This window comes from Tenrec ecaudatus, chromosome 13 (assembly GCF_050624435.1).
Source record: "Tenrec ecaudatus isolate mTenEca1 chromosome 13, mTenEca1.hap1, whole genome shotgun sequence".
In the NCBI taxonomy this organism is placed as follows: domain Eukaryota; kingdom Metazoa; phylum Chordata; class Mammalia; order Afrosoricida; family Tenrecidae; genus Tenrec; species Tenrec ecaudatus.
Genome location: NC_134542.1, coordinates 51,573,479 through 51,645,567, shown reverse-complemented (window position 1 = coordinate 51,645,567; position 72,089 = coordinate 51,573,479). Strand labels below are relative to the sequence as shown.

At 39.5% G+C, this 72,089-nt stretch overlaps 1 pseudogene; it reads right to left on the bottom strand.

Annotated features, from left to right (window-relative positions):
• Positions 1–43,909: 43,909 nt before the first annotated feature.
• On the bottom strand, positions 43,910–60,927 carry LOC142423937 (forkhead box protein H1 pseudogene; annotated as a pseudogene).
• Positions 60,928–72,089: the final 11,162 nt, after the last annotated feature.

The window sequence follows — 72,089 nt, the reverse complement described above, 5'->3', positions numbered from 1 at the left end:
AGGTCTTATTTTCAGGGGATATCTTATTTTTCCATGAAGAAGAACACGGTACACATTTTTTGTTGAACAACAAAAAGGGAAATTTATTACCTGTATATGGTATGGTACTAGTTGTCATCACAAACCTTCATAACCAAACTGTGACTCCTACAGTATCAAGGATTTCTTGTTATTACCATTATTTCCATGTTCACCAATCTATGGTACATTTACTCGCAGTTCCTGTCTGCTGCGGCTGCACTGCCACCAACAGTGAGCTGCGTGCTGGCGCCTGCCGTTATGGTCCAGAGTTATGGTAGCTAGCTTTGGGGGCCCTTATTATCGGGGAGACCTTAAGTTTGGGGAGGTCTTATTTTGGGGATGCCTTATATTTCAGTGAGAGGCAAAACTGTAAGTAGGTCTTATTTTTGGGGGATGTCTTACTTTTGGGGGAAACATGGTATTTTGAATGTCTTCCAACCTGAAGAGCTCATCTTCTGACATTATATCAGTCATTTGACTGCTGGTCATATGAATTTTAACGACTTTTTTTTCATAAACAAATTTCCAGGTCTTTCTCCCTAGTCTCAGTCTGAAAACCATTGTCTTCTGTGAATGACTGTTGATATTTGAAATATTCAACATCACCACATAAAAAGTACATCAGTACTACAAAATGACAAATGAATAATGGAATGAGATACTTATTATTGTTATTGTTAAATGCCTTCAAGTAGGTTCAGCCTCACAGGGACTCTGCACAGCAGCATGAAGCACTGAAAGGTCATGTGACATCCTCACAATCATCATATTTAAGCCATGGTGTTCATCCATCTCATGAAAGGCCGTCCTCAACAAAGAAGCTCCTCAATGCTGTGGATTGATAGAGTGGCGCCAGTGATTGGTTCAAGCAGCAACAGTGGTGAGAATGGCACAGTTGAGGCAGCTCTTCCTTCTACTGTGCTCGCATTTACCATGAATCCGGCCATGCGCAGTGACAACCAACAAGATACAGCGTCCCGATCTTCCCTTTTTAATGTTTCCCTCGCAACTCATATATTCATAAATTCATTTAGGATTCAGTGACACTTTTATGGTGTTGAATTCTCCAGATCAGGAGTAGAATATACCTTTTTTTTCTCTTTCTTTTGAGAGAGTGAGTGAGTGAGTGAAAGAGTGAGTGAGAGAGTGAGTGAGAAAGTGAGTGAGTGAGAGTGAGTGAGAGAGTGAGTGAGAGAGTGAGAGAAAGAGTGAATAAGTGAGAGAGTGAGTGAGAGAGAGAGTCTAGAATATACCTTTTTATTTGTTTTACTTTGTGTGTGTTTGTTTCAGGAGTTAACATTTACATACATGTTTTTAACACTTTCTGTTAATTTTATTCTTAAGTATTTAATATTTTTTTATTGTCATTGTACATCTTTTTTCTATATTTATTCCATTTAATTGGCTATTGTTTGCTACATAAATATTATTTCTGTATATTAATGTCTTTATTTTGCCTTACTGTGTGAATTTTATTGTTGGACCTACTTTTATCATAGATTCTCTAAGATTCCTAGCTTTACCATAAGATCATCATCCATTCTAATTATTTTTCTCTAATATATTCCTTTTAAAAAATATCATTAGTAAATATTTAGTAGTGTTAGAGATAATGAATTATCTTGTTCACAATCTTTATCTGCCTTGTATTTGACCTTAGGGAAAATAAATCATTTTGTGTCTCCTCATTAAGTAAAATGTTGGCTATAGTACCAAGTTTAGGTAGTTATAATTTATAATCTTAACCAAAAATCCCCCAGTTCCATTGAGTTGAGCATGATTTATGGCAACCCCACGGGAATCAGAATAGAGCTGTTTTCCACAGGGTCTTCAATTGGTGAGATTTTGGGAAGCTGTGCTTCCAACGTGTCTCTGGGTAGATTTCAATCTATAATGTTTTGTTTGGAGTCAACACGTTAATCTTGTATACGACCCCAAGAAAAACTTGTGCCATTGAGTAGATTATGACTCATCGTGACCCTATATACTATATGTAAATGACATATACTATATATAACCCTATATCATCTGTAGGGTTTTGGAGACGGTAAATATTTCCTGAACAGATAGTCTCATCTTTTTCCTGAAAAGTAGCTGGTGATTTTGAGTCTCTGACTTTGCAATTAGCTCCCCAATGCCCAACCCATGTGCCGCACTCGGGGGCTCCTTGTGTTGAAGATATGTATATGTGTGCGTGTGTGTGCGTGTGTGTGTATGTATATATACACACACGCACACACACACACACATACATATATATATATATATATAAAATTTTGAAGGAACTTAAGTAGAAAGTCTGAACCAGTTGCTGTTGACTTGCTTCTGTTTCCTGATGACTGCATGTGTGTGTGGTCATTTTCTTAGTCCATTTTTTTGCTACAAAGACTCTACCCACGGAAGAAAATGTGCTTGTGTGTGCTACTATAAATGATTTTCTTATTGTTCCTCATATTTTTCAAGAAGTCTACTTCCATAAACTGTGAATCAAGACATGGCTATTGTGTAACACTGAGATAGACAGCAGGCATGCCTTTATTGTGTTTCACAGTGAATTATTTGGGGATTAAAGTGGAAAAAACCAGATGACTGTTATAATTTGTTTTGCGTATTTTTCATTTGCTGAATAGATATTCCTAGCAAATAACAGTTAAAGCCAATTTAAAAAAGAAATTTGGAATAATCTCAACTAAAGAGAATTCTACCACAGCTTCTCTGTCTCAGAGAAAATAAGATCTACTCAGCGCCTGCTCTTAGTAGTTCTTTCATTTACTTGGAATGCAGATACTTTTTAATACAACATAATTCTAAGTTAACTTATCAGGCAAACATATTTAAAATTAAAATTGGATATAAAGATAAATGAGTGACATAGTTTCAGATATATAATTTTTTCTTTACTGTGATTTAACCAATTTTTCCACATGTAGATAGTTCCAGGTTAAAACTTTTAAGATAGAAAATTAAAAGACTCCATGTGGGCAGCCCAAATGATATCAATATTTTCCTTGAAGTTTATTTTTTTTAATGAGAATTTTCTGAAACTCTGGCCCCCACAGAGATGTGGAGACCTTATTGTAGATGACAATATTATTTTCAAAATGAGAGTTTCTCTTTTTCTTTGTGTATCCCCAGCATGTACATCACCACCCAGCACAGAGCAGGCAGTTGATACATGTTTTAGAATGAGTGTACTGCAACAGTAACATTTGTTTCCTTTCAATGGTTTGTTTTATTTTTCCATGTAGGAATCCAATTTAATTTTTACATTGGTTTTATTGCATAGTTACATACAAATTTCTCTTTCTCATGAATTGGCAATAAAATACATTTTTAAATCAACTGAATATGGTTTCTTGGTGCAGGGAGCGTAAACTGGAATTTTAATAAGATACAGGATGAAGAAGTGTGCTTTGTCAGTTGATTTAGATCCCTACACTTATATGAATAAACTTGGATTTGATTTTAATAGGCATTTTCACACAGAAGAGAAAACAGTCCAGAAAACATGATGAAGAAAGGTAAACAAAAACTCATTTGTTAAATATAAGCTAGTGTTTAAAATGGAGAAAAAGAGCACTGCACACGTGTGTGTTTGTATCCTCTTTCTTTACAGTTAAATAAGTGTCCATCTCTGGTACATGTCAGAGATTTTGGTTATGATAGTTTAATTACACTTTTCATTAGTCCCAGGACAAAACAGAAGAACAATGTAAATGGCAGGATTTTACTGCTGTTGCTTCCATTTTCTCCTGAAAAGAATAAGCTCCCACTTGCTTAACCTTGACCTTGACTGAGCAGTGTAGCTAAAGTATTTTAAATAAGTTTGAGGATTCTCTACAAAAGGGTGTATATTTAAATATAGCTGTATATGATGAGTCTATTACTTGTGTAACTTTCACAATAGTCATTAATGAATATATTTGTTTCCGTTTCTAACCAAATAAACCAAGTGTGATCGTTTTTAGGCTGAGACATTTATTGGCCTTGAGTTAATGGAGCATCACCTGCAAAGTTACTAACTCTAAGGCACGTTTGGATTAATCTTGGCAAGAGTCGAGTATATTCTCTTGGAGAAAGTCCTGAGGGAGAAAGAGAATCTCAGGAGGTTATTGAGGAGGGATCTGTCAGTGTGCATGGAATTTTCTATTGCTCTGTGGCTAAAATAAAAATTGAGCTGAAGATAAATGATGTAGCACCAAAAGTATTTGCAGTACCTTTTCTTACCTCATTCTAAGAGAGTGAATAATTATTTGATTTGATTGGACAATTAATAATTTTTCAGTTCTCTTATAAATTGAAATGTCACATATTTCATGTTCTACAGAGCTGTTTGGTGATATAAACTAGAGGTTCTATGATATGATCTTATTTCTTTTATTTTCTGCCTATGTAATATCAGTATACCTAAGATAATGTTTTCAATTTTGTTGGTCTTTGCATAACAGTTCAACTGTGGTAGTTCTTAGGGGAGATTTTTGTACTCTTTGGTCAATTATAAGGTGTGCATATATTATAGAAGTTTAACATTTAGACTTAAATAGATGTGACAGCTGATATTTAGGAATAAATACTAAGTCACATGTTTTAAGCTGGTTTCATTTTTGCCTTGGGGCTAATTACTATCATTGAGATATCCCTTTCCCATTTATTGTGTTTCATATGCAGAAGTCTCCCGGCACTTTATGATAAGATGGCGATGGTGTGAACTTTCAAGCCTTTCTAAAGCAAAAAAGTGTCCTTGACTCCTAATCATTTAGTATTAACGGGCATCATAAAATAGAAGGCCAGGTTTTTGAAATGCTGCCAAAAATTATTTAAGGAAGCTTTTATAGTGAAATCTATGTGAAGTTCCTTAAAGAGATAAAAATGGGTAAGACTGTAAATCTGCAGAATCAGAAAATAATAGAACAATTAGACAAAGAGGAAATGTTCTTAATTCTGAACTTATTAGTGGTGACATAGCCTCAAGAAATTGGTCTTGGTTTAAATGAAAATTTCTATTTAAATTGCTTCCAGATAAACTATTTTGGAGAACTGTCGAGCCCAGATGTGGTGGTTACATGTTGGGGTGATAACTGCAAAGTTGGTGGTTTGAAACCACCAGTCATTTCCTGGGAGAAAGACTGGGTTTTCCACTGCCTTAAAGAGTAGCAGTCTTGGTAACTCAGGGTCCCGTGAGTTGGCATTGATGGCAGTGAGCTGTTGTTGCTTTATGTGGTTGTAATTGAACTTGGGAGCTAAGATTTGAGACTCACAAACATTTATAGGGTACTTGACAGCTCTACAACCGAATGTCCTGATAAAACAAGCATTGGGCAACCAAAAGATTGAGGGTACAAACTCCCAAGAATGCTCGGCAGAAAAAATGCCACGTGCTCACTACTGCAAAAACTACATCCTAGGAAACCCTCTGAGCAGTTTTACTCCGTCCATTAGGTAGTTATGGGTTAGAATAGCCACCTTGGCAGAGAACCAAAACTAAAAAGGAGGAACTGCAGCACCTTCTGGGAAGAAACTGATCATCACAGAGCAGCTATACAATAAGTAAAACACCAACAGAAGGAAAGTGTCATGATTTTCTCCCATGTTAAGTATTTCTAATTCTAGAGCTTCTTATCCACATTGTATTCAAATTAGAATAATAGTAAGGAACCCCCAGGAGTACTGTTGTGGAAGGGAAACTTCAGAAAGTGTAGCGGAGGGTAGGATGATTAGCAATGCCAAACCCTGTATATGAAATGAAGATGCTGTATTTGGTGGGGTAGAGGGCTTCCCAATCTTCATTACATAGTTTCAATGAATGAAGACTTCTAGAATGCCAGAAATGCCATTATTAATATACTACTGTGTTAAGCACGTCAAAATTTAGGTATAAAACATTTTGAAGTAGTTGTAGTTTGTATTATTTACCACTAATTCTTTCCATTTACATTTGTTCACCACAATTATCCGCTTACTAATCCAAATGCTCTCTTATTGTTTTGTGTTTTGATTTTAAGGTGCGTGATCCAAAATATAATCTAAGACTTTTTAATAAATAAGGTCCCTGAAAATTAATACTTTAGATAATTATATTTGCTCTATTATAATGTTCTTACATTAAATAATTCTCATTTGTTTGGAATAGAACTCATTTGTTTATGTCTGGAAGCCTGTTCAGCACATGTTTTCTCCTCAACTTATGAAAATATTGACAAATTCTCTACATATATCATTTTGGATTCAGATGAAGGAACCACCCATGTTCTCAGCAGTTAAAATATACTCTTGTGTGATTAGCCAAACTGACTCTTTTTGCTGCCTCTTTACTTTGGCTTTTAAAAAGTGCCAACGCAATTTTGGGGAAAATTGCAAATGTGAGAAATATGAGAATTTGTTGAGGTTCTATTTATTATCTGATTACAATATTATGTTTCTTATCCCTTGTGAATTAGAGCTCTCACTTATGAAAATTTCCCTCTCCAGTATTCTTTCAAGGGCCCCAGGACAATCACTGGACACTTAAAACTGACAACACTATTACAGTGTTTTCCTGAAGTTCAGGAACTTCAGAGTGTTTGGGTAAAGAATAACATCCCAAGTACATGTTTTGGTTATTGAGAACAACAAAATCCATAAAAGGTTGAAAAAAATCATAGACAAGCGTTTTTTATATACCTATGCTACCTTTTTATTTACTTTTGCACACCCATTTTATAAATGCAGTTTGCCTTTTCTTTTCTCTTTTGAAGCCCATTTCTCTGAAAGTTCATTTGGGTTAAAATGTCGTCTGAATCTACTCGTGTTGACGTGCTGTGGTCCATGCCTTTCAATGCTTCATTCATAGCTTGGAAGTGATCTTTCTCTTTCACACGTGTGCACTTTCTTTTCCCTAGTAGATTTAAATAATTAAAAATTCTTAAGTCCTATATTTCCTTTCCTCTTCCCCCACCCCACTCCAAAGACTTGTGCAATTTTCTTATACTAAAACAAAACAAAACAAACCAAATCTGAGTCATAAAATTGGCCATTACAACTCAGATACAATAATAGAATCTAAAATAAAATCTAATTTTTAGATTCTAATAGTAGATATTAATTAATTCTATCTGTAATTACACAGTGTTCTAATTGCTATTATTTTAATCTCAGATTGTGTTATTAAAATTAATTACAAATTAATATTAGTATCTTTTGTGGTACTTAAATTATGTTTATTTGCTCTCAGTCCAAAATATATCAAATAAAGCCCTAACATATATTTCTAAAAAAGTTATGACTGTTAGAAATCATAATATTCCACATAAAAGAAATATGAATTCTATCATACTCTGAATTGTTTGTGCGGTGTCTGGGATATTGGTTTTAGATAAGGAATTATGCTGTCAAAGGAATATATGGAAGCCATCCACACTGGGATCATTCTGCAAAGTAGTAATACTAAGAATAGTGGAAATTACTGGAATGCAGAGAACTTTAATGCTTTATTAAAGGAAAGAATTAAGACTAAATGATGGTAACTAAAGAGAGGTGGACTTGAGTGCAGTTTAAGGAATACATTTAATATGCATTCTTGCATTCCCAGTGCCTAGAGCTTTATCTGACAAATGGCAAGTTCACTGGGCATGCTTGTTATAGATGATCAAAGTTAAGTGTTCGCTAAAAGATTGAGCCCATTGTCACTGCATGTATTAGAGGTTGTTAAGCTTTGGGCAAGAATGGGACAGAGACTTTCCGGAAGATGGGGCTTATGTAGGGGCATTGTTGGGAGTTACCTTTGAATGATCACAGGATGTGCGAATGAAGAGTCTAATTGGGGGATTGGGGCCAGGGCTGGATTTCATGGGGCCCCACAATTCTTTGGTCAGTTTTCCCATGGAGAGCTCAGTTGTGCTTGCCACGTTGAGAAGTGCCCTGCATTACCCAGCCTCAGTGCCCCTTGCACCATACCTACCAGCCTTCGCATCCCACATGCAGAGCTCCCAAGGCTCGTTGCCCCATGTGCTGCCTTTTCCTGCTGTGGTGCCCACCTGAGCTTTGCCTATCTGGTCAGTGGGACAATGACTGCTACCCATTCTCCCTTCCCTCCAGGTATGGAGATATGCCAGTGTGTGGGGAGGTGGCCCAGGAAAGTCTGCTCCTTGAGAGCATCTCAAGGATGTCCACTCAGACTTCTGGATGCCCTGGACACTGTAGACCTCTGCCACCCACAGAACAGAATTCCAACTGGGATAATCCCTTGGTGAGGCCCTGCTCACTCCTCTCATAGCAAGGGCTTGGCTAGGACCTACAGATAGATAATCCAAGTTATCTAAGGAGAGACCTACCCCCAGAGAGACAGAGACACAGTTCAAACTTTCAGAGCCAGAGGCTCCAGGAGGTTAGTAGATTTGTTCCTATTATCTTTTGAGAAAGAAAACAGGTTTCCTTTCCCTATCACAGGGACCCATTGTCCTTAGTCATATCACCTTCTTATCGGAAGCCCCACCTCCCTGGGGTACCCACTACAATAACTTATTTCAACACATAAGAAGTACAGAGTTCTGAGTTGTGCAGCAATCCACTATACAGGGACTTTCTGTTATAAACACAAATTACTGAAGGACTGCATTCTCCCTACATAATCAACAGGGTCAATTAGTGAAATCTGGTAGATTTAATGTACCCCTCATATACAATGATCTACACACACACACACACACACACACACACACACACTACCCTATTAAAGGGAAAGAAAGGAAATGATCAAGCACAAATAATACAAGATGGCAGTGACTAATCTACATTTAGGTGTAATTACACCAAATGCCAATGGTCTAAATGCACCAATAAAAGACAAAAACTAGTATACTGGAAGAGACAATAAAATCCATCAATCTGCTGCCTTCAAGAGACACATCTCAAATACAGAGATAAAAATAGACTTAGGAAAAAGGGTGCTGAAAATTTTGCCAAGCTAATGGCAATTAAAATTTTTAAAAAGCTGGGGTGGCAATATTAATCAGTGATAAAATAGACGTTAAGATACAGATATAAGAATTGGCATTACAATGCTAAAGGGATCAGTAGACCAAGAACTCATAAGCATACTAAACATATATGCACCCAATGAAAGATCCTCAAAATTCATCAACCCATTTCTCACTAATATGAAAATTGAAATCACCAGTTCAACAATCATAATAGGGGAATTCAATACACCACTTTCAAAGAAAGATAGATCAGCTGGGAAGAAACAATGCATAAATGGAAGAACTGAACATCATAAATGAACAACTTTACTCCTAGATATTTAGCGAGCTTTCCAACCAACAACAACACAAATACACATTCTCCAATGCACAGAGCTCATATTCTAAAGTATACCATATGCTGGGCCAGGAAGAAAATATGAGAAAATTCAAACACATAGAGATCATCCAAGCCATCTTCTCTCACCACAATCAACAGTAGAATGAACAAAATCAATGACAAACACTCAGAGGTCCACAGCACACTTCTTAACAAATACTGGGTAATAGTCCAAATTAGAGAGGCAATTAGGAAGTTCCTAGAAACCCATGAGAATGACAACACAATGTACAAAAATGTATGGGATGAAGTAAAGGCAGTTATCAGTGGTCACTTCTTTAGGTCAATAAATGGACAGAAGGACAAAGTGGAGAGAATCATGGTCAGCATCTTGACACAGCACCTCCAACAATTGGAACAGAGTCAACAGCACACTAATCCTACAAATAGCAAAAGAAAAGAAATAGTGAAGATTGGAGTGGCGATAAATGAACTGTAAAACGGAAGAACTATGGAAAAAATAAGCAAAACAAAAAGTTGGTTCTTTGAAAGAGTCAACAAAGTTGACAAACAAATAGCAAACTTAGCAAAGGAAAATAAGGACCAGGCATCAATATCTAGAATTAGGGATGAAACAGGTGAAGTCAGTATTGACCCCAATGAAATAAAAAGAGTAATAACGAAGAACTATGAAAGACTGTATTCCAATAATTCAATAACTTGGAGGACATGAACAAATACCTGGAAAATCACTTTCTACCCAAATTAATGCATATGGCACTAAGAACATGAACAGACCCTTAGCAAAAGAAGAAATGGATTAGGACATCAATAAACTCTCAACCAAAAAAAGCCCCGGTTGGGAATTCTCAAAGGAGAATTCTACCTGCCATTCAGAGTAGAGCTGACCTCAATCCTATACTAACTCTTCCAGAACACAGAAAGTGACAGCAAACCCCCGAACTCATTCTATGAAGCCAGCATAACCCTGATACTAAAATCATGTAATGACCACACGAGGATAGAGAATTATAGACCAACACCTTTCATGAAATAGAAGCAAAATTCCTCAACAAAATCTTGGTTAATAGAATCCAACAAATCATCCAAAAAATAATACATCACGATCAAGTGGGATTCATACCAGGGATGTAGGGATGTCTCAAAAATTTGAAAAAAATTAATATAATCCATCATATTAAAAATGAAAAGGATAAGAACCATAGGATCATCTCAATTGTTGCAGAAAGGCAGTTGATAACACTCAACACTCATTCCTAATTAAAGCCCTCAAGAAGATAGGACAAGAAGGGAAAATCCGCAATACAATAAAGTTTATGTACGAAGAACCAATATCAAACTCAATGGAGAAAAGCTGAAAACATTTCCACTATAAAAGAGAACCTGACATGAGTGCGCCCCGCTCTTATTCAACATTGTGTTGGAAGCCCTAGATGGTACCATGAGACAATGGCAAGAAACCAAAGGAGTACAATTGGGTAAAGAAGAAATGGAATATTCGCTATTCGAAGATGATATGATTTTATATATGGAAAACCCTAATGTGTCTACAATAGGATTGCTGGAACCAATACAGGAGTTTAGTAGAGTGGACAGGATATAAGGTTAACACGCAGAAATGAACTGGATTCCTATATACCAATGATGGGAATACCGAAAAAGATATCAAAGAAACAATACCATTCACAATAGTCATACAAAAACTGTGTGACTATACATAGGAATAAACCTAACCAAAAAACCCGAAAGACCTATACAAAGGAAAATACAGAACATTACTACAAGAAACCAACAGGGATCTACACAAATGGAAGAAGAACTCGTGTTCATGGATTGGAAGACTCAATATTGTGAAAATGTCAATACTACCTAAAGCAATCTAAAAATTCAGTTCAATCCCTATCCAAACCCCACGATCATTCTTCAAAGAAATGGAAAATATGATTTCCAACTTTATATGGAAATAGAAGAAGCCCAGAATAGGCAAAGAACATCTCAAAAAGAAGAACAAAGTAGATGAATTTTGCACTACCTGACCTCAAAACCTACTCTACAAACACAGTTGTCAAAACAGTCTGGTCCTGGTATAATGATCGATACATTGACCAGTGGATCAGGACAGAAAACCCCAAAACAAAAGCATCAGCTTAAAACAACAGATTTTTGACAAAAGACCCCCAAAATATTAAATGAGAAAAGATGCCCTCTTCAATAAATGGTGTTTGAAAATTTGGATATCCACAGAAAAATGAAAAAAGACCCATAGCTCACTCTATGCACATAGCAAACTGAAGGTGGATCAAAGACCTAGATGTAGAACCCCAAAATATCAGCATTATCAATGAGAAAACTGGGACAAATCTAGGAGCCCTAGTGCAGAGAATACACAGGCTTTCAGAAATAACAAACCATCGTGGAAGATAAAATAGATTAGTGGGACCTATTAAAAATAAAAGACTGTGTACATCAAAAGAGCTCATTAAAAGAGTGAAAAGATAGCCCACAGACTGGGAGAAGATATTTAGTAACCACATAACAGACAAAAGACTAATTACTGAAATCTACAGTATTTTACAAAACTACAACAACAACACAAAAACAATAACTCTCTGAGACAGTGGGCAAAAGACATGAACAGACAATTCACAAAAGACACTTGAATGGCTAATAAACACATGATGAAATGCTCCTGGTCACTAGCCACCTGGGAAATGCCAGTCAAAACAACCCACAAGATACCAACTAACACTCGCAACTAGGCCAATTAAAAAAAACAACTGAGAGCAATAAAGATTGGAGAGAATGTAGTGACATTGGAACTCTTATCCACTGCAGGTAGCCTTCTAAATATGTCCACACACTGAGGAATGCCATGTGGTGATACCTTAAACAGATAGCAATTGAACTACATGTGATCCATCATTTACTAGGCATCTACCCCAAAGAAATAAGAAACATCATGAAGAAATGTTTATTGCAGTAGCCAAGAGTTGGAAACAGCCTGCATTCCCATCAGTAGAAGATGGGATTAAAAATCCCTGGTATATGTACCCACAACAGAATACTATGCATCCCTTAAAAACAACGATAAAACCATGCCATACCTGAAGAGTTGGAGGGATCTGAAAGACTAGGCTGAGCCAAGTTAGTCCAGCACAGAAGGTCAAATACTGTATGTGTCCCCGGGGGTAGGAGCAAGCAGCAAAATGGTCACAGGCTCAGATTGTAGACCATCCAGTCTTCTGGCTGGGAGGCCAGAGAGCCTGCTAGAGAGCCTGATGGGTGCCAATGAAGCACACACCATCCGTTCTAGGTAAGCACCGTATAGGGCACTTGACCAGAGGGTGCCTCCTGTCAGTGGGGAGCAGATGGGGGAAGGGGTAGGGGATGTTGTCTACTGAGTGGCTGTCATGCAATTCAATGATTAGGGCCCCTCAGCAAGGGGAAAGCCCTACCTGAGGAATGAGGGCGATGGATTGGAAAGACAGCACAGCCGAGGGGAATGGGAGCAAACACGGTTGGGGAACACCAAGGCATGTTTGTTAGTAGGAAAAGAGGAAGGACCAACCCCCAGGTTGAGCGAAGAATGATTGAGAATGCTTTTGGGGCCATGGGGAGGACAATGACTATGGTGGCAAGCAACAAATGGGCCAAATTGATCCCAGGAATCTAGGAGAATCTAGGGGAACCAGGCTGGGTGCTGTGGTACATTAGGTTACTGAATCCTGGATCTTTGGGGTGCATGGCATGCACCAGAGAGATCCCAAGGGGTACCTCCCCTGCATGAGCTGGACCCTGCCTCAGACACACTTGTAACCTGCGTACTTAGCCAGAAATTCATGATGTCTGAGGAAGCAGAAGACAGTTGTGCCAAGAGCAGTGAACCATTGGTAGGTGAGCCATGAAGGTCCTGCTTTATCGACACCCTATATGCTGTTTTAAGATAGGTATCACTCTGGCCAACGAGTGTCAGGCATTCTGTTTCATCTTGTTTATGCGTGTTCATAGTAGAATGGATCCCAGAAGTGCTATATTATTGTGGGTCCACAAATGTATGGAAGTTGTGTTATTTGTTTTTCAGCAAATGAAATCAAGGATTGATGAGTCTATAGGGACAGCAAATAGGGGTGGTGGGGGTGGGGTGGAGTATAAGAGGGGTGGCAGAAGTAAAAAGGAGATGGCATCCAGGAGACCAGGAAGGAAAACTATGTTGGGAAACTCATTATGGAAGCAATTGTACAATTTTGTTTAAGAGATTGAACTATGGAATGATATGGCATATGTATTAACCTCAAATAATAACAAAGTAAAAGAAAAGAAAAAAAGATCCAGAATGTGTTTGGGGGTCCTCCTAGCTCCAACTAAAGAACCAATTAGTTCTTACATCATGTCCCTGCTCGATACTCGTCCTCAGGAAGAAAGCACAGAAAGCATGGATTCTACAGCAAAATGTGGTGAAAAATGAAGGTGATGCCCGGCTGTCAGATTAAATAGCATCTGGGTTCTTAAAAGCTTGTTTCCAAACAAGCAGCCATCTAAATGAGATGCCACATAAGTCCTCACAGAGGAAGCACACCTTCATCAATCTCTGAAAGATAGATAATCATATAATCCAAAATCAAAGGAGGGATTAGTATCAGAGCCTAAATTATGAGAATCCGGTGCACAGAAGGTAACTGTTTAGAGTGGGAACCCAAGATTCATTCGTGGAACTACACAAGAAATAAGTCTCTGGAGAACTCCCTCTATCTACAATTGAGGGCTGGGAGGAAAGTGGTTACAGAACAGACTGCTTTGGAGAGATGAGTATAGAAGATCACAGGCGTAAATCTGACTTGACTAGATAAAACTGTCAGTAAGAAACGCGCTGAACCTGATCTGGTTTCCAAAATTTCCTGTATTTTTTGTGTGTATTGTTCTGTTTGTGTTTGCTTGTCCATCTTAGGGTATATCCCAAAGGTGTCATTGGAGGTCACCCTCTTGAAGTTGTGTTATATGTTTTTGCATTTTTTGATATATGAAACCCAGGATTGTTGAATTTATAGAAACAGCAAGTAGCACAAGGATTTTTTTTACCCGGGGGATGTACAGTAGTGGAGGGTGATAAAGGTAAGACAAAGTCAAGGAGCCCATCTAGAAAAACTGATTGTGGTAGCAATCGTACAATTCTACATGTTGTGATTGAACTATGGAGTGATATATATATACATATTTTTGAATAGCAAAAATTAAAAATTTCTTCCTATATAAAAAAGAATGTTACAGAAAGGAATCATGAAATTTACTTGACATTGCATTTCATGGTCCATATCCTAATTTCACTTTATTTTTTGTGGCTATTTTAAATTTTATAACTTGTTTTCCATATTTAATAGTTATTTTGTTAGAAATGAAATTACAGTGGGGGGTACCCCCCAAAACAGGAATTATTTTTCCAAACCTATACATTTTAATTTTTTAAAATCATTTTACTAGGGTCTCATACAACTTTTATCACAATCCATACCTACATCAATGTGTAAAGCACATTTGTACATTCATTGCCCTCATCATTCTCAAAACATTTGCTCTCCACCCAAGCCCCTGGCATCAGGTCCTCATTTTTTCCCCTCCCTCTCCACTCCCCCTCCCTCATGGACCCTTGATAATCTATAAATTATTATTTTGTCATATCTTGCTCTGTCCCATGTCTCCCTTCACCCTCTTTTCTGTTGTCTGTCCTCCAGGAAGGAGGTCACATGTAGATCCTTGAAATCAGTTACCCTTTCCAACCCAACCTCCCTCTATCCTCCCAGTATTGCCACTCACACCCCTGGTCCTGAGGGGATCCTCCACCCTGGATTCCCTGTGTTTCCAATTCCCATCTGTACCAGTGTACATCCTCTGGACTAGCCAGACTTGCAAGGTAGTATTCGGATCATGTCAGCGAGGGGGTGGGGGGGAAGCATTAGGAACTAGAGGAAAGTTGTATTTTTCATCATTGCTACATCTCACTCTGACTGGTTCATCTCCTCCCCAAGGGATGTCCAGTGGCCTACAAATGGACTTTGGGTCTCCACTCTGAACTCCCCCTCATTCACAATGATGTGATTTTTTGTTCTGATGATGTTTGATACCTGATCCCTTTGACACATCGTGATCACACAAGCTGGTGTGCTTCTTCATTGTGGGTCTTGTTGCTTCTGAGCTAGATGGCTGCTTGTTTATATTCAAGCCTTTAAGACCCAAGATGCTATATCTTTTGATAGCCAGGCACCATCAGCTTTCTTCACCACATTTGCTTATGCACCCGTTTGTCTTCAGCGGTCATATCAGGGAGGTGAACACACAATGATACGATTTTTTGTTCTTTGATGCCTGATAACTGATCCCTTCAGCACCTAATACACAGGGTGGTGTACTTCTTCCATGTGGGCTTTATTGCTTCTGAGCCAGATGGCTGCTTGTTTATCTTCAAGCCTTTAAAACCCCAGATGCTGTGCACCATCAGCTTTCTTCACCACATTTGGTTGTTCACCTACTTTGTCTTCAGTGGTTGTGTCAGGAAGGTGAGCATCATAGAATGCCAATTTAGTAGAAGAAAGTATTCTTGCATTGAGGGAGTACTTGAGTGGAGGCCCAATGTCCTTCTGCTACCTTAATACTAAACCTATAAATATATGCACATAGATCTATTTCCCCATTTTTAACAGAACAATCTTAACACCTTCAAAGTCATCTCCTTTAAACTTAATACATTTGTCAAACCTGCTATTCCATTTTAGGAAATATTTTTCAAACTTATCTGGATGGTGACAGCACATCCTTCATTTTTTTTCTTCACCTCTTTTATGTCATTATATCACAGTATTTTTATGTCTCTCTTAATTCATGGAAACCAAAAGAAGTTGCACAGAGTGAGGTCAGATGAGTTAAGTGCATGGGGAAAGAGAGGCTTGCTGGTTTTTGCCAAAACCTGTCATGCTGAAATGCTGCGTGAACAGGTTTACTGTCATGGGAGCAAAACCAAATCTCCCCACTGCCACAAATCAGGCCTTGTTGGTTACACACTGTTGCACTATCTTTTCAAAACCTCTCAATAGAAAGGAAAGCGTGATTAACAGTCTGTCTTGATGGAACAAACTTCAAATGCATTGTCTTGCTCACATAAAGAACAAAAACTAAAACAAAAAAATGTACAATGTCTTGATTTTTTATTTCACTTGACAAGCTTTTATTGGGTGAAGTGATCATGGCATCTTCCACTGGCTTGATTGATGTTTGCTTTGGGGGTCATAAGACAAGCACCATGCCTCCTCACCAGTAACAGCCTTGGAATATAATACTGACAAAGGAAAATATATGCTCTATAATTGTACAACTTATCTCATCAAATCAAATTTTCCAATCAATTCAGTAACAGCACCTCATTAAACAACCCCCCTACTGCATATGTGTTGTTTATTTCTTCCTCAACCTCCACCCTCCCTCCCTAGTTTCCTGTCCTCTCCCTCTCCCCCACCCCCATCCTGGCCTCCTGTGACCTTTAAAGCTTCATCCTTTGGCACTAAACCATTTTTCTTTTTCATTATTTTACATTACAATAATTCCATCATAAAATATTTATCTTTATGAGATTGACTAAGACAAGAAGAAGTATCCAGCAGTCTAGAGTCAGAACCAAGATGGACTACTATTGTTTCCTGAGGCATTAGGTTAGGGTTCTAGCCAAAGGAGAACCATATCAGAAACTGGAAATGGAACATTAAAATTCTTATCTGAATCAAGCAATTTTATTGCTTGGAAACAGATAAATTGATGCTTAGCAAGGAAGCACTATATTAGGGTCTCATGTTTGGGGGATTAGAAATTTCTATATTGCGATCCTTTTGGTTGTCAAAAAGGATCAGCATCCCAACTCTTTACTGCGTGACCGTTTCAGCAAGAGCTTAATGATCACTCAGTTTAGGAAGGCAGCAAAGAAATATCGATCAAACCAAAATCTGAAACAAGATTGGCTCCTATTTTTGCATCTAATCAAGTGGTATGTATGTCACTTGATGAGACCCATATGCAATATTTAAGGAGTTTGAGTCTTGTTTTATATCAAGGAGCAGATCCGGCCAGAATTTATATTGGGAGTGAATATAAGACAGTTGGTTTTTTTTTTTCAGAAAGATCATGCTGGTTTCAATATCCCATGGTTGGAACTGTGTTGAATTGGACACTGGAGGAAGAGTTCGCAGCCTTAGTACATTTGGTATGCCTGGAAATGAGACTGGGACAGGAGGACAGATTATAAAGATGGTTAGCAGGTTGATGACAGGCATTTCAGAGTAAGAAATAAAGTTGAGGAAAATCAGGAAGTGGTCTAAATTCCTGCTTTGGACGAATAGATGAACTAAAATTGTATTAATGCTAAACAATTTAAAAAGGGAAGTTATGTTAGGAATTCAATTTTGGGAATTTTAAATTTGAAGTATTTGAGAGACCATCAAGTTACATTTAGAAGATAGTTAAGAATATGGATCTAGGCCAGAGAATTTCTTGAATATAGAACAGAACTATTCAACAAGCCACGCAGGTCAATGTGGCAGTTGAAGTAATCAGCACATTGAAATGAGAACAGGTGCATCGCTAGAATCTTAAGTGGCGTTACAGCTTAAATGCAACCAAAAGGAAATGGGACAGAAGGAAACACATGAGCAAAAACAATTAGTATCACGTAAGCTACTAGGGAAAAGGACCTACAAGAATTGTGTTGCTGCTAGGTGCCTTCAAGTCAATTCTAAACCATAGTGATCCTATGCACGACATCCCCAGGCCTGCACCATCTTCACATACGGCGCAGCGATGGTACCTCCTTCTTCCTGTGCTTGAGCCCACTGCTGCAGCTGTGTGAGCCCACCTCACAGAGTGCCTGTCTCCTTTTCGCTGCCCCTCTGCTTGACCAAGCATGATGTTCTTCAGGGACTGGTCTCTTCCTGATGGCTGTGCAAGAGGAAGTGTCAATATTATGAGATGCTGTAGAGAGGTCTAAGAAGATAAAGATTAAGATGTATCCACTGGATTTAAGAAATGGGTAGGATCTTAGAAAGAGCTTCTCAGTGGTGGTGGAAGCTAACTATACCTAGTTTGAATACTTCATCAGCTAAGCACAATAGCGCTCTGACAAATGTTTAAAGACAATGCTTTTCCTTCCTTCATTAAGCTCTTCGTTCACTTGTTCATTGTTCCCTTCCTTGTCAGAGGACCGGAACTTCCAGAGAGGCACAGTTAGTGCTTTAATGCAGAGCACTTTATCTTTTATTAAGCTTTTATTCCTTTTATGTCACGGCACATATTGTAACTTGATCTCTCTTTTCCCAGCTTTGAACTGAGGCAGTATCTTTCATTTCTGTTTTCAAGTAGTCAATAAATCTACAATGAAAGTGTGAGCCAAACATAATGCACAGTTGTTTATACACCTAAATGCACTTGATTTTTTAGTTCCTTGTGTTTAAAATTCGGAGAACAGATTTTAGTTTTTTTCAATTGAATATTGCTAATGTTATTGCAATTTATGCAACTGAAAGAATAAGTAGGTCCAGATGAATAATGAAAAGAAAAGAAGATATTTTATTCAGTGATAATCTTCAAACATATTGGCAAGATTTTGGATAGAATTTACTATCCAAAAAATTTAATTTACTTTTTAAGTCAACAATAAGCTTAATACATAAACAGTCAACAATTGTTGGATAAAAGATGTTTTTGAGAATATATTGAAAACCTGTTATCTGTTTCTTGGCCTTGTATATAAGTTTTTAAAACATAGATGCATTTACTATGCATTACTGCTATGCATACATATGCATTATTACTATGCATGTATGCATTACTGCTATGCCAGGCTTTTAAGGAAAATCTATGGTTAGTGCAATAGAAATATCAGTATGTTTCAGTAAGGTATCAAGATTGACCCAGCGGCTGCGTCATTGTGAGGGTGGCAGGTGACGGGGCAGGGTTGCTGACTGTCAGCATTGGGGTGCTGTGAGTTGGAACCGACTCAATGGCACCTGATAAGTAACAACATCAAGGTCGGAAACATATTCCTCCAATTTAAACATTTTAAGTTTATGACTATTTCTAGCTTTCTTTCCCCTGAATATGAAATTCATATTTTAATAAAATGGCTGTAATTATGACTGCTAGAAATTAAATTCTATTTGAATAGTAGTTGTTTATTTATTTGTTGTGAATTGTTTGCTGTATTTTTGACATGTATTTTATCTTCAATTATTATTTTAGCCATTCTGTTATATGAAAGTGCTTTCATAATTTTAAAAAGTACATATTTTCAAAATAATAGCTTGAGTTTTTATTTATTAAAAATGTTTTTTTAGCTTGAGGTTTTTAACTCATCAACGGGTGTTACTTTTTAGTTCTAGAAAATTTCCCATAACCTTAATAGTAATAATGCTATAAATCCTTACTTTGTCATTGTCTTCCAAATTTATTCCCTCTGACACTTAGTGCCCCTTAAGAAACTGACCTATAAATTATTCAGCAAGCATAATATGAGTTGTGCTAACACATTTAGGTCTAATCTCCACACTACTGAGAACCTATATTTAATTTTCTAGATGCCTTTCCATTTGTCAGTGAACAAAGGGAAAATGAAAATGTCTTTTAGGAAGAACACAAAGTACTGCTTTGTGGGAAAGTGTCTCTTGGATATATATTAACAGGTGCAGATTATTGAAATGCAAAAGTATAGAAACCATTCTGAACAGACTTTCTCCATATCAAATATATTCTAAATTTTGTAACTTTGATTGAATAATTTGCTGTGATTCTAGAAACCTATTAGATGATTTTCTTGTTATTGGTCCAGAGAACCAATATTTGCTTTATTATAGGCAAATCTTATATAAATACACAAATAATGTGATGATACTACTGTCTGACTCAGACAATGTATGTACTAAAAATACAAGTACTTAATCTGAGGGTCCGTAGGATGTTATATCAGGAGGACACACAGCTTGCAGCTGTTAATAGCATTTGGCTGATACATCATAATTAATGTGCGAGAGCTTTGCAGGGTTGGTATGAAACACTGCCCACTGGTTTCTATTTCTGTACATTTGAAGCGTAGTAAAGAAAGGTCTGAAAAATCAGACCTATTTGTATTTGAACAACAACAACAAAATCAATGAAATTAAGGGCGATTTTATCAATGCTCTACAATAAAACTTATTACACTGACCTTTGAAATAGGCAGTACTGTTTGGGAGGTTTATTAATGCTATAATTTCATCGCAGATCCAGTCGTTGCGTTATGTAGACGGCTGCAGGACTAAGGGAGAAACCTTTTGTTGTATGTCGCTACCCTGTGGACGACAGCGGGACACATTGGCTGTCCTGTCCCACCCTCACAATTGTTCTGTTTGAGCTCACAGCTGAACCACCGCATAAGCCCATCTCCTTTCACGTCTTCCTCTTTTTGGCCTTTCCACTAATTCCTCAGATGTCTATTCTTAGTCTGGAAGCTCTGCTGAAAACTGTTCACCTTGGGTTACCCTGTTGGTATTTGAAATCCCCGTGAGGTATCTTCCAGCATTGGAGACACACCCAAAGCACTACAGTAAAACAAACTGGTAGACGAATGGGTGCCAGAAAACTTATAGTTTTCAGGTGCTTATCGCAAGACGTGGTTACCTTTAACCTCTTTGAGATGTGCTCTTAACAAATACCTTTACTTATAAAATCTTCCTAGAAGACATCTGCTGATGTAGCAGGAATATTAAAAAAAGAAAAAAAAGAAATTTAGAAGTTTAGGAAATCCAGAGTATACCTTACCAGGTTCAATTAACAAGGTCTTAAAAGCACTGTTCTTAAGGTATTAGATTTACCATTGTGGTTGTCATGAAGTATTATTGAGATGGTTAGGAACATCCTCAAGTCTTTGATCAACTGATTTCCTTTAACAGAGTCCAGAGAAAAGACATTACTGCATATTTATTACAATTAATAAAACATGTCCAACTTTAAATTCCTGGGTAAAGGGCCTGATCATGATAGAGTTTATTACACAATTTGAGAAAATAATTTAATTTGTTTACATCAATAAAACCTCCTAAAATATGTTAACCAAATGCAATGGAATTTTTTAGGAAGACATTGAGACATCCCATGGCATCCAAAGCCATTTTTAACCAACTGCTTCTCGTGGTGTCCTGGCATACAAATCGGGCTATGAACCACCCGTGCAGCAGTTCCAAACCACCAGCTGCTCTGCGTGAGAAAGAGCAGGCTTGCTGTTCCTGCAGTGGTTTACAGACTCGGACACTCAAAGGGACAGGTCTACTCAGTTCTGTAAAGTTGCTATAAGTGACTGATAGCAACTTGACTTGGCAGAATTGACTCGGCAGTAGTAAGTCTGAGTCTTTTGAAAAAGCAAAAATCAAGGTCATATCCTGAGCCTCAGCTGTCGTAACACACAGTGTGGAAAGGTGGTGTTTGCCGTGCAGACCTGGTGAGAATACTGCAAGTTATAGAATTGAAAATGATCTTTTTGTGTCATTGGCCCTGATCTGGAGGGGACTGTTGGTGGAGGGGTTAAAATGTTCGACCATGGACAAAAGTGTTGGTGGTTCAAACCCACCAGCAGCTCAACTGTAGAACAATGTCTGCTTCCACACAGAGCCTTGAAAACTGCCTGAGGCCATTCTCGTCCGTCCTGTAGTGTTGCTCTGAGTTGGAATTAATTGGATGGTCCTGGGTTTTGCTGTTTGTTTGTTTTGCCACGATCTACCATAATAGCATATCAAATGGCTTTTCCAGCCGTTACTCTTGTGAGGCCCTTCTCTGTTCAATTCAACACGGTAAGAATCACACACAAAGGTAAAGAACAATAAGTCCTGGGAAATGTCCAGATAATAACTTGTCTGAGCTGCTTACCCAAGCTACTTTTAGAATGGGTACAACTTAACCAAACAGGCCTACATTTCCTGCTCTTCTTCTTGGGAGAGAATATGGTCCTTTTTACAATTATGACACAGAGCTCGGTGGGGTAGCCCTCAAGTGCTGGGCTACTCGGCACACGGAGCGGCTCAACGCCACCCTGGACTGTCGGCCACAGGGAGTTTTGAGTGTCAAGGTTATGGAAATGCCCCTCAGAAATGGGAGACTCTTCCAAGCATGGGAGAGTTATCAGGAAAGTTTAGGTGGGTATGGTGAGAAATAAGAAAAATAGGTGGCACTAGCTTATGGAAAATTACAATAATAAGGGTAAGTTTTTGGACTTATACAATGGGTATTATGGAGACAGACATTTTCATATTTGAGATGCATGAAGAACGTTGGTTTTGGAAAAACTTGATTTTGATGAACTGGAAAAACTAGAAATGGATCTATGGTAGCATGGTGAAGTGCCCCCGCCGGAAGTTCCCCCAGGATCAGAGTGAAGCGTGAGCGAGTCCTTGGGGCTGATTTTGGAAAGCCTTGGAGTATGGGTGTGTGACTGGCTTGGTCCCTCTGTTCTTGGAGACCAAACCGTGCTGTCTGGTGTGACTTCCTGGGAGAGCAGGAAGAAGACCCCAATGATTCTCCCAGCTGCACGTGAAGGGTCGGCAAGGGATCAGAAGGGTGAGAACTGTGAGACCTCTTGGTGGTACATTCAATGTAGCAAAGGTAAATGATGGTGAAATTCACAGAAAAAGAAAATGGTATCAGGTGATGAACCATTGTCATTACAACAATATTGTTTTATACATCTTTTCAACAGTCAGCAGCAATTCTTTTAAGAAGAATGAGAAAGGATTAGAAACTATTCTAGGGTTGTTGATGAAATTAATTTAAATTCCTAAAGAATCTGAAATGTAGGGAGTCTGCAATATTGCAAGGAGAACATAAACATATGCGGTTAAATTCTGAAACACTGTAGAAATAATACAGCCAGTGAGGTTTCTAACATTTTAATAATATTCGTTGTACAGTATGGAAATAACACTTGCAAACCATATAAAGCTCACACAGAGACTCAGCGAAGATAGCATGCATTATCTCAGTCATCAAGAATGACCAATTTTGTGAAGCTCATTAGCTTCAGACCAAAGTGCAAATTCCTTAACTTAGTAAACAAAAGATTTTGTTAGCTTTTCAGCCACCCTTCAGTTTACTTTCAGTCGTCTTCCCATGTCTTCTCTGTGCTTAGGTCATTTCTGGGCATGGGCAGTCCCTAACTTTACCTCCTTTGCACTTTGAAAATGCTGGTCGCCCTGCCACCCTCCAGGTCATCTGCTGAGACACAGCGCTTGGGAGGGACCCCGGCCTTTGTAACCCTCAGCGACTTTTAATCTTATATATTTGGTATTGTTATTTTCATTTACTTCTCTGTTATCTTCTACAATGCAATGTGAGTAAATATATCTCTAATCCCTTTCTCCAAAATGCATCTGGTGCATACTTTCTGCTTATAAAATAGTTCTTCAATAAATAAATAGATGAACAAGTTCAGAGTTAAGATGTCCAAAAGGGTAAATACCAAGTGTGTTTGCCCAGTTAGATGGAGTTATAGAAGGAACTTGTGCAACATGTCGGAGGGTATCTTGAATTTATACTTTTTCCCTGATACTTTCTACTAAGGGGGAAAAAAAGACTATTAAAATGTTTTTGAATCCACATATTATTCATAAAAGAATGACAGTTAGAGTTTTAAAAATTAAGATGTCTTTTGTCACACCCAGTGATATCAGCCAGGCTCCCCTCTGACATCACTGAGTTTACTATAGTTCATTTCTGCAGTGACAAATCACACTGTCGTACTGAAGATTTATCAGCAGTTCAGAAATTCTTGTGAAACACAGATGTAAGAGGTTCATTGGGATGATACGTTTGAAATTTACCTATAACGAATTAATGAAGGAGACTAATCCAGAGACAAATTTGCAAAAGTATTAACTCTAAGGGTAGCAACTTCAAAGGAACAATACAGAAATACATGCAATATAAAGGTAACTTTAAAAAAAATCTTACTCTAAGTACATTTTCTTTTTAACCTATGGATTTGCCCCAGGGGAAGAGATCTGCAACATCAAGCTCTCTTTCCATTTCTTTCCTTGATTCAATGAATTTAGTATCAGAATTCCAGACTACTTTGCCTGATCTGATCATTTTCATCTTCAAGAGTTATAGTTAGAAGTGTCTGGAAATAATTTGTACAATTTTTCAGATATATGATGTTACTCATATTTCACATGAAAAAATCACTAATATTCATACAAAAGCTGAAATATGAAGCAATTAATCATTTTTCATTCTGAACGAAGTCTACTTTTATTTTCAAGTGTAAAATTAATCCCAAACTTGAACATTAGTTCCTACAGATGAAGTAGAACAGAGGACGGGCACATTTTAGAATGGTCATTGATTTTTGTTTGTAAACTCCTGCTCTGTGTCTCTGGCAATATCTACTTGCAATGTACTATCACACAAAGCAGGTCAGTAAGCCTAAATAGTAAGGCATGTTTTTCAAAACCAGCAAATCCACCATAAAACTGGAGAGAAATTAATGTGAGTACAGTTCGTTAGTCCTCGCCTCCCTCCTTATCTTCTGTACTATGCTCAAACAACACCAAATCATGTCCATAATGTCACGTTGTTTTGTGGGGAGGGGAAGGTGAAGAAACAATGATGGTCAAAATCAGGTATTTGTTTAAAAAAAATTGCAGTTCCAGTGGTGCCACATCAGTTTCTTGTGTTGCAGCATGCAGTGTGGTGGCGATGCCTGGTCGGTGTCAGTAAGTCTGTTCTGATTCAGAGGGGTGCCTGCCCGGCAGAGGCAAACCTGCACGGCAGAGGCAAACCTGCCCAGCAGGGGCAAACCTGCCCAATTTTGGGTCATCCTGCCAATTGTTACTATGTTTGAGATCACTGTTGAAGCCACTGTGTCGAGCCCTCTCATCGAGGGTCTTTTTCACTTTTCCAAATCATTATATTCTTTTCTAGTGACTGGTTTCTCCGGATAATGTGTCCAAAACGTCAGAGACAAAGTCTTGCCACCCTCGCTTCTAACAAGCAAATCAACGGTATTTCTAATAGAATAGATTCATTTGTTTTCCTGGCAATCCATGGCACCGTCAATATTCCTTGCTAATACCATAATTCAAATGCATCAACTTTTCAGTTTTTCTTATTCATTGTCCATTGTGCATGCTTTAGATTCTATAGAAAATACCATGGCGTGGAGCAGGTGCACCTCAGTCCTCTAGGGGATAACTTTGCTTTTTAACATTATAAAAAATCTTTTGTAGCAGATTTATCGTTTCATTTCTTTACTAATATTTCCATGAACTTTGATTGTGGATTCTATTAAAAAGAAATCCTTGCCACTTCCAATCTTTTTTCCCCTTTTATTAGGATGTCATTTCTTGGTCCAACTGTAAGATTTTTTGTTTTCTTTACATTGAGGTGTACTTCACACCGAAAGCTCCAGTCTTTGAGCTCTGTTAGCCAGGGCTTCAAGTCCTCTTTGCTTCCTTTTTGTCTATGGAAAGGTTCTGCATGAGCACAATTACGTGTGCTAGAATTCCCATTCTTTGTGATGTTATCCATAGCCTATCATGATCCACACAATTACAAGTGAATACTTTTCTGGTTTCTCTGCTTTAATCTAAGAACCTGGGCATCAGCAGGAATCTCGCTCATTCCACATCCTCTTCGGAACCCGTCTTGATTTTTGGCAGCTCCCTGTTGATGTATAGCAACATTTTTTTTGAGTCTTCAGGAAAAGTTTACTTACCTGTGATATCAATGCGATTGTTAGATCATTTCCACCTCTTGTTGGTACACCTTTCTTTGACATGGTCACAGATATGGGTTCCTTCCAGTCATCTTGCCAGGTCTTCCAAATTTCTTGACACAGAGGAAGGAGCGCGTCGACAGAGTCACATTAGTTTGTTGCAAGTGTTCCCAGTGGACGTATTTCCCTTGGTATCTCACCAGTCCTGGAGCCTTCACTGGAACTTGCATTTACTCCTTCAGTGGTCCTCGATCATATGCTACCGCTTGAAATGGTTGAGCATGGGCCAATTCTTTTAGAGCCAGCGACTCTTGCTTTGTTTCACCTTTTGATACTTCATGCATCTCTCAATATTTCCTTATAGTATTCTTCAGTTTTTCAACCTGAGGCATGGATTTATTTTTAAATTCTCTCAGTTTGGGACAAGCCAAACAGTTTCTTTCTTTTTGGTTTGCAAATCCAGTCTTTGTATATTTCATCATCATATTTTATTTTGTTTTCTGTAATACATTTTTGCCCTTTCTTTTTAATGGCATCTTGTTTTCTTCAGATATGATGTCTTGGAGGCCATCTCATACAACCTTTAATCTTCAGTCAGCCATTTTCAATGTGTCAAATCTAGTCTTGAGATGGTTTCTCAGAGGGATATGTGAAATATACTTTGGATTAATTTGAATTTTCCTCAGTTTCAACTTGAACTTACATATGGACGATTGATGATCTATACAACAATCTTGGGCCTTCTTTTGACTTATGATATTGAACTTTTCCATTATCTCCCATGAATGTAGTCAGTTAAATTTCTGCGTACTCCATCATTTGATGTCTACATGTATAATCACCATTTATGTTGTTGAAAAGGTATTTTCAAAGAATAAGTTATTGGTCTGGTGAATTCTATTATTAATTGACCAGCATTGTTTCTATCAAAAAGTACTATATTTTCAAACTACTCACCCTTCCCCTTTGTTTCTAAATTTGCATTTCAATTATCAGAAATTAACAATGCATCTTGATTGCATGTTTGAGCTTTTTTCGACTGCAAAAGGTGACAAAATTCATCTAGCATCTCAGCAACACACCACAGTACAATAAACTTACAGAGGAGTGCTGGAGTCCACATGGTAAGTATCAGAAACTGCCATTATAGATTCATTTAATGAAACCACGAGTGCTGTGTATGTTTTTTACATTTGACTGAAAATGAAATAGTTCATGGATCTTTCCAAGGTATGTGGATTTGGACACTTATTTATAGCTAGTATAAATTAATTTTGAAAATACACAATGATCTTGCTGTAGCTATCGTTCTCTCTTTTTGCTTTGTATGTCCATCCTCCCTTTCACCTAGTTCACATGTTTCTGTCCTCTCGCTAGTAGTTGACCTCCCTTCCCTCTCACCCTGGTCTGCTACGGTGGGAAACTACTCTTCAATTCTTACAATAATGTCCTCAGACAACGTCTGCCCTTTTGTGATGGACTTAGTTCACTCAACATAATGTCTTCCAAGCTGCTCCATATTTTAAGAGTCTTTCACAGATCCCATAGTGACCCCCAGGACAGGGTAGACCTGCTCTGGTGGGGTTTCAGAAGAGAGAAGAAAGCCTTATCTCCACACGTACACTTCCAGTCCTCTGATGGCTTTCACTGGGTGGTCATTACAAACACGGATGAGGGTGAGCGTCGGACTTGGTCTTTCCCCCTCCACCACAACCTCCCGTGGTCAGGAGAGGTAGCTCCTTCTCCGAAGATCTCGTTTAAAGGAGAATTAGAGCGAATGCTTCTGGCAGATGTTGGCATTTTCTCATGTGACAAGATCTCATCATCTTGACCCTTTTGTGCTTTCTTTAACCTTCTGCATTCTCTCAAGAGGAGTATGGTGCTCTCAGAGTGGTGAGTCTGGAAAGAAGATGGGGCACCCAAAATCCTGACCCCTAAACCCAGCTGTCCTGGGAGCTAGACAATAGAAAGGACATGATTTTCTTCCCTTCTGAATTCCATGTTGTGAAAGGGGCCTGCTGCTATCGTCTCAATTCCAACAGCCTTTGTTGACTGGGAAGCTTTTTCCAGCCCACAGCGCCAAACCTGGAATCTAGTATCTCGTTAATAAATATTTTTTGAATAATGCTTATTAATAAGGACACACATGTGTTTTATATCATTTGGCATAGATTACATGCTCAATAAATGATAGTTAAGTGGATATTGAATGAGTAATAAGAGAAAAATTTATCTCTCCAACAACCTACCAAACTCTGGCTTTTTGTGTACTCCTTTTGATTCCCAACAATTACTAGGATGAATTTTCTGCAACATTTTCAGCAAGCATGAATTCCTGTCCAGTGTATCCTGACATATCTGTGCATTAGAACTACCTTGAGATGCTTATGAAATTCCAACACATGGCAAGGCTACTGCAACATTCTGACCCCTTTAACGAGCATTGCAGAAAATCATTGGACCTTGGCTACCACTTTTAAGTTCTTCAGAGCCTTTGTTTATATCTTATTACTATATTTTTATCCATGTGATTATTTTCTCCAGTAGGTTATCAACTTCTTGAGGGTATTTGTCTTAGTATTTCCAACCCATAACACAGAACCTGGAATCTAGTATCCAGTTAATTAATGCTTTCTGAATAAATGCTTTTTGATAAGGATGCAACAAGGCTGTGTTTTCTCTTTCATTTGTAAAGTCAGCATTCTGGGCTATTCAAAAATAACACAATGAGGACAGCATTACTCCATCGAATGAGCTCACCACGAGCTCATGAATAGTTTAAAATACATGTGTTTTTAAGCTACGTAGCTTTTAACATACTTTGAAAATTAAAACTAACTTTTTTTCTATTCATAATTCACCATTCTAATCTGTCACAGTCTGTTCACATGAACCAGAATTAAATGATAAGTAATAACTTATTTATTAATAACGTCATATATACAGCAGAATGCATTTTTAACATACGTTTTTCATCTGAACACAACATATTTGCTAGGCAACAGAAAAAGGAAAATCTTTCCAAACATATATCCATGAAGCCCTCTCTAGAGAGGAAAAAGGCGCTATTGACTGTGTGACTTGGTGAGGGAAAGGACCGGGAAAAGGCAGACCAGTTTCTCTGCAGCTGTCGGTCTTCAAGGCCACACCTGGACTGGGAAAACTGCCTGTGATTATGAACCTTGGGCTGAAAGGAAAAGTTGCTGCCTGAAAAGGCAGGCTATGTCTTTGGGGATTCATTTGGACTATTTCTGTAGTTCACAGATGTACTAGCTTAAGTTTTATGGTCTGGAAATGACATGGATCATGTAGAAGCACTGTATCTTTTCTTACTGGAAAAAAAATCACAGTGATGCCGGCTGTTGAAAACTTATTTAGAAATTGATATTTTATCAGTTTGCAATCTATTCCTCATTTCCCCTCTAATTAGACATTGTGTGTACACATTTTGTGAGTGTGATACTTATATTTTCTAATTATTCTTATGGTTAAATGCAAAATATGATTTTGCTAATGATTTACAGTCTCAGATAAAGATATCCAAAGAGTTTCAAGTCTGAGCTATCAAATGGGAAATGGTAATTTGAATGCGTGACCTCTTTTCTGCATGTTATATATATATATGTGTTTCCCCTAAGGGGAAACATTCACGTATGCACACATTCTTTGTTTCCTTGCAGCAGTCGGTCCTGGTGTCATGTCGCAGGATGGTATGGCACTTCGCATCTGAACTGTTAGTTTCCTTGCTGGCCCCGTAGATTAAGCTATGTGTTGCTAAGGACACGACTGTCGGCTCACACCCAGCAGTCACTCTGCAGGAACGAAATGGAGCTTGCCAGTCAAGGAGATGCTACGCAGCAGTTCCACTCTGTCCCACAGGCCTCTGGAAATCAGAATCAATTGATGGCAAGTGGAGTGCAAGAAAGACACACAAGAAATGCCAGGCATATGTCATCCATCTTATAATGTACTTACATTAATGTAGCAGGAAGAGATTTATTAATAATAGTATAAATATGGATCATTTAGAGAGGGGTGTAGACCATATGATAGAAAATTTTAACTGTTAATCTCAGCAAGCAGTATCTTAGAAAGAATTATGTGCTTGCTGTTGTTATCTCAAATTCAAAGGAGAGTTTTATTCAAATAGGTTGCTAAGGCAACCGACCACTAACTTATTAATAGATTGAGAGCATTTTTCTAAAGCCTATTGAACTGTCATTTTTTATAATTCATAAACTCACATGGATTCTTTTGTTTATCTCCTTATTTTTCTTTAAGTTAAAAGGATAAATTACTGACAGTAAAACAAATTTAATAAAATCAGAGGACTTAGGTTTATGTACTGATTTTTCAACTAATCAACTACTGTGTCTTTTGAAATAAGGTTTGATCTCTCAAAAGTTTCCACAATTGTAAAATAAAGGACACGACTTACACAATTTATGACCCCAACCACTGTCATGCAGTTGGTCCCTACTCATAGTGACCCTGCGATGCAGAGTAGAACTCCTCCTCAGGGCTCCTGGTGCTATAAATCTTCACGAGACCTAAATTCTCCTCTGTTTCTTTCAGAGCGGCTGGTGGGTTCAAACTGCTGACCTTGCATCTATCAGCCCAATGCACAACTCCCAGGGTTATGCTACCAGGGCTGTTTTATATCATTTATAATATTCATTTATTTCTTTAACATTTTTCAATCAATGTATTGAAAACATATCTAACATATTCAATCAATGCTTACTATCTGGCTGGTGCCTACCATGTGTCTAGCACACACATTGGCACTTTGATTATCCTCATGAAGTAGAATCCATTTTGCCAGCAGTAGAGGTTGCGTTTTAGTGGAAGGAGTGAAAATAAATCAATAAACACATAAATATATGATTTCAGATAGCAATAAATGTACCAGCAACTAGGAAAGTAAATGGCAAGCAAGAGCAATGAAATGCTATTTGAATGACAATTTATTAAATCCAGACTTGGACAAACTTTTAAAAGGAAAGTCAAATGTCAAAAATCAAGAGAGCGAGCTTAATGAGTTCAAGGAACAAGAAGTCCTGCGTTGCTGAAACACGCTGAGCAAAAGGCAGGTGGAACTAAAGCTCTAATGAGCGCCTGGAACGAAGTGTCCACATGGAATGGAGAGCTATTGTGAAGCTGAGATGAGAGATCTGACAGATTCCAATTATCGGCAAAAGGATACTTAAGTGATTGTGTGGAATGGCGGAGCTGTGGTCCAATCATAGCTACATGGTTGAGTGTCTACATATTGATATAGATGCATATTTCTTTGTAAATAATTTAAATCATATTTATAGCTGAATCACGTACATATGTTTGGTTTTAGAGTATATATAGATCTAAATCTCATCAAGTTAATTTGAAAACACGGTGAGACAGTAGTTACTCAGTAAATAAATTTTTTTATATATTGTATATTTTTACTTTTGCCTTAAGCTACACCCTTTAAATGAAAAGGAATGTGATGAGTTACTAATTTAGATTTACTTCAGTGAAGTGTTTGTTCTACTGACCTTTCTGAAGCCTACCAAACCCAGCACCAAAAGATGATGAGAAGAATTCACAGAATCACTACCAAGAAGAACTTGTATCACTCATCCATTTCAAAAGGTAGCATATGATCAAGAATCAATGATACTGGCGGAAGAAATCCAAGCTGCCCCAAGGCTCCAAGAATTAATGGAAATGTTTCAACAAACTGATGAAACACTGGACACACTCGCTCATCTATCCCAAGATATTTGGAAGACCGATACCTGGTCAACTACAGAATGCACAAACTATCGAACAGTATCACTCACTGTGTTGGCTCCAACTCCAAGCTACTTGACTAGATGACACTTAACAACAACAAATAGGTATATTTTTAAATCGCCCAAGCTCAACGTGTTGGAAATCATACTCAGCATGTTCCTCCCCAATGTTGTTTCATTTTCTTGTATTCCTCTCCATTCCCTCTCTCTCTTTTTTAAAACAACTTTTTATTGGGAGCTCATGCAGTTCATATCACAATCCATACATCCATCCATTGTGTCAAGCACATTTGTACATTTGTTGCCCTCATCATTCTCAATACATTTGCTTTCTACTTGAGGCCTTGGTATCAGTTCCTCATTTTTCCCCTCCCTCCCCACCCCTCTCCCTCATGAACCTTTGATAACTTATAAATTATTATTATTTTGTCATGTCATACACTGTCTCCATTCCCTTTTTATGCTCCTTAAGCAACTAAAGCATTTAAAAGGGCACCGATTAACTAAACAGGGTTTGCTTATGAACAGAGTTATGGCCAGGGATTGGCTCTTTGAAAGAGATCATGGTGGGCAGTAACTGAGCACTGCACTTGAAAGGCTGGTCATGTGAAGACACCCGTACCTTCGTGGGAGGGAAAGTGGCTGTCATTCCCCCTGCGATCCAAAGACATGGGAACCACATGGCTCTCTGTCCTGGAGGGTTGCAACGATCATAATCAATTCAGTGGCGATGGGTCTATGAAAGCGGGGGGTTGCAGTAGTGGATGACTCTGTTTGAGTTCTCCTGGGATGAGAAGGAGAATGGGAGAGGGAACCGCAGGGGCACAGAGTCCTCAGCCTCCTTTTCCACGCGGTTGCCCACTTGGGGTTACCATAAGTCAAGTTGACAGGCACTAACAAGACTATCCCACAATACCTCCAGTTCTCCCTGCCACCGAGTTGATGCCAACTCTTAGTGACGCCCCACCCACCCCTGGGTGTTTCCGAGACGGTAACTGCTCACGGGAGCAGAAAACCCTGTCTTTCACTCTCAGAGAGGCTGGCGATTTCGAACTGCAGACCATGCGGATCGCAGCCCAGCCACTACCCCCCTCGGGCTCCTGCAAATAGCTCTTAGTCACCTGCTCTCCAGTCTCTTGCTGCACAAAGAGTTTTTCTGGGTTAACGTTGTCTTGCAGCTTTCCATTGGACACAGCAAAAATGCAGCCTCTAGGCAAGGCACAGGAGGCCTTACATGTACCATTGACAGATCATTCGCATAGAATGCACTTCAATACTTCAGACCCAGTTAAAAGAGTTGTAAAATAGTCCCTACAATCAGTTCCAGAACATTTTCTTTTTCCTTGTACTCTGTTATTAGCCCCTCATTTCCCTGCAACTTCCCCTGCCACACCCTCAATAAACCTTGAATCCAGTTATTGTCTTTGTAGATTTATCTGCCTTGGATTTCATATACAGGAAAAATATACCAAACAACAGCACAAGCAAAACAAAAGCAAACAAAAATCAACAGAAAATAAATTTAACCAAAGGAAAAAAATCAGTCTAAAAGAAAGCAGGGAATATTAAAAAAAACTAGAACAAATTTAAAATGAGTGAAAAGCCAGACCAAATGATAAGATGTTAGATTTTAACCTAACTATGAATGACAGCAAGACTGTTTCCATCACTGGTCTATGATCAAAAGGGATTGATGCCAGGCTTCATCCATGTGTATTTCCCCTGCCCTTTTTTATTTCATTAATGAAACAACTTTAAAATGGGCCTACAGGAAGCTCAAATAATAAAGTATTACATCTTAACCTCACTGCATCTGCCGTCCAAGAGTTTACAATGCTCTCTGTCTGACAACAAAGCTGTTCATAGGCCTCGACCATGGTCTGAGTGCGTTCACCAGAGCTTGCTGCATTGAGAGCCTGCAGACAGATGAGTCTCAGGCTTCCACTGCCACCCACAGCCTTCTGATCACTGGGTGTTCTCTCATTTGGATTTGGATTGTATTACTTCTTGTCCTTGGTTCACACAGGGTGAGTGCTTCTTCCATGTGGGCTTAGTTGATGCCTCTTTCAGATGGCAACTTGTTTTAAGACAGGGCCTTTGTACCGTGTACAAGCATAAAAATGTCCATTTCCTCATTTTATTAAATCATAAGTAATTAGGGAGGTTTTTAAAAATATACTTCTCTATTTTATTTTATTTATGAATCACTTTATTGGGGGCTTTACAGCTCTTATAACAATCCATACATCAATTGTATCAAGCACAATTGTATGTCTGTTGCTATCGTCATTTTCAAAACATTTTATTTCAGCTTGAGTCCTTGAAATCAGCTCCTATTTTTTCCCTCCTTCCCCCACCCTCCCATCTTGTAGAACCCTTAATAAATGATATATTATTATTATTTCATATCTTACACTATCTGCTATCTCCCTTCATCCCCATTTCTGTTATTTGTCCACCTTGGCGACATAGATCTTAATGATTGGTTCCCTCTTTCTCCGCTTTCTCCCCCTACCTTCCTCCCCTTGTGGTATTGCTACTCCCATTATTGTTCCTGAGGGGTTTATCTGTCCTGGATTCCCTGTGTCGAGAGCTCTTAGCTGTACCAGTGTACATGCTCCAGTCTACCTGGATTTGTAAGGTAGAAACTGGTGTCATGCTAGTGGTGAACTAGACGAACATTGTTTGTCTTGTCTGTGCTATAGTGCACTTTGGTTGACTCATCCCCTCCTTATGACCCTTCTGTGAGAGGAAGTCCAATTGTCTATGCATGGGTCTCTACTCCAACCCACCTTGTTCACATCGAATATAGTTGTTCATTTTGGACCTTCTGATTCCTGATACCTGATCCTATTGACACCTTGGGATCACACAGGCTGGTATGCTTCTTCCATGAGGGCTTGTTGCTTTTCTATTAGATGACTGCTTGTTTAACTTCAAGTCTGTAAGACTACAGACACCAGATCTTCTAATAGCCAGGCACTATTAGCTTTCTTCACTACATTTGCTTATGCACCCACTTTGCATTGCTTCAGGAAGGTGAGCATCTCAGAGAGCTAGGTTATTAGAACAAAGTGTTCTTGGGTGGAGGGAGGGCTTGAGTCGAGGCCCCAAATCTGCCTGCTACCTTAGTTCTGACATATAAACATATATACAAAACCCGAATCCTATCATTATATATGAATATATTGACATATATACATGCCTGTATTTAAACCTCTATAAATGACTTTTGCCTCCTAGTCCTTTCATCTATTATTATTATTTTACTTTCTTCTGGTCGCATTATAATGTAGTGCCTTCATATGGCTCTCAGTAATTCTACTGGGCTATTGTGGTTGATCAGCCCCTATCAGCCATTAATGCTATGGTCTCCTCACCCTCAATTTTAGAGCCCTTACTGTTCTTTTGTCCCTGAGTTTGTTGGCTCCGCACTCAATTTGGGAGGTTTTATCCCCATGATATAGTTTAGGAAATTGTGACTTGGAGAAATGAAATAACGGGGTCATACTTAAATAGTAGTTTTTGGAAGCAAGATTCAAAGGATTTTTTTTTAAGAATCTTGTATTTTAACATTTATAAGTCTAAGACTGTATATAGTAATATTACATAGTTTCATTATGTATCAACTGCACAGAAATGAATGAATACCTGTAAATAATTTAAGGTCCCTTAAAATCTTTGACGTAGACTACACTGTAAAAAGTGACAGATCACTTGCCATTTATTCACTGAAGATTTCAGTATATCTCAAAATAGAACTCAAGTTAAGGCCCGGGCTACTTCCTGGGAATTAAGGCTGGGCTGGAATTAAAGGCCAAATACTTTCAAAACTTTTAATCAAAGATGAATCCTCAGGAAATGCCTTTTATCCTCCTCATCATTGTTTAATTAAAAGTTTCTTACTTGTATTTAATCAACTACCTCCTTAAAATGTGCTAATTATTTATCTTGAAGCTCCAAAATTAACGTTAAAAGCTTTCATCTGTGACTTAATATACATCTGCCCCTTCCACTACATATATACTAGGAAAGGATTACCCCTTAGTTGTCAGCTATGACAATATTACATTTGTTGATAGGGCATTTAAAGCAATATGCTCTTTATATTCTCCTTACCTCCAGGCTGTAAATCACATTTTTTAATTAGTCCAATGACAGTATTATCATATCATCTCGAACTCACATGACTTCCCATTGATGAACTTATTCGTAACTGTAGGACAAAGAGCTAAAGGAGGCAACCAAGGCAAATTGCTCTCGTGAAAAATGAAAATCCCAGCAACCATCGTCTTATGTGTTCTTACTTGCACACCGGCAGAAAATTTCATTTAAGTGGAATGAATTGACTTGCTTAAAAATTCTGTGTAACCAAGTTGCTCCTCCAGTGTCTCAGCAGCTGAATTTCCTTTGGGGGTTTTAAAATACAAGGCCATCTCTATGTCCCGTGCAATGCAGCACCAGTTGTTTCCTTAGCGACTTAGCAACGTGTAAGAAATGCTCACACAAGGGAAGAGTGTATGTGGTCGGACTGCTTTGGAATATTATTCTAAGTGACTCTTAAAAATGTTAGTCTTTTAAAAAAAAATGTAGGTTGCAATCCCTTTCACTGAATCCTGGGAGTAGATCAGTGATGAGGAAAGCCTCCGGAAATGTCAGAGAAAGGTGCATCCTGGGAGGGTGTGCGTCCATCTCTTGCAGGAAGTGACAATCGCGTCCTTTGTCATGTTGGTCTGTCCAGGCTTTCTCGGTGTGGCAAGCTTCCTCCGATTCATGCCCTGTAAGTAGTTACAGCTCAAAGAGGAGTGGTCTCCTGCTTTAAAACTCCACTTCTAGGAAAAGTTTCCATCATTCACCATTTCCTACAATTGTTTGCCTCAAGCTGAAAAAGCGATGCCTCGCTGGGAAAAGGCAGGACTTTGGAACTCTCTTTTTCCTGTCTATCACCTGAATTACAGCCAGAGGGAAGGGAAAGGGGTATAACACATCGTGATAGCGTCGCTGAAGTGGAATTTTACAAAAAGTTTTGGAAACAGGGCTAATTCCTGAATGGGTCTTTAATTTGCGTATAGAGCCAATTGGGGCGGTAGTATTTCCAGTTAGGTTTATATTTATCGTGAAATGTTCTTCTTCCTCCCCACCGTTTAACACAGCATTTTAAATCATTTTATATAAATCTTAACTGGATAGGGTGACTGGTCCTCTGTTTAGATTTCCTATTGCCTAAGAAAAATTCTGCTTGGTGGCTGTTGGGATGATGGCCTGCATCATGTAGGCAGGGTGTGTCGGGTGGTTCCAGAGACGGTTTATGCAGCTCACAACTTTGTGGACTCACTTGTTCTTTCTGCAACATTTATCTATAAGCTGGAGGTGGAGACATGAAAACCACTGGTCTGTGTGTTTTTCCTAGAGATCTGTTATCATAAAACTCAGCACAGGGTGCATAGTAGGCAGTTTTTCAAACCAGTATCACCACCTCTTCTCAGGAGTCAGCCCTACCATGTTACTCCCAAGAAAGGTTTTCTCCCATTTCCCATCAGTAAGAAAACAGCCTTAGAAATGAAGAGTAACCTGATCTAAATATGAATGTAAAAGCATGTATGCTTCTGCCTGCCTTGAAATAGAAAACAACTTCAGGTTCAATGTTTTTTCTTTATTAACACAGAAATGGGGATCCCCAAAACAGATCTTCTTCCTCTTACCATTTTTCTCCCACGACTAGTTTTTACATGTCGATAATACTTCAAAAGCGGCATCTCTGTGTTCGTAGCATCTACACCTTGGACCATTAAACAAAGCTAACCCATACAAGGCACAGAACAATTATAAGTAAAATTCTAGAGAAGATAAATTCCACATGGGATTTATAGGAAATTTTATGCCCCTTTTAAAGACCATGGAAAACAATCCTTCTTTGACATATTTATCTACCCCATGTTAACGTGTCAGAATTACCAGCTATGAAAGACACAGGCAGTTCTCAAATGGTCCACTTTTAGTCAGTTATGGCTATAGAACGAATGAGCACTTAATAGGAGTGTTTAGATATGCTTTGCCTTTCTTATCTCCCTTCTTTCTCCTCTTCGAATCCCACCTATTGCTTCATGGTGGACCCAGAGACCAGATTTGTACAAAGGGTTGTATACAGATATGTAATTTGACCTGTTTCTTGCTCTCTTCCTCTGAATAATGAAGGTTTGTTTTTCCACAGAGAAGTTTTCTTTTAAGCCATTTGGCAGCTGTGACACAATTTTAATATCTTATGATTCACTTTAAAGTTTCATTAGCAACCAAGAGTAGTGTGCGAAATAGCTGTGCCTGGTTTCCTTCTAAGACTGACTGCAAAGGGCCAGCAGGGCAGTGTGTTTCTGAGTTGCAGCTTTATTTTTCAGGGTATTTCCTGGCCTCCTTGTGATCACTTTTTCACTGTCAGCCAGCTCGTGAACTCTCAGGAGCCGACATCCTCACAAACAAAATGACATTATGAAAAACAGACCCTAAATATTGGCACATCAGCAAAACAGATGGGGATTTGGGAAAGGAAAAAAAAAAAGAGGGAAAAATCTTCTCTGGAAAAATTGGCCTGGCTTTTCTATGTACAAAATAGTGCTCCATTTTTCTACTACCCAAAGCAATATAAATTTGAATCTAAACAAGGGGATTCTAATGCAATTATATTAAAAAGAACATATTGTATGAATAGATTGAAGATATCTAATTACAGGATTGTATACAAGGCTCTTGGAAAATCCCTAGGTTATTGGTTATAAACCTATGCTTAAGAACATTTAGAAGTTCAGCAAAGTTAAACAACTTTACCAAAAGTTGAGGATGGAAGATTGGATTTAGCTATATATTGAATTTTTGTTATGATTAAAATCCTTCCTTTTTCTAATTGACCCTATTTCAAATAATTATTTCTTTAAGAATTATGAAAGTAATTTTTTTCTAGCATTGAAAGCTAACACCTTTTGAGAACTTAAAATTATTTTATTAAGAACATGGCCTTTCTTGAGTCCACTCCCTAGAGAATATCATCACGCTTGGTCAAACTGGTCAGGGGAGAGACGGGGAGCCTTCAACAGCTGGATTGACACAGCGGTTTCAACAACGGACTCACACAAAGCAGCGCCTGTGTGGAGGCGCAGGACCAGGCTTGTCACTGCGATGCACAGAGGTCCTTGTGAGTCAGAGCGGATTCTATGACACTTCACAGCAACGTCTCATTTACTCTCTTAGTAAATCTCTGATGAACACACTTTCGTCATTCCACTTTTTAAGAGTGAAGAATATAACGATTAGGCAATTTGGCCCATCCATCACACATGATAGAGCTGGGACTGGATCCCTGGCAGTCTGATTTCAGAACCAACACCCTTTGATACCACATCGCTCTAGACAAACTTCTACTCATTAAACCTTCCTCAAAGCTGACTGCGGAATCCTCTCTGACTTGGGTGGTTCTCAACTCTGCAGGTACATTAGATAATCTAGTTAAAAACAGACCTCCAAACCCCACGACACCCAAGGCCTTCTCTCGGAGCAACTGAGCCGGAACTTTGAGGACTCAGAGAATTGACCGGTGCATTTTGATTTCTTTTTATTAAACGAAGCATCATGTACAATAGAACAAGACGATTTAAACAGCAGACAACGAGCGGTTCAACACATTATAGAAAAGTGTTGTTGCTCAGTGTGGTTGGCGTTTGATCGCAGCCCGCCCATCGGACAGCGCGGGAACAAACGGTCACACACTGGGTCGTTGCTGACGTCGAGAAGATGCCCCGCATCGCCTCCAACAACGGAAGCTTCGATGTGCTCACCTCCGTGCCACCGAAAATGGTAGTTTAATGCGGATGACATGAGTGAGTGTTTCATGTTGCTGTGTGTTTGCGTTTGCACTCTCCTCCTCTCTCCGCGGTGTTTTCTTGCACACGTGCTACTTTTTACAGCAGGCCAGTTGTGCCTCCGTTCCCCCCTCCTGTGCTCATGTGTTCCTTCCCCTCACACACTCGTACTCACTCCCCCAAGAGTTTTGCGAAGACTTTTGAGTGGCCGTTGTCAACTTGATCTCATAGATAGTGCTCCAAAGGGCATATACTTAAGACAAACAATATTTACTAGTTAAGCTAAATGATCTTTTGGGTTGAAGATGATTTCAGGAGATATTTTTAAAACATTATTCCAGGGCAGTAGTTTCCAGGCTTCATCTAGCTTCCACTGCACCAGAAAATCTGGAGAATTTGTATTTCTTTGCTCCCTTTTGACCAAGGTTGTCCTACAGAATCTTTGAACAAATCGTTCACTAATTGTAGGCAAACATGATCTACTTCTGGCTATATGGCCAGGGGGCGGTTGCGCAGGGAGGCAGTCTATCCCACGTTCCACAGCCTCCACCTATTCCCTATTTTTCTTCCTCTGATGCACGAGGCAGGTAGAGATCAATTACTGCCTCTTGGAGGCTGCTTGGGAATAGTATTTCTGAAAGGTTTCTGGCTTATCTGAATTGTAGTCAAGAGTTAGAGCCATTGTTCGACAGCAGCAATGTTCCTGCAGGGAGGTTACAAGATGAAGACGATAACGTTCTTACCCTCAAAGAAAAGTTTCTTAGTTTCCCGTGGCTGCGGAAACATCACACGCTGGACAGCTTAAAGAAACCGGAGTGTATTTTCCTCACAATGCACACAGACATCGGAAAATAAGGGGTCACCGTGCTGTGTCCTTCTGGAGGCACCAGAGAGACCGTTGCTTGCTTCTTCCTCCCTCTGCAGGAGATTGACAGTCTCTGGCGGGTATGTGGCTCTGTGATTGCACATGTAGCCCTCCTGAATAATCAGGACCAATGTCCCGCCGCAAAATCCTTCCATTAATCATATTTGCCAAGACTAAGTTAAAAACTAAAGTTTCCTATATAGGTTCCAGGGATCGGGACCTGACAGTTTTGGATGGCCAATATTCAGCCTGCTGTGGGCACTCAAACAACCGAAGAATAACAATTCCAATAAACACGAGCAGATGCTCTGAGGAAGAGGTATTTGTAATGATCTTTAGAATAGGCCCAGGGAAATTATGGGCACTGAGAAAGTCAGCGCTTTACTAATGGTTTTTCCGGTCATTCGTGTGACTTTTGAATTAAGTACCACTCACTCTCAATTTGTAAAGATTGCTTTTAAGTGCTGTCACGCCTCAGTTTTCTTTTTTCTTAAAGAAGTGTATTTCTTAAAGTTCTTTCATGAATCAGGACTGCTGTTCTTTTTGTTAGGTGTTGTGTTGGAAGTCAGGTTCAACTCCCAGAGATCCCGTGTGAGTGACAGTAAGACGGTGCCCAGTGGGCACCATCCTCCCAGTAGGAGGGATGTTTGAACCCACGTGGCACACAGCCACTGTGACAGCCCACCTGGTGAGATCCCTCTTCGCATTTGCCTTCCCGAGCACAGTGGCCTTCTTCAGGGACTCATCACTCCTGATAACACGTGCAAAGTAAGACACAACGTCTCGTCTCAGCGTCCTGACTTACAGAGGGCGTCTGGTTGTAGTTCTTTGATAACAACTATGTTCGTTCTGGCAGTTCATGGTATTTTCAATATTCTTTGCCAACACCACATTTCAAATGTGAAGTTTCTACATGTTCAACCCAATGACATTGCGCATGATAGTTTTATGCAAATAATGAGGTAGTGTTTCCAGAGAGTGGCAAGCTTCCTGGGTTCGTGCCTCCGGAAGTAGTAAAGTTCAAATAGGATTGGCTCTCCTACTTTAAAACTCCCCTTCCAGGTAAAGCTTCCATCATTCACCATTTCCTACAGTTGTCACACCTCCATCCTTCTCCCGTCTTCCACCTTCCAGCTTTTGCCTGCATGTGAGGCAATTGAAAATACCATGACTTGGAACAGTCATACCTTACTCTTCAATGTGGCATCCTTGTTTAACACGTTTTTAAAGAAATATTTGATAGCAAACTGGCAAATGTCAGAGGTTTCTGATTTCCTGACAGCCGATTCCATGGGTGTCGATGCCTCCGCTCTATTCCATGGGAAGGGCTCATCTTCTTGCTCTACTCCCTTGTGAGCAATAGTCATATGGGTTTTCATGGGCTAATTCCTCATCAGAAGTACATCACCAGCCTGTCTTAGCCAGAGGGAATTTGTTAAAATATGGATTCCTACATGTCCCACAAAGTCAGAGCTTCTCAAAGTGGGTCTAGGGCATCTGCCCGTGTGAGTTCCCACAGGAAATCTGATGAGGATGAAAAGGAAGCTCCATGAGAGATGATATTTTGTTAAAAAATGATCTTGTGGTCATATTTTGACTCTTCAAAAATCAATTTTTAAAAAAGTCATATTCACATTTGGAAATAAAATTGTGTCAGAAAATAAAATCTGACACGGAATACCATAAGAGAAGAAAGAATATTTAACTCATTAATATTAATTTAGTTATTTGGAGAAGAAAGCGAGGATTTGGATATGTGAGATTTGGTATAAAGTTCCCATGTTTTCATCTTCCCAAAAAACACCAAACTCCCTGCTATGAAGTTGGCTCCCGCTGGTAGGGAGCCTGCGGGGGAAGTGGAGCCACACCTTTTGTGGGGGATTAAGCAGAACCACACCTGACGCTGTGCATCTTTATGGGAAACAAACCGGTGTGTTTGAACCACTGACCTTATGGTCCACAACTTGATGCGTGGTTCACTGGGCCACCTGAGCCCTTTTGATTTTCTTATCCAAATTCATTTTTTTCCCCTAAATTTTAGTCCCTTTGTTATTCTTGAGCGTGTACCCAGCAAAACATACACCAATTGTACATTGATTGCATGGACAATTAATGATATTAATCACATTCTTTGTTTTAAATCTATTCTTGCCTTCCTTTTCTGAATTGTTCCTCCCTCATTACCAAAAGCTCACTTCTGGCAAGGTTCATGTATAATCTTTTATATTGCTGTGATCAATTTTACTCAATAAAGATATTCCATAAAAGAGTGTAAAACTCAAGGTAGACATGTTACTAGTTGAGCTAACATATTGTTCAGTTTTACAATGACTTCAGGGATAATTTTTTATTTGTTTAAGATTTAAAGGTTATCTCAGGGCAACAGTTTTAAGATTTTACTTGGCCTCCAGGGCTGCAGAAAGTTGGTATTCCATGAGAATTTGACATTCTGTCTTGCATTTTACCCCCCTCTTGATCATGATCTCTTACAGAATCTGTGATTACAGTGTGTTTACCCATTCTTCTTCAGATGGGTGGTCAGGTTGTTTCGAACTTTGGTCTTGGGAATGGTGCTGCAGTGATCATTGGCCTGCACATAGCTGAGTTTCTGCCTTCAAGTCTTTTGGGGAAAGAGTAGGAGTGAAATTGCTGGATCATATACTACTTTTAGTTTTAGTTTTTTGAGAACATACCACAATGTTTTCCAAAACCTTGCTACCATTTTTCATTCTTGCCAGCAGTGGAGAGGGGTTCATTTTCTCCACAGCTTCAGTAACACTTGTTATTTTCTGTTTGATTGTTTGCTGTTGTTATTTATTGGTTTGTTTTAAATTTTATTCATCTTTCAAACCTCACCCCACTGCCATGGAGTTGATTGCAATTCACGGCAGCTCTGGGACCATAAATCTTTTTGTTGTTGTGGGTTCTTTCATTGTTATACCATCCCACCCCCACGGAGACCACATAAGGTCAGACTCCATTCCTTCCCCCTCACAAGCTGAGGGAGGGTGCTGGCTGGGCTCTCCCTCCCCCAGTCCAGAGCCAGGGAAGGGAGGGGACCTATGCTGATGGATGCATGGACAGAGGGTCGAAAAGATGGGACAGGACAGGGCTGGCCCAGGACAAGCCCCATTCCTTCCAGCCTTGCATTTTGGGGGAGGGGAAAGGCATGACAGACCACTAGGGCCCAGTTTGGCTACCACCCTTCTGGGGACTGGGGGTCGGGTGGGGGTTGTCATCCAATAACTGTGGACTTGACATGGCTGGCTGCTGGAGACTTGAGGCTGCAGACACCCTGTTACATAGCAGGGCAGGGGAGTGCCTCCCTTCCCAAGCCTCACAGGCCATACCAAGAGAGCAGCCTGCCCGGAGCTGGGGCAGCCAGGTCTCCAGGGTGGCTCACCCACATGTCGTAGATGTTCTTATTGGGAGCATGCCTTGGAACAGGGCATCTAGATCCCAGAGCAGCCTGGGGGACCCTCGAGGCCCAGGGGTCACCCCCCAGTAGGCTGGGCTGGTAGTGGGTGCCCACCTAACCAGGACAGAAGGTAGTTAGGAGGGGGTCAAGGGCATGACTACATTGGGGGTATAGATGGGCAAGTAGGGAGTGGGTAGCTTCCCCCAAAATGGGGCCCTGTGTCCCCCATCAGAGAGTCATCAGATGTCTGGAGAGCCAGCAATAGTTGGAGGGGCCAGCCCCTGGGATCTGGGGAGAGGGGCAGTGCTGAGTGGTCCTCCCTGGGATGTTTCCCTCTCACCCCTTGTGGGCCCAGGGAGTAGACAGAATGACCACAGGAGTCACACAGAACACCAGGGTGCCAGTGTGCACTCTCTCCTGCCCAACGCACCCCGTGCTGCCTGGAGCTGGTCTTTTCTTTGGAGGGAACTGGGGCCAGTGTGACCCCTCCCCTGGGTCTCCCAGCAGGGACTTGATACTGAAGCCTTCATGGGGTGCTGGTGGGGGTCTAGAAGGCTGGTAGGGCCGACCCTGTAGGGCGTGGGGATCCAGGTCCTTGGGGAAGAATATTTGAGCACCCCTGCTCAGCCAGCGCCTGACACAGAGCCTTGTTCTGTAGTTGCAGGGCCTCAGCTGGGATCAGGCTCACGTCCACCACCCAGAAGTTGCCCTTGACCGAGGCTTTGAAGGGTCCTTGGGCACTTTGCTGAGACATGGGTTGGAGGAGAGGTTATGTTGGACAGAGTCCTTCCAGCCTTCCTAGAGGTCCCCGAAGAAGGGGAACTCAGCCTGGACCTACCAGATGACCTGGGCCAGCTTCAGCCCCTGGGAGGGCTCAGCCTGGATTACCAGGACGATCATGGCCAGATAGGGGTAGGGAGGCTTGTCATGTCACAGGTATTTTTCCCCTTCTCTTGGAAAGTTGGGAGGGTGACTCCTTCACAGGGGGCTCAGGTGAGGGCCTCTGCTGGGTCCCATGCGGGGAGCGGGCAGACTTGGCTGGGGCCCAACTGGTGGAAGTGCCTGTAAACGTTTACAGGAGCAGTTAGCCTAAACTATCTCCTCTGGAGTCACTGGTGAGTTTGAACCGTCAACCTTACAATTAGCTGTCCAATACTCACTGGGAAGTGCCACCAGAGCTTCTGTATCCATACTGTTGTGGTTGTTATTAGGTGCCGTAGAGTTGGTTCTGAGTCATAGTGACCCTATCCGGCTAGACAAGAGGGTGCACACTGGTGCAGATAGGAACTGGACACACAGGGAACCCAGGACGATGATCCCTTCAGGACCAGTGGTGAGAGTGGCGGTACCTGGAGGGTGGAGGGAAGGTGGGGTACAAAGGGGGAACCAATTACAAGGATCTACCTATAACCTCCTCCCTGGGGGATGGACAACAGAAAAGTGGGTGAAGGGAGACGTTGGACAGTTTAAGGTATGACAAAATAATATAACATTACATTAATGTAATAATATAATAATACATTATCAAGGGTTCATAAGGAAGGGGGGAAGGGGAGAGGGAGGGGAAAATGAGCTGATACCAAGGGCTTAAGTGGAGAGCAAATATTTTGAGAATGACGAAGGCAACGAATATACAAATGTGCTTGACACAATGGATGTATGGATTGTGTTAAGAGTTGTAGGAGGCCCCAATAAAATGATTTTAATAAAAAGAATGAAAACCTCTGGTCCTGGGTCATCCTTACAATTGTTCTCATATTTGAATTCATCATTGAACCATCATGCCAGTCATCTGGTCAAAGGTGCTCCTCTTTCCCATTCTCTATTTCCCAAGCATGATGTCCTTCCCCAGGGGCTGGTCACTCTGATATACCTAAACTATGTGAGTCAGGTCTCACCGTCTTTGCTTCCTCGGGGCATCCTAGCTTCACTTCTTCCAAGACGGAGTTGTTTGTTCTCTGGCAGTCCGTAGTACGGTCAGTATTCTTAGCCAGCACCATAATCCAAATGCAGCCGTTCTTCTCGGCCTTCCTTATTAATGAGTAGACTCATCTGCACTAGAAACGTGTATGTACTGTGCTCTTGCTGGGCCCAGTGTTCTGTAGATGCCTGACTATAATATGTCTAGGTGAATACGATCAAGTTGACTGTGTTCATTTCTCGAGGTTTGTTGAGTTTCTTTCGGGTTGAATGATCTTTGCTCAAAAGTGATGTTTTGAAGTCTCAGCATTATCATATTATGGTCTATTTGTCTCTTCATTTCTGTAAGAATTTGTTTGGTGTATTTTAGAGGCATGTGGCACTTAGATATTAATTATCATCACCACTTGTTCAATCGAAGTTTCCATGATTAGTTAATGACCTTGTTTGTCCCTCATTCTGGCTTTTACTTCCATGTTTACCTAATCAAGGATTAATATTGCTACTCTAGCATTCTTTCAACTGTTCTTAGCTTGATATACTTTCTCCCATCCTTTGATTTTTAGTCTATGTCTAAGGTACGATTTTTAGTCTTTATATCTAAGGTGTGTGTCTTGTAAGCAGCATATTAAAAGTTTGTGTTTTATCATCCATCCTCTTAAATGTGTCTCTGAACTGGTGAGTTCAATTCATTTGCATTTAATGTTGCAATTTATACATATGGTTTTATTGTTGTCATTCTGTTATCTTTTAATGGTGGTACTTGTTTTAATGTTCATGATATTTTGTTTGCTGTAGTCCTTGTTTATAGATTTTCTTTGTCAACAATTTCTTAGCTTTTATTGGCTTCTTTTCATGCTGCTTAACATGATTGTATGATTTTCCTCTTTTTAGTTTATTGAGGTTTTAACTTTTTCTTTGGGGATTGCTTGTTTCTTTACAAATTTTTAACAGTTTGTAGTCTGTTTTGAAAAAAAAATAATGTCGGCTCTATTCAGCTATTAATTATCTTCTCTGCTCCTATTAATTTTATTATTGTTATTGTCATCTTCATTGTGAAATGTTATCTGTAATTCCTTATTTTGGTTCTTATAGTTCTGTTTCATTCTGTATTACTGAAGCAGGATGTTTTTTCCATAATAATGTCTTGCATGTAATTTTAGGTTACTGTCTGTTGTTGGTTCCTTGTTCAAAGAAGTCCTTTTAATATATTTTGTAAGGTCGTCTTGTTTTAACACATTCCTTTAGTTTTTGCTAATCTGTATATGATTGTATTTCTCTCTCATATTTGAGGGATAATTGCACTGGATATAGGCTTCTTAGTTGGAATTTTTTCTTTAAAAATTTTGAAGGATAATCCCAATTCTACCCTACAAATCTGGATAGACCAGTGGATGTACACTGATACAGATAGGAACTGGAAACACAGGGAATCCAGGATGGATGATCCCTTCAGGACCAGCGGTGAGAGTGGCGATACTAGAGAATGGAGGGAGGGTGGGGTGGAAATGGGGAACTGATTACAAGGATCTACATATAACCTCTTCCCTATGGGATGGAAAATAGAAAAGTAGGTGAAGGGAGACGTCGGACAGTGTCAGATATGACAAAATAATAATTTATAAATTATCAAGGGTTCAAGAGAGATGGGAAACGGAGAGGGATAGGAGAGTGGGTAGGGAGAGGAAAAATTAGGAGCTGATACCAAAGGCTCAAGTGGAAAGCAAATATTTTGAGAATGATGATGACAACAAATGTACACATGTGCCTGACACAATAGATGTATGTATGGATTGTGAGTTGTATGAGCCCAATAAAATGATAAAAAAATAAAAGAAAAATTTTGAATGTATCAGTCAATTGCTTTCTTGCCTGAATGGTTTGATAAGAAAATCTGAACTTATCCTAGTTGGTTGGCCTTTATTTATTATTGTTTTATATTTCACATTTTTCTCAGGATGGTTTCTTTGATGTTAGATAGATTGACTATAATATGAAGTGGTGATTTTCCTTGGGGATCAATTCTGTTTGGAGTTCTAGGAGTTAATTCCACTATTTCTCTGTAGTTAACCATTTTTCTTTCAATTCTGGAATGTTTATCAAACCTAGCTTGTTCCTTGCAACAGAGTCCCATAGAATTCTCAGGTTTAAAAAATTTTTTTAATAGCTTGATCTATTTTTTTCTTGAGATTTGTCTTCGAGTTCATTTATTTTTTATTCTATTGTTTTACTCCTTTGATTTTGTTCCTTCAAAGTGTGATCCAGTTCCAATACTTTAGTGTTGATCTGCTTAATTTCTACTTAGAGTTGCTGAATTATTTCTAGATTTTTGTTTATTTTATCCAATTGGTCTTGTAGTGATTTCCTGAATTCCTGTATTGTCTCTTCTGTTTTTTTCTCTCCCATATTTCTATTAGATTTCCCCCCCAGTCACTTAAAGTAGTTGGGAATCATTATCCTCAACTCCATCATGGAAGGATTCATAGCTCTCACTTCTTATAATACCTCTTCCAGTTTCACATCTATATTTATTCCGGTTAGTTGAGTTGTGTTCTCTTATTTCAGAGTGTGCTCAGAGATCAACTGCTGCTTTTGAGACATGGTGTTGTTGTTTTGTTTGTTTCTTTCAAATATTTACTTCGGGGCACAAAGCCATGCCCATGCACTTACTGGAGATCCTGGTTGGCCAAGGGTGACCAGGCTATTCAGCACTAGCCTACTCCCAGCAGGAGTCAAAGGCAGAAAACAATGAAATACTGCCGCTGTAAAATCCTGGTTCAGACGCTGGCTCCTGAGAACCCAGGGAGTGCCAGGCCACCGGAGACGAGGCTGTCTGAAACACTGTGGGCATGCCCCCAGGGGCTATTTTCCCGGCCCTGAATGTCTGAGCAGGGCTCAGATTTTTTTCGGGTGTGGGCCAACAATCCTGTGTCTGTGGAGAAATGCTCAAGTTTTGCCATGCTGATTCTCTCCTCTGACACAGGTCCGCTCAATCCTGCAGGTGCGTGCGTGCACACACACACACACACACACACACACACACACACACACTCCAAGGGCAGTTCCACTACAGTTCAGTGCCCATGAGTCCAAGCCACTGAGACACAGGCTACAGCCGAGCAAACACTCTCCCCTCTCCAGTTGGAATGCAGTTAGGGGGTTGGGACCCTCTCGGTCCCAGGGTGCGCCAGCCTGTGAATCCTCCTGCCCAAGTTCATACTTCATCTACTTGCAAGGATTGTTGAGGGAGAAGCATTCCCATCCTTTGTGGTGTTAGGGATGTTGAACTTGCTCACCATCCCCTCCCCCCCTTCCCTGGGGGCCAGAGAACTGCGGGGAGGGGAGGGCAGGTTCTGCAGGTGTCCTGGAGGACAGTACAGATTGTGCCCAATTATTTCAAAGTTCTTAGAGGCGCCGACTACTCAGCCATATCATGTCAATGACTTCCCAGATGAAATTCTTAAAAAAAATATTAGTCAACTGTAAAATAGGCCAATAGTCATATGGTTAGTGTTTAATTTCTTAAAAATCTTACCATTTCTCAGAAATAAAGAGGTATCTAAGTGATATCAACAGACAGGGGATTAGAAAAATGGAGTTTTGTACATTGCACTACTTAAGCTCCACTTGGCATTGATCAGGACAGAGAGATCAAACTAACACCATGCACTTACTCTGTAAACTACTTACACTTTCTCAGAACATACTGTTCTCATCAGAAAGACAAAGTCCACATCATGTCTTTACTCTTGTTTATTGATTTTCATTGATGCAGATCTCTTATTCTACTCTTCAAAGTCAGTTTGAACACAGAATTCATGCTCTAAAACATGAGTTAGAATCCAAATGTAATCTCAGTCATGGACATAATGAATATGGCATGCTTTCAATTTTATTATCCTTGTCATCCAAAAGCATTAACTGTAGCAAATTTAATTTTATTCTTCAAAAAATGAACTTGATCAGCAAACTCAAATGATCTAGGAAACATCATAAACAGACAAATAAACTTTAATTACCTCGTGCTCAAAGCATTTCATTTCCTGAGAATTATTGAACAATGCCTACTGGCAAAGTTAAATAGATTCACTTCTCAAAATATTGTATCTAGTTTCCTTTTAAATTTACAGAAGATAAATTACTACTATTTTGTTGAACATATTGTATTTCAAGCCGTATAACTCAGAAAGTTTATTCTGTTATATATATTTTATATTTTATGCATAGAGATTAAAATTGAGTGTCTTATAAAGGGAATACATTTAAGCATCTAAAGTTTAATCTGATTGCTACATATATGAGCATTCTCTCTCTCTCTCTCTCTCTCTCTCTCTCTCTCTCTATATATATATATATATATATATATATATATATATATCTTGGCTCCAAGCGGAGAATATCAGAAAGATGTTTACTTATGTGTCATTTATTTATGATGCAAAAGCATTTGATTGTGTAGACCAGTGGTTCTCAACCTTTTTGATGCCTCCACCCTTTAGTACAGTTCCCCATGTTGTGGTGACCCCCTCCCCCAACCCAATAAATTATTCTTGTTGGTACTTCATAACTGTCATCTTGCTACTGTTGTGAATTGGGCGACCCCTGTGAAAAGGTCGTTTGACCCCCAAAGGGGTTGCGACCCACAGGTTGAGAACCACTGGTCTAGACTAAGCTGCCTGCAGAGTCTGCTGTCCAAGGAGAGCCCGGGGTCCATGAAGGCAGCTTTGGCCTACTGGGTTCCCTCAGGGCGTGGGAGAAGCAGGGCTCACAGAAGGGCTCCTGCAGGCCTCAGTAGTAAAGGGGAGTCTGCCAGCAGATGTTACTCCTTGCTCACGTTAAGAAACTTTGGTCTACTTAGCTTTTCCGTGAGTTTCTCACTGTCAGGAAGCGCAGGATCTCTCTCCTAGTGGAACCTCTCTGGTCGTTGTGAAGGAGACCTTCCATGTTTGTTATGTGGTGGCTCTGTTCCCATCTACCCAGGTTATTATTCTTGACCAAAAATACTATATTTACCTTTTTCTACTAGGCTATTTTATATTATATTATCCACCATCTTGTCTTTGACTGATAAGAAAATAAGAAAAATGATAAGGTCAAGAATAGTATGCTTTATTTTAGTTAATACAATTTTTAACAAACTAGGAGAAAATACCTTGCTACCCAAAGTGTTACTATCATGGTTAGACGCTGCCTTTAAAGTGGCCCCAACTCTTAGTAACTCTATGCCCAGCAGAAGGAAATGCTTCAGCCCCGGATGTAGCCACTAGGGCAGTTGGTCCATCCACTGAGGATCCTCCTCGTTTCCGCTGAGTAGGCATCATGTTCTTCCCCATGACCGGTCACTTCTGATCACGTGTTCAAAGCATTTGTGACAAAATCGCCCTATCCTCACAGCTGAGAAGCATTCTTCCTGTACTTCTTCCAAGAGAGATTTGCTCATCCTTCTGGCGATCTGTGGGACCTTCAACAGCCTTTGCCAACACCATATTTCAAAGACAACTAGTTCTTTGGTCATCCTTACTCCTTGTCCAGCATTCACATGAATATAAGGCAATTGGAAATATCTTGGCTTGGGCTAGGTGCAACTTTATCCCCCAAATGACATACACAATTTTTAATATATCAAAGTGTATTTTGCAGCAGCTTTATTGAATGTAATATGAAACATTTATCATGCTTTTGCTTATTGACCCATTGGCGAGGACTTTTACATTACTAATGTGGAGGGTATCAGTAAGTGCTTGAAATCATCTTCACTTTCAATGAGCGAGGTTAACACCGCAGGTTCTTACTTGGTCTTCTTATAATGATAGCAAATTCTTCTTCCTGTAGTCCAATATTTGGGAGTATTTGTTCTGCATACATATTTAATGAGTATGGTGAAAGTTTGCAACCCGAAACATTTTCCCCCAACTTTAAACCATATATTATCTTCTCATATTATCTGAATGACTGCATCTTGGTATAGCACTTCCATGAGCACAGTAGGTGTTTCTGGAATTCCCACTGTTTCAATGTTATTCTTAATTCATTAGGATCTACACATTGCATGCTTTTGCATAGTCAACAAGACACAAATAAACTTCTTTCTGGTATCACTGCTTTCAGCCAAGAGCCATCTGACATCATCAGTGATATCCCAAGTTCCATGTTCTCTTCCAAATTCGGTTTGACTTTGTGGCAAGTCCATACTGATGTACTGCAACAAGAGCAAAGTGTGTTGGTCCAAATAACTAATTAAAAAGATAAAATTACATTGGTACCTTATTTTACACAGCATAGCAAATTAAATCTGAATGGCTTAAGGATTTAAATGATGTAAGTATTTTAGCTGGAAAGAAAAGTTTGACACTGTCACAAAATTATGTTTCAGAAAGAGAGAGAGCAAGGGACTAGAGCCCATTCTGACACCAAGTTCCGAGGATGACATCCCTGCTGGGAGTAACCTAGGCACAGAGAGGACTGCAGGGCTGATAAGAGCTCAAGACATGATGTCCCCACAATGGAGCATAGCGCTATAGAGGGCAATACCGGGGACACAATGGGGGTAGTGAGTCTAGTCTGACTCCCCACAGTGGAGCGGAACAAGAAGGGAACCTAGCAGTGCTCTAGTTCTTTAATCCTCCTTCCCCCCACTATTATGATCTCATCCTATCTCACAAATCCCGTTAGAGTGGTATACATACAGTAGCACAAGAGAGCTTTCAATATACAGGATTCATGAAACACAAACCCCATCAGAATTAGTAATGGGAGTAATGATTCGAGGAGGGGAAGGGAAGGGAAGGGGGTGGAAGGGGATGAAAGGGGGACTGATAGCAATGATGGCAAAATAGTCCCCCTTGAGGAGAACTATAGTAGCACAGTAGCTGAAGGGATAGAATGAGTGGTATAATATATGCATAAGTAATAATAACAATACATAATATATTAAGGGTGTGGAGGGTGTCAGGGTGGAGGAGGGAAGGAAAAAAGAGGAGCAGATATCAAAGGGCTCAAGAAGAAAGATAATGCTTAGAAACTGTTGATGCCAACAATTGTACATGTCTGCTTAGTATAACAAATGTATGGATTGTTATATGTAAGAGCCCCAATAAAATGATTTATTAAAAAATACTTTCAAATTTGTACAATAGAATAACTATAATTTAAATTAAAATACAGTGTTCATATTTAATGTATGTGTGTGGCAACTAAAGTATATATATAGATTAAATATTAAGAGCTTTTATAAAATAATAAGGCCAATGTAGTGCTAATGAAATAGAGAAATAATTTGCCAAGCATGATAATTATTCATTCTTCCGGCTCTGGTCAACCGCTGTAAGTGGAAGTTATTGATGTCATTCCTGGGTGGAAACTTTAAGGCCCAGTGTGAAGACTTGTCAGGGATTAATCATGTCCTTCTCGCATTGCTGTGATCAGCCTCAGTCACAAAGTTCCCATCAGAGACATACTGTAGCTCCCTGATTTGAACCTGTTCACAAGTAAAGATCAAAATGTCCTATTATGAAGGAGCCAAGACTTGTGGGTATTACCACGTTGATGTAATCTAGCCCACGGGTTAGCAAACTATAGTAAAATCTTCCTGAGTTTTATAAAATAAATTGTATTGGAATAGTTATGTACATTATTTATATTTGCCTAAGATAATTTCATGCTAAAAATGCAGAATTGAGTTCTTGAGTCAGAGACTGTATAACTTAAAAACCTTAAAAAAATATTTTCTGACTCTATGTAGCCTAAGTCCAGCCTGACTGACACAATAGGCAAAGGGACAAATACAGTTGCATAATAGCAAACATATAAGAATAAGCTTAAATTTCATTACTGAAAAACCACCCCCTTCCCATCACTGTGAGTTCATTCTGATGCTTAGTGACCCCGGAGGACTGTGGATCATAACAAACCGTGGAAAGCCTCGAGAAGCACGAGAATTCTAGAGCACTATCCTGTGCTCATGTCCATAGTTCAAGAGGCAGTTGTGCTCAAAGAACAAAGGGGTTGGCATGGTATAAAAGCAGGAAAGGTGTGCATCAGGGTTGTATCCTATCAACATATTGATTTAATATGTAAACTGAGGAAATTATCAGAGAAGTTGAATTACATGAAGAAGAATCATGCATCAGGATTAGAGGAAGATTTATTAACAACCTGTGATATGCAGATGACACACCTTGCTTGCTGAAACTGAGGAGGACTTGAAACCCTTGCCGATGAAGAGCAAGGATGGCAGCCTTCCTTGTGGGTTCCAAGCCAATGTAAAGAAGACTGAAATCTTCACAGGTGGACTAACAGGTAACATTATAAGTGGAGAAAAAGTGTAAGTTGTCAAGGATCTCATCTTGCTAGGATCACTATTAATGCTCATAGAAGTAGCATCAGAGATCAAGGGGGATAACTGAGCCGCACAGGGCCGCTTGAGAGTACTGAAAAGCAAGGATGTCACTTTGAAGACGAAGGTGCACCTGACCCAGCCGCAGTCTTCCCGGTGGCCTCGTGTACATGTGGAAGTGGAATCCTGAATACGAAGAACAAAGAAGAATGGATTCCTCTGAATTGTGGTGCTGGAGAAGAACATTCAGAGTGCCATGAACTGCTGAAAGGACAAGCCTATTTATCTTGTAGACGTTCAACCGGAGTGCTCCTTAGAGGCCAGGATGGTGAGACGTCATCTTGTGTACTTTGGGCATGTTGTCAGGAGAGACCGGTTCCTGGAGAAAGACCTGGTTCTGGGTAAAGTACCGGGGCTGTGTGAAATACAGGCTCTCGATAAGATGGACTGCCACACTGGCTTCCTCCAGGGGCTCCAAGAAAAGAAGAAGGACAAGGCAGGATCTCATAGGACAGGGTGGTGTGTCATGCTGCGGCATAGAAGGAGGCTATGGTAGGAGCCCGCTCGATGGGCCGCAGCAGCAGTAACAGGACGTAGTAGAACCGCCCTTGTGTTCTGAGGCCGCAAATCTTTAAAGAAAGATACCCCTACCTTTCTCTCCAGAGTGGTGGCAAGCTGCATCCCAAACTCATAAGACACACTCCACCACGAGCAAAGCACTAGTAAGTTCATGTTCTAGTCTGCGCTTAGTCTTTAGACTTTCATGAATTTGTTTACTGGCTTTTGTGTCTCTGCAATCACAGTGAGAAGAACAGATTCAGACTATTTCACTAACACTTATGAAACAGAACAAATCCCTCCAACTGAACCCAACTTAGATCTACAAACTCTCAGCTGACACCCCCCGCCACTGACACCCCCCGTCCCCCCCGCCACACACACACGTGCCCCAAAGACTGGACTGATGAAGTCAGCAGAGCCGTCCAACCTTGACCCAACCTGATATGGACAATACAGCAGAAGCTAACAAACACAGTTTACATTTTAGTAAGAGTAATATCCACGTACATTCAAGTAAATAAAAAGGTGATTATTATAGATTTCAGCATATGAGCAATTTGACTTTAAATTACAGTTATATGTGTTTAAGAGATGAGGCTACTGCTCCTGTAAAGGTTTTCACCCCGAGGAACAATTTCACAGGGTCACTGTGAGTCAGGTGGAGAGTCTTAGTGGCAGAGTGAATTACACATTTCACTGCTAGCCTCAGGTCGGCAGTTTGAAACCATTAGCTGCTCCATAAAAGAAAGATGAGGCTTTTTACTCTCACAAAGAATCACAATGTGAGAAGACCACAGGGACAGCTCTAATTAGTGCTACAAGGTCACTATGAGTCATTGGTTTATGAGTCGGGATTGACTGGATGGCACTAAGTGGTTTGGGGGTTGGGATATTAAAAAAATGTTGTATAATTTGTATACATTATTTTGGCATGTGGAAATTTAAATGAAACATAGTAGGTTAAAATAATTAGTTTTCCCTTTTAAGGCAATGAGTGTTGGTAAATAAATAATGATTCCAATTCTGATCAACTTAGATGTGATAAGAATGGAGTTTGCACAGCCACGGTTCCGTTTTATAATATCTGGATATACTGCCTCTCTCTGACTATAGTTTGGGCGTTATAATATCTAAAGGAAATGTTGTAAATCATTTTAAAACAGGCATTCATTTCCTTTTTTCATTTCCTAGCCCAAATATGAATAGTGTGTTTTTTGCCATCAAAAACTTTATCCAACTTTTTTCATGGCTAAAAGGTATGTTCCCAGGGATATTCTCTTTAGAAAAAGTTAAAATAATATTTCAAAATGCTCCTACACTACTTACTGAGTGATATTTGAGACAAAGGCAGACTCTTTGCTTTTGATTTAAAACATGCGATATTAATTCTTATATCGTTTTAAAATCCACCCTGGGAAAATTTTAGGTTTTACAGTGTTACTATATTCACAAATGATATTGTCAAAACTCTGAGGAAATTTTTAAGATCTATTTCATATTTCTCATTTCCTTACTATTAACATCTTCATCAGCAAGCCCTGACACTTTCCTGACCTCTACTACTGCTGAAGGATCATTTGTAAGGTTACAGAAATGACTTTCTTACACATAATGAGTACTTCCTAAACACTAATTAGATTGCTAACGAGAGAACAAGCCGGATGCTGAACGTTAGTTCAAGGAACATTTGAAGAACAGAGATTCAGATAGTCATTTGGGAAAGTCATGCTAAAATCAGTCGGCTACATCAGGGATAAAACTGGCCAAAGTGCTGTAAGGCAACGTGATTTTAACCACTGGGATTACTGACTTCCCTGGAAAGAAACTATTTATGTCTCCACTGAACCAAGCTATAAGTCAGCATGTCATTTTAAGGGTGCTTAGCTTTAATCAAATATACAGCAAAGCAAGCAAAGGAAAGCACACTAGAACATTATTCTTGGGTACTCCTATTAAATAACGCCCCAAGATGATACTGAAATGATATGCAGTTATTCTATTGAGTATTTTAGCAACCGTTGATAATTTTTGTTAGCACTTTCCCTTTCTAGATTATGATGATAAACAATCTCCCCTAACATGTATTTTCATAGCAAATGAAGATGAGTTTATCTTATGTTTTGAGATGATTAATTTACATGTCACACACACACACACACACACTCACAGCCACAAGATCCTCCCTGCCATCAAGTTGACTCCTCGTGGAGTTGCCCCACAGGGTGGCGTAGACCTGCCTGTGGGCTTTCCAGGCTGAGTCCTTGTGAGCACAGAGAGCGCCATCTTTCTCTCACAGAGCTGGCTGTGGTTTTGAACTGTCGACCTAGTGGTTAGCAGCCCAACGTATGACCCATTGACCACCAGAGCTCCAAATTAATTTACATAGGTTAGCAAAATGTATTAATTCTCCATATAGGCTTCTTTATAATACGAAGTCTCAACCTCCTCACTTCTAAGGCATATTCTGGGGGTGCTTCTCCCAAGATGAATGTATTTGTTCTTCTTATGGTCCATGGAACACCAAATATTTTCTGTCAGCACCATATAGCAAATGCATCGATTCCTCATCAGTTTTCTTTATTCAAGATCCAGCTTTTTCATGCACATGAGGTAATTGAAAATACTGTGTTTGGGGTCAGGCATCTTAGTACTCAAAGGGCCATAATTGTTATTTAACAGTTTAAAGAGGTCTTTTGCAGCAAAATTTCCCCAATTTCCTTACTGCTGTTTCCAAGGACATTGATTGTGGATCCTAGTAAAATGAAATCCTTTACTACTCAATATTTTCTTTATTTATCATGATATTAATTCCTTGCCTAGTTTAAGGATTTTTTTTCTTGATGTTGAAATGTAATCCATGTTGATAACTGTAGTCTTTGATTTTGTCAATTCTTGTTTCAATTCCTCTTCACTTTTAACAAGGAACCCTCATGGTGTAGTGGTTACAAGTTGGGCTGCCAACCACCAGATCAGCAGTTTGAAATCACCAGCCACTCCTCAGAAGAAAGATGAGGCTTTCTACACTCATAAAGAGTTACGCTCTTGGAAACCCACGGGGGCAGTTCTATCCTGCCCTTTAGGGTCACTCTGAATCAGAATCAACTCATTGGGTGTGAGTTTGCTTTTTGGGGGTCATTTCAACCCACAAGGTTGTGTCATTTGCACATTGCAAGTTACTAGTCTTTCTTTGATGCCACATTTGCCCTATAGTTTAAAAGTAACTTGTGAAAATGCATAGATCACAACAGAAACATTTTCAAATCACTTTCTTTGATCAGGAAGGATCAATGGCTGGAGTAGGACCTTACCTTTGGTAAAGGGTCAGTGAGCGCAAGGGAGACTTTTGGTGAGATGAATTCACATAGAACTTGCAAGAGTCAACTAAAAAAACAACTAACAAATAATGGTGATCATAAGGCTAATACAAGACCGAACAATGCTTCACTGTGTTGTACTAGAATGAACGTGATAGCATCTCTCTACATCAATCATCTTCCTATCAATCAATCTATTTTATATGGCCAACATGTCTAGAGCCAGTTAAGCTTGAGCAGCTATCAATACCAGATAATTCTCTCTAGACATGCATCATTGCATGTGCTGCATGAGTCTAAAGAGGAATTTATGGACTAATAGCAAACATATGGGCTAATATCAGATTTTTGGACTTGATCTGGACTGGGCTGGGATGCTTTCTCAATATGCAATTGCTCTTTTATATAAAGCTCTTTCTTCTACACACATGAGTGTGTATGTTTCTCTAGTCACCCTGGGCTAACACAAACATGTATAATAAAAGAAAAAAGATTAAGGTTATGGTTTTTAGATAAAGGTACTCATAGCTTGTTATTTAACTCACTAATTTATGATGACCATTTTATAGACAATTTTTCAAAATTCCAGGATTAGACCAGAAGAGAAGTAGACATTAGAGAGAGTCATGTGGATTTTATTTAATGACTTTCAAATAATTCGTAACTTTTCTTGGGGAGATATCTTCATGTGTTGTAGGATTGCCTTTCTGTCAGATCTTGTCTAGGAAACTCCTACAAGAAATCAATGCTGTTTCTATTTCCAAAATTAAGATGCAATGAACTGCAAAGGGAAAATAACTCTCTACTTTTTCCATTCCTTAACATGACTAAATATCTATGAAATTAGTTGGGCCAGAGCTGAATGTATGTAACTTTTAGCGTCTGAGTTAACATTTTAATTTATGCATGTTGTACTTTCCTAGTGCTTGGAAAGAGAAATATCCTTAAGTAGGTGGCTGAAAAGAACAGAAGTGTGTCCTGTCGCCATTCAGAAGATTAGAAATTTGCATTCAAAGTGTGACTCTAGGGGAAGGTTCCTTGTTTCTCTCTGTTGGCTTTGGTGGCTGTCAATCTTTGGAGTTCCTGGTTTGTAGATTCATCTGTCTGCAATGTGGTCAGCTAACGTCTGTATGTGGTATATCTAATCTGATGTTTTAATACATTTAGAGGTGATTAGGTCTGAGGCAAGTGATACTGATAGGCCCGCATTAACATAACAAATAAAACCATATTTCCAAGGGGATGGTATACACAGGTCCGGGTGGTAGGACTCCAGTATAATTTGGTGGAGGGCGGGGCCCAATTAAAACCATACCAATGCATTTTTTTCCTTCTTCAAGCTACTATAAATCATTTATAATGCAATCAAAGCATTTGATATCGATGAAAAATGGGTCGTATATGCTGTATTCACCGGTATTTTTATCAAAAAGCCCTTACAAATATAATAGAATCCTTAATCTTTACATTTTTCAAGACTACATTTACCATAATTAAATGTGTTCCCTTTTGCCATTTCTGACCATTTTGTCTACGATATTGAAGAAAACAAACAAGTTATAAAAGAACATCTGATCCCAACAAATCAACCCCTTCATTGACTGTCCAAAGCTTGCCTTAAGTCAGTGGTTCTCAATCTGTGGGTTGCTACCCTTTTGGGGATTGAACGACCCTTTCACAGGGGTCACCTAATTCATAACAGTAGCAAAATGACAGTTATGAAGTAGCAATGAAAATAATTTTATGGTTAGTGGGCCACCACAACAGGAGGAACATTATGAAAGGGTTGTGGCATTAGGAAGGTTGAGAACCACTGCCTTAAGTGTAGACAAAATAGAAAATATTTGTATCATTTTATTAGATGGGATAAAGCAAGATCTTGTGCCTAAAAATGACCCCCCTGCATTTTCTTGCCATGTGGTATTCAGTTTCAGAGGAATCTAAGTATTACAATCCGAGGAAATAGAGAAATGTATTTGGGAATGAAGAAGAAGGGGGGCTGACAACAGCCTGTTAATTAAAACCCTCCATTATTTATCCTGTGGCTCCATTTCATTATCGGTAATATGGAGGTAAAATAGAACATATTTCACATAGTTTCTGGGGGAATTAAATTGATCTGATATTATCAAGGTTGGTAGTTCAAACCCACCAACTGGTCCATAGGAGAGAAATGAGGCTGTCTCTCATTAATATTTACACTTTTAGGCTGCTGAGTGGAGAATCGATGATCTGATCTCACCTAATTGAGATGACCCTTTTTTATTTTAAGGGATTACAGTTTTAGGGACTCTGGGGACACTTAAGGATTGCTATGAGCTGGAATCCACTCGATGGCAGTGGGTTTTTACTTTACTTTTTTTAATGTGCTAGAATGATGCCTGTCACTTAAAAACACAATCTGCCTTTGCTAGTATTGTGATCTTCTGATGCTTCAAGTTTACCGAGTGCCTATCTTGGCTGTTCCTTCGTCTCCCTGGTTTTTAATTATGGCATTAGCATGTGCCTCAGTTGGGCCTCTTATTAGTTTTGGAGTGAGTGTGATCATAGCTGGTCTCTTATCAAACTAATAATTTCTTCCTCAAGAGTAATTTTGGAATGTCTATGACCTTGGCATTCACTTTAACTCATGTCCACTATTTGTGTTAGATTGCATAAATGAATGTGCCTTTGAGAGTTTACCTTTTCCAAGAAATTCGGTGCCATGTAAGCGTCAGCTGTTTTACTTCGTTGCGGTTTTCCTTTGGTAGCTTCCCTCCGGCCGCAGGAATCACCTTTCCGAGGTCAGGCCGAGCCGGTGGAACCATTCAGCCCGTGCCAGGGATTCTAGCATCTCCGTGACCGAGCCTGCCAGTCCTCAGAGCTGCACTCTGCAGATCCATTAGATGTTCACAAATGGCGTAGTCCTCGTCAGGGAAAACCATTTCCTTTTTGGCTTTGACAGAATAGAGTAAAATTCCTTCATATTTATGTACCTGAAAAATATCCTAAGAGATCTTTTCAACAAACTTGGGCCTTGTTGTTCAATCAATCTGCAATCTCCACGCATTTGCAGAATTTGTAGCTTTGTTTAGTTATTGCATGTCATTTAATCAGATCTTAAAAATTCCCCATAAGGATTTAGAAAATGATCTTGCTCTCAATTGCCTTTTAGCCAAGGTAATAGTGTAGCTGCTTCTGAACCTTTCTGATTGCTTAAAGTCTGGCACAATGAAAATAAAACAACGTGTAGATTGTTTCTAAATTCTAATCAACATGGAAGAAGTACGCCACTTATTTTAGGTTTGAGGAGAGCGTTAGGAGAATTTTAGTTTTGTTCATTTTATCTTTGTGGAAAATGACAGTAATTATTGTCTGTGTCTCTCAGCCTAAGACTACCAGGAACACATCTGTAGTTGAGAAAGTTGAGTTTATTACTCACTCATCAAGGACAATCAAGCAGGAAGGACCACTGGGAATTCCAGAAAATAAATGTTAGAAAAGAGTTCAAAGATCTGTGTCTCAGCTGCACGTGTTTGAGATTCAAGGAAGTGGGAGGTTTCTAGGTTAGGTTTGGTCAGAAAGGGATGGTAATTCAGTGATTGGTTATCTTAATCTGGCCTTTAGGGATGATAAAGCTCCAATACCAAACTCACTGCCATCAAGTTGATGCCAACTCCTAGTAACCCTATAGGACAGGGTAGAATTGCCCCTGTGAGTTTCCAAGACCGTTACCTTTTGTACAGAAGTAGAAAGCTCTGTCTTTCCCTCTAGAGTGGCTGGTGGTTTTGTTCTGTTGACCTTGCAGTTAGCAACCCAAGGCAATGTCATTGCCATCTATTCAATTCAGACTTCTCCAGACCCTACAAGACAGAGTAGGATGGCCCTGTGGGTTTCTGAGACTACAAATATTTATGGGAGTCGAAAGTCTCATTTTTCTCCTGCAAAGCAGCTGGTGGTTTTGAACTGCTAACCTTGCATTCAGCAACCCAAGTCATAACTCACTCTGTCCCCAGGGCTCCTAGGGAGGGTGGACTAAAGTCATGGTGTGATTGGTAAAGGAGCAGCAGTGAGTTCATATTAACCTAGAATAAAGGATGTTTGGAATTTATGACAGGCCATGTTCGTGCCTTACTTGTGTTCACAATTGTTTTGGTGTGTTTTTTCCTATCGTGGTTATAGAGGGGTCTTGTCTGATCTTGATGTTTTTGGAAATTGTTTATGTTCAATCGGAGAATGGTAAGGCCTATCTGTGATTGACAGCCCAGCTCCTGAATGGAATGTCAGAGCTGAACTTTCTTTCTCATTTTAATTTATGTTTTAACTTCATTTCAGTTGTGTTGAAGGAATAATACTTAATCCCAACTTTATGTCAGCATATTAAATTACCTATATATTTGTATGATAAACACGTGGGTCCCTGGAGATTATCGGCATTAGTTCGAGTTTTATTCTTTTAAATATGCTGGTCTTGACACAGAGCAGCCTTCATGCAACCCACACGAAAAATCTCCTTCCAGGTTTGCAAACTGTGAAAGGTTCGGATGCACTTCATTCGATGGAGCCAATTATGATGATTCCTGTCATTTAGGGTTGCTTCTAGGCCAAGTTTAACAAATCAAGTCTTTAAAGTGTTTTATTAAGTAGTTTTTATAACATCCCTCCTCCTCTTCCTCCTTTTCTCTCCCTCTCTTTCTCTCTCCATTCTGCAAACAACTGAACAGTTTCGTCGAGTTTCCATTATCCACTCTCAGCTTCTGAAACATCACTTTCGTCCAGTGCTTTCAGCCTGAGTGCTTTGGGCCTTTGCCCCTTAATCACCCCTCAGGATATGCTGGCCTGCCTTATTTCCTCAGTTCCCATGGCTGCATTAAAATTTTGGCTAGCACATGCTTGTTAATGCTTTATTACTTCAAAAAAAAACACTTTATGGTAAATCTTTCATGGTGGCTTCCTGGAAATAATCCTTGACTTCAAAATGATAATAATGTTTTCAGGACTGGGGTCAGACAGAGCACATTTCTCTCTGAATGATGCAGAGGAAGCTGGTGACTTTCTACCCTGCTGGTCCTGGTTGCTATTTATCCCCCTTATAAAGTCAGAGTGGAGGAATTTACTTCTTAGTTGTCTTCTTGGCAAGGGGAAGGACGAAAGCTAGCAGTCTCCTTCCATTCTGAGAGGGCTATGAGGACGCTCTGTGCTTGGGACTGCCTGTCTCTGAGAGAGGACCAGGGAGGGAATGACTCATTCTTTCATGGCCGATTTTAAATCCCACCTTAGATGTGCTTGAGATAGGGCCTCATTCTGATTTCAGTGCGAAGTCCAAATTATTACTTAACTCAGCAGATGGTTACTATCATTCTTTGTAAGAAGAGGAGAAGAAAAAAACTGATAACCCTTATCAAAACATAAGTATTCTGAACAAGTTATTCAAAGGAAAAAATGACAGTATTTGTGGGGCTATTTATTTATTTTGTATCAATATGCATTAACATCAAAGAGAAGTTTGCACTTACCCTTACCACATGGCCTCCCTAATTTAGTGGTTTCACTGCTGAGCAATGGCATTGGTATGTGTGCTAGAAGGCTTTCCAGTGGTTATGGGAAGTTATCTGTTTGCTGCACTGATAACTAAAAGGACTTTTCAACTGAAGCTGCAGTAAAACATGGGGTTGGTTTCTATCATGGAAACATTGGCTCTGTTTGAGGGATGGTGGTATGCAACTATCAAAGGATATATCAGAAGTCAGGATTTGTATAATTCCTGACTTTCCCAGGAAAAATTCCTTTTGTGTGTTTTTTTAACAAACAAATATTTATATTTGAAAATGGACCACAGAACAAATTCTGAAATTCATTTTTTTTGAGCTTCAATATTTTAGCATATATATTTAACTATTTCATACAGCAAATCTGGGCACAAGTATTTAAGAATGAGAAAATGTTGAGTTTGTAGTTAATTGAAAACAAAGATAGAGCACAGAAGGGAAGGGAGGGAGAAGTGGGGAGCAGATTCGAAGGATGTACACATAACCCCCTCCCTGGGGGATGGACAGAGGAGAAGTGGGTGAAGGGAGACATTGGATGGTGTAAGATATGATAAAATAATAATAATTTTATAAATTATCAAGGGTTCATGGGGAAGGGGGGAGCAGGGAGGGAGGGGAAAAATGAGTCACTTATACCAAGGGCTCAAGTAGAAAGCAAATGTTTTGAGAATGATGATGGCAACAAATGTACAAATGTGCTTGACACAATGGACAGATGTATGAGTTGTGATAAGAGATGTACAAGCCTCCAATAAAATGATTTTTAAAATATGTCTCAAATACAGGGTTGTCTCAGCATTTTTTCACTGATTTCAGCATTACTAATATTACAAGAGAAAAAAAATCCATTAATCAGCTTAAGAAGTTCCAAAGTTTTATGATTTGGTCAATAAAAATAACTCAAGGGTAAAGTAATTTAAGCATTTAATGTGCTTTTAATGTTATATGCTTGAGCTTTTATGTCCTGTGAAACTAAATAAATATAAGAAAATATGAAACATGTTCCTTTCCAGGAAATAAGCAAATGACTCTTAACAAAGCTCAATTTTCACCATGTATTCTTTGCGTGACCATTGCCATAGGAGATCCACGTATCTGGGATACACAACATAAGATAAACTGACTTTTTTTGTTATTTTAATGTAATTTAATGAAAATATGACATACTTTGGCGAAAGGCATACGTTATCATTGTACAGCTAACAGATACAAGGAATATATTACTGGTATTGGCTTTCAAAAGATCTCTTTTTCCACCTTCCAGCAATCTAACCCCTCTCACCAATAAGGATAATCACCATTTTGACATTTTATGTGAGAGATTTGTTTTTCCTGTGCCAGCCAATTAAAAAAAATAATGTCAGAAATAGTCTTTTCTTCTTTTTAAAAGACACCATCATAAATTATTGGCAGTCAATTCCGTTTGTGTGTTTTTTAGCAATATTTCAGTCACAAACATTAGAGCTTGGTTTTATGTACCGCAGTTTGAGAATTCTCAATTGATGGTGCTCTATTTCTTTGGAACAATGAGACAAGTGGACATTTGAAACAAGGTGCTAGAATGGTATCATTTCCTGCAGTATTTGAACATGGGCTAGTGGATAATGTGCTGGCTTGCTGGCCAAAAGGTCAGCAGTTCGACCCTCCCAGCCAGGCTGAGGGAGGACGGTGAGGCTTTCTGCTCCCATGGAGGATTACAGACTGGGGACCCACAGGAGCCTGTGCGTGACCATGGACTCCAGGCACTTGGATAGCTGAGGACCATTTGTCAGTGTGATGCTTTCTCTCAATGTGCTTCCGTCAGAAAAAGAACCCTGTCCTTTGTCACCAAGATAATAAGCAAAATAAGGAAATCAACGCTGACATCTTATTGCCTTCAAATGCTCAGACACAATGAAAGTTTTGGCAATTGTTCTATGAATGTTCCTTATCACAAAAGTTTCCAGGTGGCATACACTTTTTAAGGATACATGTTGTATTCAGTTGGCATGTCTCTTTGATGACCCTCCTTCAATCTGGAACAGTATCCCAACTTTTCCTTGATTTTATTTGTCCTTTGAAAATCACGGGCCAGTTATTTTGTAGAATGTCTCTCAATTCAGCTATCCTAATCATTTTTCATGAGGATTCACAGTTGTTTTTCTTTCTCCCAAGAATATTGCAAACTGATACCAGCTTATTTTCATGGTATCACTCATGGAAACATTGGCTTTATTTGATGGATGATGGTATGTAACTATCAAAGGATATAGCAAAACCGTTGTATAAACCATCTTTCCTGACTTTCCCAGGAAATATGCCTTTTCTGTGTGTTTTTTTAAAATAGACAAACACCCAATACATGAACATGGAGACGACAGAACAAACAAATGCTGAAATTCATGTCCTTTTGACTTGGCCATTCACTGATTTATCAGTTGATTATTCTGGTGGTTGTCAGATTTCCTCCTCAGAGCTCAGGTGAACAAAATGGGCTTTTACCCCAAATTGCATTGCTAGCCTGCACTGGCTGTTGGGTCTCAAGGGCTCAGATAGACAAAGGCATTGTTGTCAGGCAGAATATTCTACAGGCATAGAGAGTAAATCCTTCAGGAGCCGGTCAAGGGCCAATCCCGAAGAGTTAAATGCTCAGGGTTTAGACCTCCCTGGCTTCTGGAGAGTTAACTCTTTACTGTGAAGATACCCATCAGACACTGTAGAAGTCATTTTACTTTTCTCCCTTATTTGGAGGTCCCTACTGTAATTGTGACAAACCTGACTCCAATATAATACGAGGAGGCTTCAACAATTCCATGGGAAATGGAATTAAAAGATGATAGAATTTTTCCATCACCTTTTCAAGCTCACCTGTATTTTAACTTATTGGGTGCAGGACCTCTGAAAGTACAAAGCCTGCCTGATACCCTCTGACCTTTTGGTTAGCAGTTCAACACTTAACCCACTGTGCCACTAGGGATACTCCGTGACGACCAGCCAGCCATCAACGTGCGTTTTGTTAGTTCATGCTCTGGTAGCTAATGGAAGGTTCCATCCATGTGGACTTAATGCTCTTCTCAGACACTAACAAAACAGACTGGGTTTAAAATGTCATGAGGTTTGACTTTGCAGTAGTAAGACAGGATAATATAATTTACAAATGAAAATGTCCTTGAATATTGCTTGCCCTGCCTTTCATTTTGTTGATGAGAAACTTTAGACAGAATCACAGAAACTTCTGTCAGAATTGACCTTGACAATTAGACTCAAGTTCCAAATCTGCATTATCATAAATAAAATCTATATCCATTCACGTCTGGATGTTAAAGGTAAATGATGGTCATATTATTTTATAGATCACACTTCCAAGTCAAACTACAACGAATGAAGAACATTATTGAGTAAAATTAAGTTTATTCATATAATACTAATGAGTCATAGGAAGGCTACTATTCGATATGCAGATGCCACAACCTTACTTGCTGAAAGTGGGGAGGAAGGACTTGAAGCACTTGCTGATGAAGATAAACGATTCCAGCCCTCAGCAGGGATTATAACTCAAGATAAAGCAAACAAAATGCTCACAGCTGGCTGAATACGTAAAGCACGATAAACGGAGGGAATACTGGAGTTGCCAAGGATTTCATCTTGCTTAGAGCCACCATCAATACTCATGAAAGCTGCCACGAGGAGTTCAATGGCACGTGGTCTTGGGGAAGTCTGCTGCCCAGACCTCTTTAAAGTGTTGAAAAGCAAGTATACGACTTCGAGGGCTCAGGTGCTCTGGACCCAAGCCATGGTCTTTCACTGGCCTCACCTGCATTTGAAAAGTGGACATTGAATCAGGAAGACTAGTGAAGAATTTGATGCAATTGAATGATAATGCTGGTGAAGAATACTGAAAGTAACATCGATGGCCAAAAGAATAAACAAATCTCTGTCGGAAAAATTCTCCTCGGAGTGAGATTGCTCCCTTGAGGCAAGGCTGGGGAGACTTCATCTCGCATACTTCGAACATGGCAGGAGAGACCAGGGTCTGGAGAAGGACATCATGCTTGGTGAGATAGACAAGCAGCCAAAAACAGAGGAAATGACCTTGCACAAGGTGGACTGAATTAGCAGCTGCACCAATGGGCTCAAGCAGAGGAGCCATTGTGAGGAGGCCAAAGGACAGGCAGTGTTTCATTCTGTTGTGCTTCGGGTCACTGTTTGTGAAAACCAATTCCATGGCATCTAACCAAACAACACCACGCAGACACCTTGCGGGCTCTATCTAATCCACGAGGGCAATAAATACTGTTACTCTCCTTCTGAGGTACTCTAGCAGTGCCGTGGAGTACTTTGGGACTGATAAAGAAAGTCAGTGGTTCAAACTCACCAGCTTCTCCATGGACGAAAGATGAGGCTATCTACCTCCACACACATTTCCAGACTCTCAGAAACCACAGATAATGATAGATGAGTTTGACCTGACTAGATGGGTGGGTTACTCTACTTTTAGAATTATCTCCTTAGTTTGAGGCAAAAATACGTTAATGTCAGAAACCTATTCTCACTTGTGAAAAACACCTCATATTCATGTAAGTCATATGATAAATTTCAGTTATTATTTAAAAAGCTGTCATTATATAATAACTAGTATATCTGTAGGCATTTGCATATACATGCATGTGTGAACATGTATACAAGAGGAAGCTTTAAAATGTGTGTAGAAACATTCCATTTTATTTTGATTCCATGTTTCTATGAGCTTTTAGAAGCTCCTTTTTCATTCATATACATAGTAACATATATAAAGGCACCGTTACAAATGCTTCCTGGACGTAACTAAACACTTTACTGGATTTTAACGTTTAGGATCAATTGATTGTTTCATGGGCCAACTCGGTCAACTGGCTTAGCTGATAAACTGTGTTCTATAGGCTTGTTGGCAGGTAGCATTGGAGATCAGAAAATCCTGCAAGAGGGCATCTAGGATGCAGTTATTGGACCCAAAAGAATGAAGGCAGCTGGAGATTTGAATAAGAAGATAACCTATCAACCTAACGGTCCCCACAAAGAACAGCCTTATCTATCCTGAGAGCGGAACAGCTGGACGGTGTATGTGGACCACTACTGACAATTCTGACTCGAAGTATGATGGATGGTCCCAAAAGAATGGGAGAAAAATTCAAATTCTTAAAAAAGGAAAAGGGCCAGATTTCCTAGACCAGTAATGCCAACACCTTTTAAATTTATACCAAAACTCTACTTGGATATCATCTTCCAATTAAGTAGCAGATTGGCTCATAAAATAAACAATATCACCTCTAAGTATTATGTGTCTTAAAAAAATCTCTCACAAAAAAGTGGTTAACATTTACCCGGAGCACAGATGAGAAGGTGAAGGGGGATGGGGAACTAGATACTATATTGGGAAGGGAACAACCAGACAATGAATAATGGAAAGGTCAACACATGGTAAAAAATGTAACAATAAAAAAGGTGTAAAAATTGATAAATGGGAACCTACTTTTTCTGTTAGCTTTGAGAAAAATCACAAAAAAGATACAATAAAATGATCCTCTGTCAATTTGATCATATATTTTGAGTGGTGTCTTGCAATCAAATTAGATTTTCAAATTAGTTGTGGAGAGATAGGCTTAGATGTATTGTTGTGGATAGGAACATATTTTATTAACAGTGTGTAGATTTTTACTGTTGTAAAAATAATAAAATCTACGCCCTCTCCACCACTTATCCCGGCACAGCCCAGTGACATTTCTGCTGTTCTTCCAGCCTGACAATTATTTCTGGCATCTCTTGCTGCTTCATCTCACCGCGAGGGACACAACGCAACCACACTTAAACCAATGTCTGCCTTTCCGTCTCCTCCTCCCACCCCAGATAACCAGTCCTGATCGCTGGTTTCTATCAATGAAGGAGCTTCAGAATTCCTGGCAAATTGAAATAAAGTAATGGGATTTTCCTTGCATTTCTGAAGGCTCATATTTATGTATTTGTTTCATACAAATGAGATCATCCTGTGGTTGTTCGCTGTGACTGGCCTCTTCTGCTGTGTACAAGGTTTTCGAGATTCATCCGGGTGGAGGTGTTCATCGGCGTTTCGTTCGTTCTTTCTTTGTGGATGGCTCAGTATGACCGTGTCTGTGCAACAGTCTGTCTGCCCATTCAGCTAATAGCGGACAGTTCCGGTGTTTCCACCTGATAGTCCCTAGGGTTTTAGAAAGGTTTCGAAAACAAAACAGCCATTCTGTGAAATGTTGACCATTTTCCTTCTAAAACATCATGCAATTACTTTCATAAAAGAATCCTGTTTTAAGCAGGTATTAAATCACCTTTTTTGATATGATGAAAATTACCCTTTTGCATGATTATCTAGAAAGCGAAAGCTAAGATTTGCTAAATCACATCAATTATGTTAGCATCAGTGGCAAAAAAATGCCATTATTCTAAATATAGTTTTAGTTTCTTAATTTGTTATATATGTTTGTAAGATATAAACATTACATTCTGGACACGATGATGTTCAGAAATGGAATATTTCAAATGGCATAGTTATAGATTAAAATTCTATAAGATTAACTTTTAAGTGTGAGATATACATTTCAGCATTTTTTTAAATGTAGAAAGGCTCCCAAGAAGGCAATAGTACTTATTGGACACATAATTGAAGTCATTGTAGTAGTTGTGAATGTATAATTTGTTCAGAAGTTATAACAGATATTCAAGCTACCTAGAAGTGGTTTCTCACTCCGGGGATAGTTTGAGCACAGGGGCCCAGAACTGATCCACTCTCTCCCTTACTGCTCTCTTCATCCTTTGGCTATTGCCACAGGTGTCCAGATTCCCCGAAAAAGAAAACAAAATCAATCCCCAGTTTACAAAATTCTTGAACACTGACAGCTGACTCTGGAAGGTATCGCGAGTAGCCAGCTTAAGCAGCGTGCTGGGCTTTGCCTTCGTCCTGATGGCCTGACGGGTCCGCCGCAGCAAGTAGGCACTCTTGTCGGAGGAAAGTGGCTTTTCTCCCGGGACAATGAATCAGTGTTGCATATTTCATTTCTGTTGCCATACTACGGGCCAGAAGAGAAGGAGTCCTGATAGCATCATGCTTACCCCTGCTAGCCCCAAGGTGGGTGGTTCAAGATCACCCCGTGGTTCTGGGGCAGCATGAGTTGGAGATATGCTCCTGTACATAGTAAAGAAAATCCTATGTGGCTGTTTTGCTGTCACACAGCACACAACAACAACAGCCGAAAGTAAGTCCCATGTCCACACATAGCAGGCACCGAGACCAGGAAATGTCATCCTTATGTCAACTGAAATGATCAAGTTTGGTTTTCATGGGGAAAGAGTGAGAAAGTACATTGGTGAATGTAGTAGGTTTGGCCTCAGAAATGTATTTTAAAAGTCCTTGGCATTGGTCTATAATCATAATGGGGAGGCTGGCAGTTTGAAGCTACCAGCTGCTCCAGGGGAGATGTGCCTTTGTACTCCCACAGAGAGTCTCAGAAACATACCGAGGCGGAGACTCTATCCTGTCTGGTCTCTGTGAGGCAGAAAAAGAGTTCATATAAGCAAGTTAATAAATGACCGTGGTCAGCTTTAATTGAACTTTCATTTATACTAATACTAGAGTGAGTAATGATCAAAACACGGTGTCAAGAACAGGTAACGGCTGCTAATTGAAACAGAGACATGAATGACTGAGATGCCTTCCGGGGCCAAATATGATCATTGTGCCAATTCATTACCATAACAAATTTTCATAAGATGTTCTGAAGAGAGTTTTTAAGAAGCCTTTAAAAATTAAATCTTAATAGAATGATTTAAGGAAGAAAAAAAAAAGAGAACTTTCAGAAATCTTCCCCACTCCCCAGCTGTCTGTTGCTGAAAATAAAACAGCAGTAACAGAGAAATTTATGTTCTTAAGAATTCAGATTCAAGAATGAGTAATCTATGAGAGGTAGTCTATAAATCACAGTTGAACAACTGGGCTGGGTTTGTTTATACAGAGAAATAAATGAAGGCGTCTATGACAACCAGTGCACTTCACAGAAGGTTCCAGAGTTCACAATAAGAATATATTTATATTGCAAGATTATGCTTTCAGACCCACACGACAAAGTACCCTCTTTCTGATAATCGGTGATACTCCCACGGTGTACCGTCCCACCCACTTCCTGCCTTACAAGGATCCATTAATCCCCTCAGTACTGCTTCAGACATTAAAAGATGTGTGAATTGATCTTTCCTTAGAGAATTTTCTCATGAGTCTCCATTACATCAATTATTTGTTAATTTATATCTTCCAATTCTTTATCATTCCTTTCAAAAATTCTATTTTACATTCTTTCCTCAACTTCTTGTTATTGAATAAAGTGAAAAAAAATGAGTTTGCTACAAGCATTTCTAGTTCATTTCATACATCGCACACTTTGGAAGTTAATATTCCCCCCCCT